A 72089-nucleotide genomic window follows, 5' to 3' on the forward strand; every position below is an offset into this window, starting at 1 on the left:
AGTTCACTAGCCTGTCACCCTGGAGGCCTGGGTTAGAATCTAACTTTGGGCACACATGAAATGAGTTTGATGGTCTCAGCTAGTCCTCACAGTTGCCAGTCATTGCTTCAAGAAGGCTGCAGGACTGAAAGGCACAAAGTGTTTTAAAAAATCAGTTTGATTCTAATGATGTCCTACCCCCTACGTAGACATCAATTTATCCGTTTACTCTAACACTTTATGCTCAAGGCAACAATGAAGTCATAAAGATCTGTGATACCATTAGAAAAGTGAATTACTGGGTCTTGTAATTTCATGAATCAGCCTTTTTCATCTTATTAGTTACACAGCAGGCTTCAAAGTTATTTTCGTATGATTGTCAACATTGACTCAAACCCCCCTATCTTACAGGACTTGAAGATGCGAGCTGGGAAATACTGCACTAATATATGTAGGTGTCTGTCAGGCATTCAAAGTCCCACTAGGCCCGACACTTTCCTGAAATCCAACTGGCATTCTGCTTTCCAAAGCTAATGTACTGCCTAATGTAGAAGCTGTCTATTCTCAGACTAAACCGGAAACACATTCCATTCATAAATCAAGGAAGTAAATTCAGCCAGGAAATGGCAAGCTGTCATGGAAGACAAAAGCAGGTAACATTACCTTTTGAACCTTTCATTGTGGAATCCCTAAAGGACAGACATGTGGGAGTTATATCCATTCTAGGCAATTAACATGTCCCAGTTATTTATTTTGTTCACGTCCACAAGAAGCCAGAGTCCTTATTGAAAATAAACTGTTTTAAATGGACAAACTGATTGTATTTAAACAGCCAGTGTTGTCCGATGCTAGAGCAATTAATCTAGAGGCAGGAAATCCTGTCTTCCAAGTCTATGGACAGGCACGGTTTCAAAGTGTGTGGCATCTGAAGGCAAGCCGCTAAACCTTGTGCAACAGCAACTGCTTTACTGGAAAGAACAAGCCCTCTGTAAACAAGACATTGAACTTCAACTGCTTATCCAAAAAAGGTCCTGGGCAGTGCTGTAATTCCCACATATACTATTGTATATCATATATACTACCGTTTGACCAGCTCTTTAATTAAAATATATTACCTGAAACAGAATCATTTGTATGAGCTGTTAAATTATGCATTTAAACTGTGCACCCAGTTCAATCATCATTTTAACTGAATTTTGGGGAGATTCATGTTATACAGTACATTGAGAGAATATGAAGCATTACTTATTTAAAATGATGATCAACACAAAGAAATGTTGTTCCACATTTTCACTGTATTTGAATTTATATTTTACCAGTTTTTTTTTTTTTTTTCATAGTTATAATTTACCTACATTGCTTAAGAACCCATAATACAAGTTCAAAGTTTAAGTTTCTGTTTCCTGCCATCTATTTTAATAAAAGGACAGGCTGGCATTCCTTCAAAGTCACTCGCTTTCAGGTGCAAACAGAAAACATGAAGCTTACTTTCACTCTTCTGAGTCGTGCATGGCACTGAATAGCACCATTTGTTTGCCATTATCAGGAAATGAGGAAATGAGCAGGGCTTACAGGAAGCAGTTTATCCAGCTGTTAATAATCAGCAATATTGCAATAGGACTTCAATCACACTCAAACCCCCCAATAAATCTGACAATCTGTTGTTGTTTTTCTATGCAAGTTATTTACCTACATGCACCTGCGTATAACATTAAACCGCGACACATATTGTAATTGCCTTTAGAGACTTTAAGATACATCTAATGCAGTACAATTATATTTTGAAAGTAAAAATAATATTGTTTAATATAAGACTCATAAACGATTATTAACATGTGTGATTTCAGTTTGTTAAAGCCTGGTATACTGCATGTAGACTGTCACTTGGTTATTCTGGCTCAGACTAGTCTAGTGTAATTAGCAGTTTTTACAAGACTTTCACACTTTTACCTATATACAAAGAATGTTATAAAATTAGCTCAAATACACACACACACACACGCACACACACACACACACATATAAGTCATCCGCTTGATGTTCCTGAATTGACTTTCTGTTGGATTAATCCTCAGGTTTTCATAACTGCATGTGCCATTATCAATGATAAACTGCACATGCTTTCCCAGACAACAGTGAACAGCGTATTCCTGGAGCAAGAACAGTGAACTTTTGTCAATTGCAACTATATTCAAATGTACACTTTCCCTTTGAACTCAAGAGTGTTGCTTCATTTTCGTTCAGAATCGTGCCCGAATTGTCCAATGTGCCAGAAAATCTTGTGCAACAATGAGCGCTCTTAAAATGCCTAAACACAAGAGGCAGCCTTGCTGTGTCTGCCTAGGATAGTTCATGTTCGTTTAAGTATCTCGTAGACCTTCTCATTCTGAGACAGTGCCAGAGGTTGAATCAGTGATCCAAGATATTCAGCTAGATAGTGTATATCTGCTCATAACTGTGTGTTTTATTATTATTATTATTATTATTATTATTATGATTCAAAACAGCTGCTCATTGACTAAAAAAAACAAACACCCTACACAGAACGTCAAGCATATGTTGTAGCATCTCCCTCTGTTTTTGTACTAGAACATGGTTTCCTGTTTTTTATTTTTATTTCAGAACTTATTAAATGTTTGGCATAATCACAAGACAACAATAATATTGTGACTCTAATAATTTCTCTTTTGTGTTCAGAATCAGAATTTGAGAAAAAGTACTCGCAGTTGGTTTGCTGTGTCCTATATCTGAGGACAGCGCAATTGAAATCTAAGGAGAATGTTGCTGTGCATCGGTATTTTTGATGTGCTGGCCCAGTCTTCCATCTTCCATCCAAGTAAAATAAGCCAATTATTGAAGTCTTAAGACTACAGCTTTGATGCAGATCTGCTTTGGGATTTGGGTACGCTCCTAAAGCCACTACATAAAAAGATGGCACTTGCCCAGTAAAAAAAAAAAATCACAGCGACCAAAAAAATAATAATTTGCAGACACAGTTTTGCTCTGTACTGGCAATATTAAGATATTAAAGAAGAGGAAAAAAACAGTAATAATAATATCACCACTATAATTTACTTCACACGTTAAATGAGTTTACATCACCTTTGTTTGCAGCCCTAACACAATGGAACTTAACTACGATGCCTTGTATACGTTCTATAGCACATTTGAAGCATAAGAATCTCAAGGGCATTAGTCTTGTCAAATGAAGTTTTTTTTTTTTTTTATATCAGTCCCTTTATCACGAATGTATCTTAGCAACTCCACAGCCTAGACACAAAGCTACTGAAGGCTCTATCACCACAAAACCTTAATCATTTGGCATGGACATAAGGAATGTTTTGAAGTTCCATGAAGATTGCTTTAAGACCTATTAATAATGCTGTATATGACATATATTGCATCTATAAATAATACATTTGCTGTGTTGTATTTAAGCTTCGTGGATAACATAATAAACAGGGTAAAACATCAAATAAACATCAACTAGCTCTTCCTTGCTTTTTATCCACAAAAAAAGCCTGCAGGATTTTTATGCAGGCCATTAAAAGCATTAATTTAATTTAAAAGTTAACACATTGAGAAATTATGTACAGTTAGACAAAACTTCTGGGCCACATATGTTTTCTACAGAATTGGCCACAAACAAACAAGCATAATGAATGAATAATGAACAAATTAACACATAATGATTAAATACATCTTCTTAGCTCCCTTATTACATAGCATCTTTCTTTAGGTGTCTCATTTGCATTCATAATAATCTAATGGCAAAATCTGGTCAGCTGATCATAAAAGTAATATAATTGCTCTAAAAGTTCAGCATTTCATTGCCAGCTTGTTTAATCATTTCTCCAACCTCACATTCAAAAACGAAATAATCGAATCCCTAGTAAATAACTGTGAAGTCAAAACTATGGAATTGCAGACATGTAAATGTTTATGCAGTTTTCGTGCTCAGTTCCTAATATCCTAACATTGATAATTTCCATGTGAAAAATAAATTGACTAAAAAAATTAAGAATTATATTTCAGTTTACCAGAAATGTGAAAGCATTATCAGGTAACAGAGGAATGTTCTGGGATCAGATTGAGCTGGTTTAGTTTAAATAACTTGTGTAAGTGCTAAAGTTAAAACAAACATCAACATCAAGCTTTCCAAATTAGTTTTAAGTAAAAACAATGAAGGTGTAGTCTCTATACTGGATATCAATAGCGTGTTCAGCCAATCAGAGGTTCGGGCAACTTAATGTCAGCCAATCAGAATACACTATCTTTTCAGTCACATGCATTATATGTCAATCATCTACTGCTGCCACGTCACACGATAGCCATTTAAGTTTGACAGTATTTTGGCAGGGTAAATTTAACAATACTATAGATTCTGGACCCCCTTTACAAACTCCTGCCATGTTTAACACCTGATTGGGTAAATTAAATAAAGGTTTGAAAATACTGTCCAGTGCAGTATGAGTTAAATGTTTTGTGAGCAGGACTCTGTGTTACTTAGTTGTAAAAAGTCCCCTGTTGAAATCTTGGGAAATGTCAAATGAACGTTGTTATCCCTTGGGTAACATACCATGTCTTTTCATAACATCTCATTTCAATTAGTCCCATAACTTGTCTCTAGGGTTAAGTAAAAGATTCTAGGGAGCCAATTCATTACTGAAATTATGTCTAATATAAACTGTACACATGCCAAAGAATGGAAAGCTCAGGGTCATTGTCTTGCTGGAACATCCTCCACTAATTAGTATATTTTGCTGTTGTGCTTTAGGGCCATATGTCAGAAGCATATCAAGTAACAGTTCATTTTAGCAAAGTTTAGCAATGTTTCAGATGCACACAGTGCATGTCATATTGAAAAGTAAACACCTTGCACACTAAACAGGTTTAATGCTTGCAATTACAACTAATGGTTCAACAAAGTGCTCGTCTCTTTGTGAGACTTGCACTTAAGCAGCATTTATTTATTACATTTTTCAGACAATACCCAAAGGTCTAGTTCCTATTTATTTAACAGAAAAGCTTTTTTACATTTGCATGAAAAAAACGCAATAGGTGACAAGAATTTAAATATAGCTACCCCCCCCCCCCCCCCCCAAAAGAAAAAAATAAAAAAGTGGTTGATGCAGTCCCAGCTGAGTTGCCTGGTACTGTATTATCCCCTACAAATCCCTGTTGGGATCTACAGTAAGTTGATCAAATGAACCCCCAATGTTCCACACAAACTTCCAAATGGCGGAAAGCATCCCATAAGGGTAAAATCAACTTAAGATATTGGTTTTATGCAAACTACATGTAGCTTGACATCATGTGCGTTTATCATACAGCTTGACATACTGTTTAGTCTGCTGAAGAAATGAGCAATGTGTTCTTTTAACCTTGGCTTAGTTCCAAATAGGCAAACATCCATGTAATAATCTTACCCATAGTTTATTAGCAACAGTTTTTATGTATAAAATGGTCCTGGGATGTATAGTAAAGATTTTAACAAAGCATCACAATTCTAGTATTGGACAAGAGTGCACATCTTTGGGAAAACATTCTTTGAATACATTTATTGTGTTTTTTAGAGGCACTTTTACTGTTTCCCACCTAGTGATTTATTTTCCTATTGATTGCAAAGTCACTGAGCTTTGAAAGAAATTTCCAGCAATATTAAGCTAGCTAAGGAGAAGCAGTTTGTGTTTAGAAAAAAGCTGATAACCCTAAATATGCTGCTGTGGTGGTAGCACAGTTCAGAGCAGCCTGGCCCTTGGACTGGACTAAGTGTGTTAATTCTCATTGGTTGTTTGTGTCTGTATCTGTTTGGTGTGTTTTCTTTGCTTAGTTACATAAATATATTATTTTGTGCATTATTTTATGTCTGATTACCCCCATCCAGGTCCTCCTGAGTTGTATCTAGGAGAGCGGTGGGCTGGCTGGGGTGTAGTGTGTCGTTGTTCTTGACCTGCATTCTGAATAGAAGTGCCTGTTCATTTTACACGCTCCTCGTTCTTTCCTCCTACATCATAATCTGTTACAATATGATTAGCTGTTACCCTATTACTCAGTGTTTCACAGTAAATGGCCAATATGAAGTCACTGTGAAGCATGTGAATTGAAATAATATTATTGTTTCATAAGATATCCATCTCACATACTGAGTGAGATCACACCCTTATTACAGAACTGTCCCCGGAGGTAATATTTTCAGCAAGATTCATGCCGCAAAGTTATGATATTCTGATTTAATGGAAGCCAATGACAATAAAGAGACACATATACTTTAATACATTAAAAAATAAACTAGTGCATACATTATCAATTTTCCAGCATGAATGTAGTCATGAATATAACGTAATGGAACAATGAACCTTTCATGGGATTTAGAATATTCCTCAGACCTGTCTGTGTTCTGCTGGGCCAGTGTTTAATTTTTTGGGTGTGTTGAAATAAGTAGATGAAGTAGTTCAATTTGAGGAATTTTTAACTTGTGAAGTAATTTGTTCTAGTATTTTGACGATATGCCTGGGTTTTTAGTTTCCCTGTCACAAAGATGTTAGTTAAAACTATTTACAGCTACAAAACAGTCATTTACTAAAATAATTATTTTCCCTCAAAACCATTTCAATTTTGTACAACATTAGTAGGAAATATTTCATTCAGGAACTTGACTGATTTGTTCCCCTGTTGAAATGTTGGTTCATTTGTGTGGGTTTTCAGTTAATGGAAGGGTAAAATCTACTGAATTGTCAAAATCAAGTTGAAAAGCAATTTTTCAAAATGGGATTTCAATGATGTATCACCTTTTAATGCCAAACAGACAGACAAATCTATCATAGGCTCTCACTCTTTAATGATCCATTGGGGTTATTGAATGTAATTACATTTAGAGGCAGTGTGATCATGGTTTGAATAAAGTATAAAAGTCTTCGAGTCATAAATGGGATGACGGACAATCTACTTGACCTTCATGTCATTCAGCATTGACAAGACTACCACCCTAAAACAATACAGGAGATATAAATCAAACACTTACAAAAAGTGTAGAAAAAAACAAAACAAAAAAAACCTAACAGTCATTTTACTATAGTTTCTCAAGCAAACAAGGCATTTATGGTACTGTAAAGCATGGATTATAAGCACTGTTATTTATTTTAATTGATTTACACTATATTTTAGATGCAGAAAAGACACTATAGTGTTACCATAAAAAAACATCACAGTGCTTTTTAGTGTAGATTATCACAGTAAAATCCTTTATTTTAAAGAGGAAAGAACTTCTGATACAATTAAGTCAGCTGTCTTATTAAAAACTCACTTAAAAAAAAGCATTGAGCAAGACATTGACAGTAACAAAGCAAAATGGTCTGATTTGAGAGGTGCACATGTTTATTGCACCGGTCGAAATAAGAGAGATAAACCATTCATTGTAGGAATTAATTTTTTTGTGTGTTTTTTTAAACTGTATATCATTTATCATGCATTTCTCTGAATTTGAAGTATTATGGACTTTCTTGTATTTAATGTATCTTATAAAGTGCTTTGTGATGGTGTTCCACTATAAAAGGTGTTGTATAAAATAAAGATTGATTGAGTGATTGATTGATCAAATAAGAATCTAGACAATTTGAGCACTAGTATTTGTTCAGCTGTTTTATAAACACAGAGAACACGGTTAATGGCAGGTGTTTATTTATCACTTCTGCTGTATGGAAGGTAATGCAGTTTAGCTTCAGACATAATGGATAGAAAGCATTGTGTAACCATACCTGGAGCAGCTGCATTTCAAGGAGCTCACAGTGAAGAGGACGGCAGCCATAGCAACAGCCCTGAAGGTAATAGGGTAAAACTCCAAGGGCATTGCTTTCTAATGAAGTTACAGTAAGGCACCAAAAAGCTGGACGAACAAGCAGTGTAGGCTGAAATTTTAGTTTTATGTTGAAATGAGAACATATATAGTTTTGTTTTTGAGGAAAGGTTCATTGTTCTAAGGAAAACAGGACAATGTACTGCCTTGGTCTTTACGCTTATCTTACAAAGGTATTATGAAGCTGAAGAATTTTAATGTCAAAATATTTTTCCAATATTTTTCAAACGCCTCTGAATGGTTGTACTCTTTATTGTACGGTATGTACTAAAATAACATGCACAAAACATTAAAAATATATTAAAATGTGGTTCAATAAGCAATCATCAAAACAGCATGAATGCTTCCATTGAGGTTTTCAAAACTCACCTTAGCAACCTGATATAAAAGTAAATTAAATCTTTGTGGAAGAAAATACAGAAGGTGAAGAAACAACATAATTGAGAAAAAAGAAAAAGGGAAAAAACACATGTTAATTATTTACTGTAATTTCACTTATTGCGTAGCTGTGTCCACGTTTTTAAGAAGAAACTAATGAATGTTTTGCTTGTCGACAAGCTGACAAGCAACAGCACTTGTGGCAGGATAAGAGTTAAATACTGTATTCCAATAATTAAGAATGTGGTCTCTCATAGTGGGGATTTTAAAATAAATATATAATGCTACTTCCTTGCATTTTTGTTTTCCAGGCATCTATTGTTTTTACTAAACTCTGGCCTTTTCTTCAGTATCAGCATGTATAGGAAGTTTACAATGGATTAGTAATATAATAAGACATTCATTATTAAACTAGCAAAATGAGACTGTCCAGTGGACCTCACTTAAACCTAAACAAACATGACACTGAGATGAAACATCTGCAGATCTTTTTTGATATATTTCTATTATACTCTGGCTGTATTTATATATTAAATTGGAAGTCTCATTGGTCATTAGAAGTTTTTTACCAACCTGACACGCAGTTAGCAGCGCTGAATTCAGCTGTGCAAATGTTCCTGAACATTAGTGAGCTTCTTTTTTTTCTTGGCTCAAGGCAAACACAGTAGAAAGGTAATATGCAGCAAACACATTTGGGATCAAGTTTCAAAGATGAACACAACCCTGGACTTGCAGCTTATTAAAAACTATGCCTTGAAAATATACTGAACTAATTACTGTTTGTGAGTCAGACTGACACTCACTCAGTAGGGACTAAGTGAAACCATTTGAAATAATAGCAGAGAGAACCCAATAGCAATCTTCATTTTCAGTCAGTACTCATTTCTATTGCAAACATTTACACAAAAAATAAGTGAGTCTTCATTTTCAGGCTGAACTATAGTTTCTGGTTTACTTTTGCTAATATGGAGTTTCAGAATCTCTCTCTCTCTCTCTCTCTCTCTCTCTCTCTCTCTCTCTCTCTCTCTCTCTCTCTATATATATATATATATATATATATATATATATATATATATATATATATATATATATATAATCTATGTATATATATGGATGAAGGCTATATTTGCATCCTGAGCCATTTGTACCACAGTAGTGATGTCAAAAAGGGATAATTCCTCTATAGGAAGATATACTTGAACTTTGACCTTGAGACGATCACTTTTAAATCAAACACAGAATGTCTACTTTTCATTCACTCAGCAACACCCACAATAAAGAAATGTTCATTAATGATAAAAAAAAATGAGAATATGTTAAAAAATAAAAATACTGGTACTGGTAAAACTGGAGAGGAACGGGAAATTAAAATAAGGTAAAAGCAATCATCCAAATAAATCTGAAACACTAATGGATAACGACATAGAACGTCTATACAGCACTGAAACACTATGTTTAAAAAATCCCAACTGTACTGCTGAACCCGTCTTCTTTAATATTAACAAGGGTATCCATGTATTATAAAAAATGCTCGGAATTCCACTAGCCTTAATAAATTCAGCAACCTTCACATGCCATCCCTAAAAGAATATTTACTACAGCAGAGCCCATTATAAAATCTATAATAAGAAGCCTTACCCAGGGGTTATGCAGTAAAGCATATGTCTGCAGGGAATACGGACAGAGTTTCTATCTCCCCACACTTCCATCTACAATTAGCTCCAACAGAAACAACATTGTAGTTTTATTTCACCACACAATATAAGGTGTGGATGATTTCCCAAAGGAATTCCCTGCGGTTTGAAATCACACATAAATGTGTTCTGCAAATACACAGGTAGCCACTCATCTTTCATTATCATCCTGCAATGGTCCCACTTCCTTTAAGGTGTTATTTCCTTTGGGATACAACAGTGTCTGGGAGGCTGGAATATGCACAGATATCCCAAGAACCAAAGAGTAATCCTTTACTCTAAAATCGCAAGGTCCGAATGAGTTCGCGCAAATGCTCAAAATACAGAAAGACAAGAATGCTATTTTATCTCCCTGGAGTTAAGTCCTTCAGTTGAAAGGTCAGCATGCTTGTCAGGACAAATACAGTGTGCACTCATTGCCGCTACATATGTGCATGAACGGATCCTAACTTTCATCAACTTCAGATAAAGTTGATTTCAGTCAAGAAACAAAGATAGAAATCACATTTTCTATTGTTTATTTCTGTTACAATGCATAAGTAGAATTGCTGCAGTAAATTGGCAGTTTGGTACTGCCCTCAGTGCTTTCAGCACCTCAGCATATCATTAAAATGAAGCAGCAGGATGCTGACAGAAAAGCAACACCCCTGAGAGATGAACCCCGCTGGGGAGAGCTGGGGAATGTAGTGGGAGAAATGACACAGCATTCTGTAAGAGGTAGCCATTTGCTGTTTATCCGACTGGCTGTAAAACAAAATAAGAGTCATGGACACATATCCATTTTCACTATGTACTGAAATACTCCATTTTTTCTGGAACCTACTGTATCTAGATTGTTGCCATCAACAGTATTTTTTAAAATCTAATTGTAAGCTACAATTTACCAGCTGATGTTTCCTTTCCTTTACATCATCACCAACAAAACCTGCAGAGTCTGAATTGAAATTGCCTTGGGGGGGGTTGCAAAAACAAACGAGGGTACCAGTGCAGTAATACGTTAAATGAATCCAAAGCAGGATTGTAGAATTTAGGTTGTCACATCAGTGCAGTCAGGTAAAGTTAACCAACCATGTAAATCACTCACACTGCATCACCGAGAGCAAACCCAATTGAATGCAGCTCACATCAGGTATCACAAGTCATGAAGATGCAAGCGCGTAATATATATATATATATATATATATATACTATATTAAATATATAACTATATATATATGTTTATACGTATATAGTGTTTGTGGGTCTTTGTGCATTTCTTAATGAGGATTAGTTCTGACATTTTATTGTGAAAATCAAATATTAAACAGTGTTTCTCATAAAGAATTAAACTTATTTTTTATACCACCGAAGAATAAAGGAACAGCCTTAATATTTTGTGGCCTCTATAACATATCGATATAATAGGAAGTGTTTTGAAGAATTCTAATTAAAAATTACTGTATGTGTTTGTGAAACACAGTTGACATTTTCAAGTACTAATAATACTAGACCACTGTTCAAAGCACATCATCAAACATAAATGCTCCTCACATTTATACGTACAATTTAAAGGAGTTGTATTAAAATTTCATTTATTTCATCTATTAGCTTAAATAAACAGTTACATGTCTTCCTTTTCTTCTGATAAATATATTTTGGTTCATTATTTGTTTTTTATTCTTCAATCTGGATCATGCAGATATTTAAATATCAATGCCAATTAAAAGCTGCTCCTACTTCCTGGTATACAATTTCCTGTGGTATACAGGAAGTAGGAGCAGCTGTGGTTAAGTTTTAGCAATTCAAGCAATTCATCTTGACAGCGAAGTTGACGTACACCTGCATTTTCAAATTAACCTTTTGTAAAATAAAAGCAGAAGGATGGTGTCAGTTTTATTTGGGGTGAAATTAAATGGCTTTCCGGTCACCAAATAGCTGCCACTGCTGAATTAAATCAATAGCGTTTCCTAACAAGTGAACCTGGCATTCCTAATCAAATTAACCAGCAAAATCTAGCAAAAATATTACATCTCTTGTAGATTTCCTCTTCTATTTTTACCACCATTTCTTTACCATCTTTTTTTTTTATTGTGAACAAATGTAAATCCATTTTTCAAACGTGATTTTAAAACACTAGGGTTTAAATGCTTCGTCTGGTTTGATTCATTAAAGATTTTCAAAAAAAAACCCAAAAACAATTGAAACTTGTGATGAAGGAAAATAAGCTAAAGTGAAACGTATGTATTTAAAATCCACCCAAATTGAAGGAATGTGAAAAAAGGACCACAAATGAATAATGAATCAGGTCCTATGTGGGTGTATCCTAAAAGTAGGGCACACTAATGTATGTGTGTGAGTTATACAGTATTGAACATGTTCTGTCTATGTATGCCTTACAAGGACTTGATTCCTACTGGACTAATTTTTTTGTATGATTTTAAAAACTCGTTATTAGATATATTTATTTTATTACTAAATTACATTGTTGGTTTTGTTTTATTGATATTGTTAATTATAATAAAACGTCTTACCCAAAGCAATGGGATTTTACCGCATAGTAAAAATGTGAACCCATAACTTATAACAGAGAGGATTTTTTTTTTAAGGGACAAAGGCATCTTGTCCCTGTAATATGATATGGTTGGTACCTGTAAACTGTGGACTCCTGGGCAAAACAAGTGATATATCGGGAAGACAGTAATAATGCATACAAGCATAACTGCTGTAAGTGGCCTTGTTAGCATACATATTTCCTATGAAATCCAAATAAATCAGTATGACAGATTTAAACACCATTATCTGCATGAGATTTCAGGTACCATTTTAAGGGGAACATAATAGACCATGTGCAAAACCATCACAACCAGACTCTAGCTCTGTAGGTTGCTATTTAAGTCTATACCCCAGTCAATGTCCCATAGTAAGCTGATGCATAACATTGGAAAAGGGAAACAGTATAGATGACTGAAGATAGTCATGTACTGTAGCGTAATCCTAAATACCAAGTCCCATAGCAATTACAAAAGTAATGAAGTGTATCAAGCAATTGAATCTGCTAATGTGTGTGAAAAAAAATCTATATGTTTTACATGCCAGTTATCTTTATACAACAAATCTTCCTGATCATAAATGTTTTTTGTTTTTTTTTTAATCTCATGTCTTGCCTGGAAAAACTACTCTTCTTATGTCCTGCACCCCCCCTAAGATTTGTGAACACTGAGAGTCTATTAGGGACAGTGATACTTGTTTTTATTTTTATTAGATGCAGCTGACACCGTGATATCAATCGCTTTTGCTTCATGTGTGAAAAGGTGTCAGGTAATCTATATTTCTGATCTGAAGTACTGTAAATAGGATTTAGGAGGAGATATTAAACTCCATTATCTCAGAGTGACAGCCTCAATTCTGATATGCAGTGAGGCCTGACAAAATGGAAAAGATGTTTTGTTTGTGGGAATTGAAGATGGAAGCATGATACTGGTCAAAGGAGATGACACACTCCCCCAGGCCCCATCCACAAACATGTAAAGGTTTTATCACATGCTACATAGGCAGCATACAGTCTGGGAGCCAGATAGCAATCCAACAGTCTGCCTATCTTAACACTGCTACCTATTTTAGTGATTCTGTTTAATTAATAGAATATATGCCAACCTATTTAAATGAACTACTTATTGACTTCTCAAGAAAACTCTGGTCCATGGGGATCATCAATATTAACAGCTATGGAAATAACCCTGACAGAATCTGGTAAGTCGGCAATCAAGGGACACCCCTAACTGGGTCTTGATTTGTCTTCTAATTAGATGTGTCATTGCAACCACTTCTAATTAGGGAACTTCCAGGTAAGGTTTGGTCCTTTGAAAGTTATTCAGAACTAATTCTAGACATTAACTGTAATTATCTTTCACAGATTGAAGTCTTGTTACTTGAAAGTCCTTAGCGCTGCTCCAGTCAGGAATATTTATTATTGTAGTCTCTTATTACCCATTAATTCAAAAGGACACTGATTAAGTATTTCTCTTTTTCCTATACCAATAAGCAACCTACTAGTGGAGTTTTTGTAGTGCTTTTGTTATCCAGCTATGACATCTAACCTTTTGGATAGTTTACCATGATAAATGTGTGTGCTATTATGTGTTATAATAATAATAATAATAATAATAATAATAATAATAATAATAATAATAATAATAATAATATGTTTACTCAGGAAGAGTAAAAGCACAGACAAGGAAAGTTCATCACGTAGTATGTAAAGCAAAGTAAAATAAATCATATAAGAAAAAGACAGATTTGCTATGGTAAACATTTATGTTTTAAAATCTGTGTTCTGAGGCTTTTATTATTGTTCTTCATACTTTACCAATCGACTGTGTGGATGTTAATTGGTATTCTTTGGTAAATGGGTCAGAAAACATGAACCCTTTGCTGATGAAACCTGCAGAGTCCCCAAGACCCCATGACAGTGTCACCACAAGATAGTACATTAATCTCCCCGCACGCACACGCACACACATGCATGCACACACACACACGCACACGCGCACACACACTTCAGAGACAGACGATGGAATTATTTTAATAATATATATATATATAAAAAAAAAAAAAACATTTATCTGGTTTCAAGAAGCAATTGGAGAAATAAATGAGGCGCTGATAGCAAATCCAGGGCTGAGGGGAATGTGATTGATCTAGATGCATTACTGGAGACAGATTTAAGTGTTGATCTTACAATTTAATTGCAGGAAAGGGGAAACCCTCGAGGCAACCATTGCTAGGGTCACCTTTCTGCCCTCCTATCCAAGTGCTGAGTAAGTATGGAAAGCAGGCTAGAAGAGTGTAAAAAGGGTGACCTGTTTCATGACTTGAATGAATGACTCCTAGAGGCCAAAGATCACATTTCTTCAGAAAATCCACTCCCGTCTAGTCTCTCAAACCAAGTAGCTGCTTCCCTACGCTGCATAACCTTACACAGAGTCTAAAGTTTATTTTTTATTCTGTATTGGCGGATGGTTCAACCACCCCCCTTACAAGTTGTATGATTTATAGAGAGACTCGCAACAGGGAAGGTAATAAGTAGTGCTTACAGATAATTAACAGTTATGCTACAAAAAAAGATATTTTCTATTTATCAATGTCAACTGCTGCCACAACCTGTTCAACTTGACCTTGTGAAGGGAATATAACTGAACTAGTGATAAGTAATGCTGATCCATGCTAGTTTGTGTCGGTGCATTATTGTGTGATATCTGAAATCTTTACACAAGTGGCCTTTAAAAAAACCTGTTATGAATACATTAATACATTATGTTTCTCATTTTCTATTCCTTTATCATACAAACTCAATGGGGTTATTAAACAGACTAGTTTTGGAACACAGTTATCTTTTATCCTGCTGTTATCCCTCCAGTATAAATATACTTGCTACAACTGTAAGAGCCAGGCGTAGGATATATCCCTGTTTTATCTTGAAACAACTCTAAAAAGGATAATTAAGTACAAAATATGTGTTTAATTTAAAGCATTAAGTAAAATGATAGGTAAGAGCTCTTTATAACTCAATTTAGTTAACTTCCACAAGTGCAGTACAGCTTCATGATGACTCAGCCGTATATCCTCATGGGGATTTATCCTCAAATCTTTCAGAAAAAAGAAAATAAATATGTAAAATCTGTATTTTCCTGGGACAATACGTTTGATTACTGCTGTAGACTAATTTAACCTCAGGTTTTAGTGTTATTCTCTAGGAACAGTGCATCTGAGATTGGTGTAAATCATGCTCAAGTAGAGTAATACCTTTTAAATTAATAAATGGTCAGTATTATGTAAACAGCTACTATGGATTCTAATAAGGTGTTTCAAGTAAAAAAGAAAATGAAAGTCAAATCTATGCAACCTAGAAACATGCCTTTGCACAAATCATATTCACATGATTGTAGTGTAAGTCCAGTTCATGTATTGTATAATTATTTTTGTACATTATTTAATTAAGACACCTTAGTAATGAAAGTACTCTATTAGCGACTCAAAGACATGGTTCTCCTGATTGTACCATATGCACTATAATGGGCAATTACACAAGGCACTTTGTGACGGGTTATTAATGTTGCACCTAAGGTCTTATATTTGACACACTTTTCTGCATTAATCAATGTGTTGTGGTCAACATTATGGATTATGACAATTCAACAAACGTGAACAGCTTACAAAAAACATTATGACAATGATTTCACAATGTTCCACCATGGCTGTCATCAAGAGAACTTTTGACTTTCTAAAAAAAAAATAATAATAAAAAAAAAAAAAAAAAAACATTAAAAACATCTGGAGGTCTTGACCACTCTGGTAAATAAAGTGGAACCCGAAGAGAGTCTGCCAAATCTTTGCAGCGTATTTAGTTTTGAATAACATCTCATTGCTTTTTGGAGCTAAGTTTTAGGGAAGGAACAGAGAAGCTGATTCTGGAATCAGAATGAATCTTTTTCCATTCGTCCTGAGAGGAGTAGAGTGGAAAATAGTTCTCAGTTGAATTTCCTGCTGCTCCTGTGCGGTTAAATCAGCAAGCTTGGTAAACCTCCTTCAGATGTCTTCGCTGGTGAATGTACAAAACGTCAGACACGTTTCTTTTTTAAAATGTATTTATTTAGAACATATTTTCAGGTCATTTGGATTTTGATAATATCCACTCTCCCAAGACAGGTTTAATGAGGATGCTAGCGTGTTTGTTGTGCAAGAGCAGAGTGATAAAAAAAAAAGATATGTTTCAACAGAAGAGACTGCAGTACATTACAAATACCCACCCATCACAAATAGAAATGTAGAAATCACGTGACATATGCACACATTCTTGAATTAAATAACTAAACAGAAATAAAAAAATCAGTGTGGATTTGTATCCTGTCTGGCTTCCAGCTCTTGTCCAGAATGAAAGAGCCAGCTGAATGCTAGTTTATGGTTCAATCACACTGCCAGGTAAGGTGTAGATTCTCCCACAAGCTGGGAATGACTCCTGCCTTTGGGAAGAATACCACATCTGTCATCCAGACTTATTAAAAGCTAGACCTCATCCATCTCACTATGAAGAGACATTGATAGGCTTCAGAGGGGTAAAGACGCCTTGTGCGGGCTTGAACTCCCTGCTGTAGGAGAAAGGCGGCAAAGAACCTCACCGAAAAAATGAAAATGGTTCATCTTATGCAAAGCAAAGCCCAGCTGTAGTTACTAGTATATTTGTTATGTTTGATTTTCTGCCCATCGATGTGTAAACTGAGTTTGTGTAGGAATGAAGAATGAAGAGGCAATGCAATAAATCATTTTTGCAGCACATATTTTGGTATTTATTGTAACTCTGTATTTCTCTCTCGGATTACTGAGAATGAAAAATAGTCACAGCAATTTATCTTCCTTTAAAAAAAAGATAACATACTACTGTATATATTATTTCCCTGCCATTTGTACTCATATCTCACTGACTCCAGTGTTTCTTCTCCTGAGTGAAACAAGAAATAAGCCTTGTCAGATAATTTAACTGTTGTAACAGATTATAATGTTAAGGAGAACCAATAAACGTACCCCATTGTATCCATAAGCAGATGGTACAATGTGTTTACAAGTTCTTATTCATTTGAACATGAATATCTGCAATTTGCAAAGCATGCCACATCATTTTTTTTTTGTTTTTAATGTAGCAAAGCTACACTGAAACATATCCTCAAACAGTTTTTTTGACTACACCCAGTTACCCCCATTTTGTTTATTAAAACTTGCCACAAACCAAGAACCCAAACGCATTTGAACCCGACCCCTTTGCAGTTAGATGGTAGCTTTATTCACAAAGTGAAAAGCATCCTGATAAATTCAGCTGTTTTACACCTCTGATTGTCTGTGCCTGGTCCTCTGCTCTTTTCACTCTACTTATTGGTTTCTCTTTGGAGGGAATGTGGAATGACGTTGATTAGCGCCTGGGACCGTGAGCCATGTGAATCCCTGTGATTACACTGATGTACCATGTGACCCAGAGCCAGCAATTCTTCACCTTCTACCCCAACTGACCCATATAATGTCGTCATCACCATCATGTGACTGTTGCTTAAATAATTCCATAGTCTGACTCCTGGTTATTGATTTGAAATGCCACTAAACAGTACTGCCATTTACAGTTGTGCAGAGTAGTAAAAAAAAAAAAAATCTTTAAATCTGGGTCTTAAAATCACCAGTAGATTATCGTAATTTTTTAACCATGGGCCCAGGCATCTAAACTATGTCTAGGGGGGTAAAAAAATAAATAAACATGGCAAACATGCCTTCAGCATCCTGTAGCTCAAAAACATTCCAAGCTTGTAAATGTGAAGAAACCATCGCTAATGCAGATTTTTTTTTTTTTTAACATGATCAACAAAGGTCTACAGCTCCCCCTAGTGGTAGTTTATTATGCCACCAAAACACAGAAAACCTGGTTTACCAAAAAAATATAATCAGGTCACCTTTAAATTCTAATCAGCACACTTTAATACAATCTGAAATAAATTCATTCAGCTGTTTTGGAGTGGTTGGGATAGCAAGAAGAAAACTCCAGAAAGACTTCCCAGACAGCAAATTCACTGATGTTTGTTTTACTATCTCATGTTTAAAGGCAATATAACAGAAAGTCTGAGGCACAGCACAAGCAATACACAAATCATTCATCAGATAGGCTGCCCTGTGGACATCTCCCCTGGATACATCGCTGTTATTTCCTGATGCTTTTCTATTACTGCTGCATGAGCTTCCTGTCCTTTCAGTTCTGTACTCATTGAGGTGCTGCAGGGTTTGTGATGTTATACACTGCAGTCCTAAATACAGACAGCTAGGCATCTCTTTATCCCCAAAATGTGTTACTTGTGCTGAGGAATGTCCTTTCACAATTGAATAAGTGGTGTTTTATATATTTACTGTGTGTGTGTGTGGTAGACAAGGGCAGGAAAGCATATACACAGACCGCAGGTTGCAGTTTAAATGTTTTTTTGCACAATTTTACTATACACAAAACAAAAACAAAACATAAATAACAAAAGCCTAGCTCCAACTTGGGGCATTAGCTAAAATTTTACCCAACTAAACTAGCACAGTACCGCTAAACCCTTTACCCATTTAAAAACATACGTACCAGATTGTACAACACACAGTTGTTTATTCGCACACACATTACTCACAGTGGGTCACAAACAGACTTCTGCTTCACCCACACTCCACACAAAAACAAGTTTACATACATACACACATGACGCTAATTACAACCATTCAAATAATAATTAAACTAACAATCCCCTCTAATGCACCCAGGTGTTTCCCATTCAGTCCTAGAGCCTACTGGGATGTGTAGTTTTTTTAGGCCTTTGGCATGACACATCTCCTGTGGGCTACAAAATTACAACACACAGTGAATCCCTATTACCTCAAAATCTGTGATATATGTATAGAAGGTGTGTGGTCTGGTGATTAAGGAAAAGGACTTCTAACCAGGAGGTCCCTGATTCAAATCTTGGCTCAGTCACTGACTCATTGTGACTCAACCTCCTTGTGCTCTGTCTTGTGGGTGAGACATTACTGTAACTCTGCAGCTGATGCATAGTTCACACACCCTAGTCTCTGTAAGTTACCTTGGATAACGGCATCTGCTAAATAAACAAACAATTATAGGCGCATCCACTACACCCGGAGTGGAATATAATAAATGGTTTGAAAAAATGGATACAAATGTTTTCCTTTTCCTAGTTAATTCAATTCTTCTACAACATGACTGAGATTTATACAAGCATTTAACTAAATGATATATGTGGTTCAGCACACTAAAAAACAGACTCCTTTGCTACTGGGAAACCAATAACATCCTTGAAACTGCGGTACTTGGTACTTTTGGTTGTGATCTGCTTACAAATACACATGATTCCATCATAGTAACACCTTTCAACACAGGAGCACTGTTAATCGATTTGCATTAATTAAAAGCTAGGTATGTTAATGTAGTTTAAATACAACAGCCACAATGAACACAGTAAAGGTGGAAAAATTAACAACATATTTGTTTTTCTTTTAATAATAATGTATTAGAGAAATATGTTTTATAACAATCAGCAAGCACATAAAGTTGTATTTCTCAACAGAATACCTGATGAACTTTGAAGCTACGAGCAAATGATGTCCAATTTACAAACAAGGAAACCACCTGTCATTTAACCAGTGTTGACTGAAAGGAAAAACAGAATCAAGAGGTGGCGTGATCTAACAGGTTCGGCACCATGCTCGAGGTAACATACAACTATACATTAAATAATACAGTATTTCAAACAGGTCCTCCATGAAATAATCAACATTGAACTATCAGGATATACACTACACTTCTGACTGTATGTTAACATTTGTCATTACTGTATATACACTGCAGTCAGAAAGGGTAAGCTTGCACTGCTCCAGTCCACTAATCTGAAAGATTGTGCATTTGCCCTACAATATATGTAAATAACACTGGAGCACAACTGAAGATCATTTGAGCAATTTGCTTAGAAATTCAACAAAAGGTGTGTTTACCCTGCAACTTGACATACTGAAAACGATTTAAAAACTTATTCTACAGCTATGTACACTGACTTTTGGTTTTCCTTATCTCTCAGACCAGTTGTCACAATGCATGCTGCTGTGTAGATTAGACCTGTGCAAATCTGAATTCATAGTCATAGGGAGGGAGTTTGGTTCACAGGTTCTGCCTATGCTGTAATAGGACATGTCTGAAGCACCAGGACTAGTGCTTAAACACCCCTCCTTATCATGCAGGGAAGGCTTAATCTGCATTTCAACAAGCTGACAGAACAAGTAGCAGTCTGATGGATTGCCAATTATGTCAATATGACCTTCCACTGGGATAAACAGGACCCTAGGAAAACCACGGCTTATATCTTTGCATGCCTGTAAGAATTTCTCTTCTTCAAAGTCTTTTTCATAATGAATTGTTTCAGTGCGTAAATTTGACTGCAAATTGCTCACCCACTGCTCTACCTCTAACTTTGCTGTTTCAAGCTGCCACAGATCTTGGTACCTCTTTTTCAGTGTTACTTCTGTAAGCTCAGTCCCCACCTGTGTTGTAGCCTGCACATTATGTTTCTTTAAAATACAATCAAAGTCATCTTTATGAACATGTTGTATGTACCGAAATACATTAGTGTCCAACCAGATGAGACATGCTTCTGCGTTGGAAGCATCTGCCTCAGAACTGAAGGGTGCTGCACCCTGCTCTGAGGTCACTACTCTGCTGCTCTGTCGCTCCCTTCTCCGATCTCTAGCCGTCACACTTTTCTCTCTCTGTGAAGTTTCAAGCAGCTGCAGTAGATCTTCTCTCAGCTTCTTGATTGCTGTGAATGGCCCCTCCACTCGAACCCTCTGGTTAGCCTGCAAAGACGAGACAATCACTGCTCTGTTCCTGGTCCGAAGTTCCTTTACCAGCTTCTCCTGCTCACTGAAAAGTGATAAGTCCACTTCTGCGCGTGCACAGCAGAACGCCTGTAAATATTAAAAAAATATACTGTATCTATAAAAAGAATATTAGGAGATAATCACCTTCTGGGAGGAAGGAAACAATATTTTGGTGAAAAAAACCTTACCTCTTGACTGAACCTATAAACAGTTAAAGGGTATTCCTTTTCTAATTCCTTGTCTGCAAGAAGCTGGTCCACTGTAAGCACCCGGTCTGCAACTGTAAAGCAGGAGAGAAAACATCATTCCGAGATTTTTTTTCTTACCTCTTATTAGCACAAACAAACAAACAAATAAATAAATAAATAAATAAATGCATAACTGGCTCCCATGTTCATTTGTTAAATATTTTCTTGTGCTTTGCTCCAATTTTGCTTTATTTTACTTAAATGTAGTTCATGTATAACAAAATCGATTGCTGTTGCTTCCAGGCCAATTGTTCCCTGTACTGTAGGTCAAAAGTACTCTAATACTGTAACTGCAACCGGACCTTGTGGCCTAGAGCACAGGAGTTGGTACCAGGAGTTTATGAATTCTTAAAAAAAAACAACATACAAAATACATTCAACAAGTAGGTCAAAAGGTAGGCCCAATAATGCTGTTGCCACTTCTATCATGTGGTAAGAAAAATATCTAATTTAAAATAACACGGACAAGTGGAATTAGAATATATATATATAATTTTTTTTTCATTTACCTTCTTTCTCCTCAAATGTAATATAAGCAACACCTCTGATAGGTGTTGGGTACTTGATTAGTTCCACATCCCCCCCAGCGCTTTTAGCTTTCTGAAAGTGAATCACAAGCTTGTCTGCCATTCTCCTGCAATCAAGCTCGTTTTCTGGAAAACCTGAAACGACGATTGTTCTCGCCTCATGTGTTTGGTCCATCTTCACCTTACTGCCTACAAGATAAACAGTCTGTGTAGAAATATGACACATTCCATTCAATGAATCTGTAACGTTTACTGTGTGGAATCATTTAGAAATCAGCTAGGGCCCCTGAGTAAGTGGGTTATCATATGCAGTGTCTTAAGATTATTTCTGTTTTTTTTGTTTTTTTTCTTCTATAAGAAGGGTATTATGACTAAACCTTAATGTTACTAAATCTGGCAACGTGCTAGTAGTTAATATGCTAAGTAGTTGTAGCATATATGCCTCTGTTGGTCTTATTTCATGTATTGTACGTTGACTATTTGTACTGTACTTTTTAAAGCAGTTTTTCAACTCCTAGGTTTTAACTCCAAGTTTCAAATACATAAATAAATAAATAAATAAATACAAAGCAAAAAGTCGCCATGATTACGGGATCAATGTAGTGTTCCTAATAACCTTTTGTCCTAATAATGTGAATGCAAAATGAGCATCTGAAATAAAGGCATCTCGCTACAAAACATTTTACAACAAGCTTAATTTAAATAACGTATTACATTAAGGAAAATAAGGAATACAAGGTTCTTGTGATGACATGGGTATTACTTTATTATTTTAGTTTTTTTTTTGGTTAAAATGAAAGTTTCTCTGGCAGTCTTTTTTTGCTGCAGATTACTAGTTTACGGAAATGCAAATGCTTACCGTTTTGAGGAAAATATCCGTTCGACACAAATGCAATGTATCTGAAATACGCAAAACAGTGATGTGCAAGTTTTGCTTTGCTTCCCATTAAAAGCGTCGTTTCCGGGTTGCTTTTCGCACACTGTAGTCTGTTACTTTACATATTTGCTAACAGGAGACTTTACCCCTGTGAAGTGTAAATCCCAAAATGCAACGCGTCTTTGCAGTTTGTTGTTGAATTTGGACTATCGCCAAAACTGTATTAGCTTTCTTTGTGCTGTTGTACATGTATTGTTGTGATGATGACTTGTTATTTATTAATACAGTATAAATAAAACTGTGTCGTGTTTACAACCACAAACCCCAGCCATTCCTAAAACTTTAAACTGATATTAAAATGTTTATACCTTTTCTTGTATAGTACAGTATACAGTAACATGGCTATTGTATTTAGTAAGCCAACATGTTTTTTCTTTGTTACTGATTTCTATTTGAAGACAACAGTTCTTACCTTTGTTTTATCTTTAATACAATAAAAACAAATATGTTATATTGAAATACATGTTTATAAAGACTTATATTAATCATGTCCTGCCATAATAAATGTTTAAGACTGATATCTCATATCTTGTTACATTCCCCTATGGCACATCTGCTCACTATTAACATGCAACTGAACTTCAATAAATGGGTAAATGTATGTCAATTGAATTCTTATTTTGTCATGCAAGATAAAAGGGTTTCCCAGTATATAATATATATATATATATATATATATATATTTTGAAGTATATAATATATATATATATATATATATATATATATATATATATAATATGCGATAACATGTAAATGTAACTTATTATTATAATTTACGCGTGTACATTTACAATTGCAATAAACAATAAACACAATATATATGTTTAATTTCTTTATTATGACATTCATAAAATAAATACAAACATTACAATATATGATTACTTTATTTGTACTGCCCAATAAAGGTCATCATGATTGTTGATACACTAATACAGGACCCTATTCTCAAACAGGGGTTTGATAGGAACTCTTTTGAGGGACCAGTCAGGGATTAGTTTAATGTCTACAAAGCAAATCCCCAGTTACCCATCTCAATTGCTCTCTCACACTCCGGCTACAGGCACGCCAAGGTGTTGTGAATGCTGAATCACTGGGATCCTTTAAGGCCTGACTTGACAATGTTTTGAGATCAGTCAGCTACTAGAACATGGAGGAGCAATGGTGGGAAGAATTTCACATTTATATTACTGTACAAAATTAAAAATTAATAAAACATATTTGGATATATTTCAGTTGACTCACATTTTTGCATTAGATCCATAAACCACTACCACCAACACTACATTTCTTGAATCTGTCAGACACATGAAGAGTTATAATAAAATACTGATCTCTAAATAAGAAAATCAACTCTCAGCTAATGCAAGAGAAACACATAGACATGTCCCACAGTCCTTGAATTTTATTCTCTGGCTACAGTTTCTTCATTAAAGTAAGCCACAGTAGTTTGTCCTTGGGCGGTGTATTTGATATTCTCCACCTCTCCCCCGTAGTTGCTGGGTTTCTGGAAGTGGATCTCCAGATTGTCCTGCAAGTCCTCCTCATCGAGAATATCCCTGACACCAGACAGCAGGACTGTGCGTCTGGAGGTGCCGCAGAATGTCTGGTGAAAGAAACGAAGATGAAGAGGGGCTCAATAAGTTGTACATACAGAAACAAAAAAGCAAAACATCATAGCACTTTCAGAGTTATAAACATCATTCTGGTTTCTCCAGAACCTTACAACAAAAAAAGTCTTAACTGGGAAGACTGAAATATTATGTACCTGCAACTCTATAAAATGTGCATCAAAGGATCTTTGGCAGTAACAAGACTACTATCTTTGTTTATCCTCACCTGCAACTTTTTTATCTGGTGTTCAGTGCACAGACTGACAGAAACTTCAGAAATATCGAAGGGGTATGTTTTTTTCATGGCCACACGCTCAGCAACTACAAACAGTCAAGACAGCATGTTAATTATTACATTTTTGTTGAAATATAAAATTCCAATTGCATGAGGAATGAGGTACAAGTGAACTAGTTCTCAGTTCTAAAGAAAGCCATTTGGATTTTGTACCTACACAACTATTAAATAATCATTTTGGCATGCATATTTACTGTATATGCCACAACAAAACTGCAGCAAAAGCAGCAAAAGAGAATGATTAGAGTATTTATGTTCAGTGTTAAGGCTTAACTGCATTTCTGCAATAGTTTGTAGTACAACTTCTATCCCTGAATACCCCTGATCTGACTAATAGTTTTAATGCAAACCTCCAGTATGCACAAATGTAATGACTGCTGTTCCAGAGTCCTTGTCGTAGTCGACATTTTCCACCTCCCCCCCTCCCAGGCTTGGCTTCGAGAAGCTCAGCTCCAGTTTGTCTCTGATCCTTTCTTCCGGTAGAACAGGAGGAATATTGGACACTTCAATCTTCTTCAGAGACATATTGAGCTGCACCTGCAGAAGTAATGTTTTTTTTTTACATCTAAAATCCAGATTGACATTGTTAATTAAACTGCTATCAAATATAATGATCAGCATTAGTACTTTGTAGTCTCTAATAAAACCATCTTATAATTCACAATTACAATGATGAGACTGTGAGTGTGATGAATTAGGTTATCATACGATTTCTGTGATTCTCACCTCTAACTCAGGATTCTGTTTTCATCTGCACATTTCCATTAATACCAGGCCAGGGTACTGTAAATGTCATGTTATATTAGCATGAGAGACTTGGGAACAGCATGTAAAATGTCAGCCTGACCACTGATGTCTCTGTAGGTTTACATCAAAACTCAAAACTATGAACACAGTCCAAAAGCAAAGTTGTCCTGAGGGTGTTGGTTATTAAGTGACTGGTGTTGGATCATTACCCTGCTGTAGATATTCTATAACCTAGATTTCAGGATCTTGAAAATATCAAACTACATTTTCTTCATACGGAAAATATTATATCCAAATGATTCAGTAAGTTAAAATGAACTCTACCTCAAATTTCACTGTTGGGTCTAACGCCACACGTGAAGGCTTCACATCCATCTTCGCACTGTCTACGGTCACTGGACATCTGGCAAGTTTTAAGATCCTTTCAGCAACTGAACAACAAAAAAAGGGTTCATGTGTCTTGTCTAGCATCCCCAAGTGAACTTGGCACAGAGAATCGCAGAATACAGGTGTGTGCCACATATGAATTGCACATATTTATCATCCGGAAACCAAAAAATTAAATAATGTCAGCCATCTATGGGCACAGGTTTTCCCTCAGAAGTTTCCACAACACTGAAAATGAAACTGGCATCTCAAATAGTTTATGCGATGTTGCGGCACATTCAAGTGATTTAAACGTGCTGAATATAAATACCACCACCATTTAACAAGGATGATTTAAATGGTGGTGGATCTAAACATCGCCGCCTGTCATTTTATTTCCTCCACTGATTAGATCAATTGAATTAACTCCCTTTTGCATTTGAAGAAGTGGTGGTAGAATGACAATTAACAAGCTCCTATCACGTGGATGCCTAATTGTGCACAAGTTTATCTTTACTGTTTAGCTAATGTATTGATTAGGGGTATGCTGATACTCACATTTAGCTTTAAGAAGTATTTATGGGCAGGTATTAAATAAATCCATTCATTAATGTGTTGATTTCAAAACAAGAGATGCTGTCCTTCACTCGTGTCTACAATTGAGTACCAATCAATGGCAAATAACTTCTGCACTGTGTTTTAAAAACTGATTGGATGTGAATTTTACTCTCGTCCAGGCCGCTGACATTTTTACTGATGCTTTAATGTAAACTGAGGCGTTAAACTGGATTTTGAATGGCTATGCGAATATGAAAATGCCATGTTCGTCCCAGCACTAATCTTAATAGATTAATACAAATGCCAATAATATCTCATTTTGACCAATTTCAAAACGTTTTCAACTAAAAAATGAAAGACAGCTGCTCAGATGCAGGGTTCTACAGAATTCTAGCCAATACCTGAGGAAACTTTGAACATATAGCAAATCATTCCAGGCAGTCAGTAGCCAAGCTCAAGTACCCCTCGCACCTTGCTCTTCCTCAAAGGTGATCAGAGCCTGGCCTCCACTGAGGGTGAAAGTAGGTTGCTCAATGATGGAGAACTGGCCCTGGATGTGAAGACAGTCCTCCTCCAGCTTGTGATCAGGAATCTCCTTTTCCACTCCAGTAAACTTAACCGCCTTCTCTAGAATCGCTGCTATGACCTGACCAGTGGAAAATGGAAAAAGAAGGAAATATAGTCCACAGAAATCAGTTAAAAGAGGCTTCTTGAATATTAACAACAGTTAAGTGATTCTTCTTTGATAACAAAAACATATTACAATGTGCTATATATAGCTAATTAATTTAAATGAATCTAGGTAACCTAGATACAGCGCACAGTGAAAACAATTGAAAATACCCTAGTATTCCATAAAACAGTCATAGCCAGGCTGCACCTGAAAATAAGAAAGCTAATAAAGGCTGTGTACTTGGTGTTTTATGCCAGGGCTGTCCAATCAATGCCTTGTGTGACATGTATGACTCATTGAGCTCCAGAATGTGGCACTTTTAATTTTAACACGTTTCATATAAAGCTACTATGGTTTGAAAAGTCAAGGGAGAAAGATGCACTTAAAATCAATCTGGCTCCTTTAGCCCAAAATGTTGCACAGCTCTGAGTATATATACCTTTACTAATATATGCTGTACAGCGGTGTTAGTCTGTAAATCTGTACTACCAGTAACACTATTGTCCAGACTGAAGGAAGGTCAGTAATGCTTGGGAGTGAAGACTCCTTCAGTCATGCTGTACCTGTTCATGACTGTCTTGTGAAGCACTGAAAGCACTCCATTCTGCTTTACTCATATGTTTAGTCAACATATGCTGTTTTATTTAGTCTTTGGATTGTCTTTAGTCTTTAGATTATGTTGACCAAGTAAGGGATCGTTACCTTAAACTTTTGCTGCAAGGATTCACTTTCTGATCTCATGAATTTAAGCCTTTCTTTCTGTTTATTGATCTGATGCCTCAGTTGGTGGTTTGTTTCCGCAACTGCCAGAGCCTCTTGCTGCAAGTCATTAAAAAAAACAAAAAACTGGTGTAATTATTAACAAGGATCAAACAAATAATATTATATAATAAATTAATTTATTATGTTCCATTGATTTAACAACAAACTAAAACAATACATAAAACATTGCATCTACTTAAATAGAAAGCAAATAGTCTTAATGGGGTTAAACGGACAGCAAATGTCCTGCCCCCAAGCATCACAAACCAGCAGGGGTGATAAAATGCTTTCTATGTATCTATTTTGAAAAGTTATAAACAGAAGATGATCTCATTATCATACTCCTCCAACTTGTAAGAGCAGTCAAACCCATCTCCACTGTGTTTTCCACTGAACAGTCCTCATCATAATGTCACACTTGATTTCTACCCTCTATTCTTTCTGAACTCATGTGCACCTATATAAACCACTGGTATTTGGATCCATTATGCTGACAAAAACAAAACAAACCGTTGCTATAGAGCCAGTCTGGCACCTGTCCCATACGTGGCGGTATAACAATGGAGGACTGTATTTAGCAATTTTAATAAAGGGTCATAAAATCACTCCAGTGGGTAAAATAATCTCAAATGAATGGGTTACAGTGTTCCCTAAATAGAAATTTAACCCCTACTGGAACAGTACCTCCAAATCCTGCTTTTGATTTTCCAGCGCTTTCCAAAAGTCCTTCTCCTCTTGAACAAGCACCATCATCTCATCTTGAGCTTCGTTCTTTTGTTTTTCTTGGTCTAGTTTGTCTAGCAGCAGTCTGGATTTTACTGCATCTGCTTTTTCAAATTGCGTCTAGTAACGGAAAAAAGGGGAAGTTAGGATACTTAAAAATGAAGTTGTTGTAACTTTTCTTTGTAATAACAGGCAGGACACAAGCAATACTATTCTAAAAATGCAGAAACCAGACACTTAGCTTGCAATAGAATATAGTATGCAATAGATCATATAATATAGAATATATATATATATATATATATATATATATATATATATATATAGTATATATATATATATATATATAGATAGCAGGGAGGGGGTTAAAATTCCTCCCTGCTAAAACCAGGCGAAAATGCACTGTGGGTGAATGGGCTAAGGGTTTTTGAATGGGTGTTAATTGTGTTCATTGTTTTTATTGTTTAGTTAATCCCCTGCACCTCATGGTAATTGCAAATTAGAGCCAGGTGCAGGGTATTTAAGAGAGGCAGCCAGTTTGCTCAGGGCTGCTGAGTGGAGAGCCTGACTGTGTCTGTGTCTGTGTCTGTGTCTGTGTCTGTGTCTGTGTGTGTGTGAGAGAGAGAGAGAGAGAGAGAGAGAGTGTGTGTGTGTGTGTGTGTGTGTGTGTGTGTGTGTGTGTGTGTGTGTGAGTGTGAGTGTGTGAGTGAGTAGTCATACAAGGTAAGTCATTGTGAAGCCTGTGTGTTATTGGTTTGGTGTTGCAGGTAAACGGCTTAGCCGTCCTGCGTATTAGTCAGGGACATATTAATGTTTAGTCAGAGCTCCATGACAGAGCTAGCTGTTTGTTTCTGTTTTGTTATATTAATTTGTGTTTATTAAAAAGTGCGCAATAGCGCTGAAAAATCAATTTCCATGTGCTGGGTCCATTCTTAAAGGGGCAATGAACTCTGAAAGTGGCGCAATCTTTTACTATGTATATATATGAATAATATATTTTAAAGCTATGAACATTATCAATTCACCTTCAATTGTTCCAGTTCCTTTTTTAAGTTTCTAAGCTCTTCTTGGTCTTCTAGTGACAATTCTTCAAGGGGCGTCTTTGACTGAAACATAGCATTTTAAATGATTGATTTTCATTACTGAAATCATGAGTTTACTGGAATGAATGAACAGTCATCATAAAAATTTCATCTGCATGTGTTTCTCTTCCTGTCAAAGTTCAAATAAACTAGCTTAATTAAGTATATAAGTGTCAAGTTTATTGTAAAGTTTATATTTACCAACTAGAAAAACAGGTTAGGCATCTATCATTTTTTAAAATTTATACCTAAAACAGATTTCAGCTTTTTTCTGGGTAAGATTCTCATGTCCATTTAATAATAGCTCAGCTTGTACCAAACTTCATTATCAATTGCCTAGATTCCACTGTATATATTTCTGAAAATAATAATAACAGTACTCACAACATCTCCATTGAGGACCAATGGCTGTGTGGCTTGGCTAGTACCCATTGCCATCTGTGTGTGATGATAAGGTGCATACATAATACAGAAACATATTAGTTACTGGTAGTTAGTGTTACTTTGCTGCAAAGTATAAATCGATACTTTATAAGTACAGAACAACCCAGCAAAAATGTACTCATTGGGCCCATGCTGGCATAGATAGGGCACCATGAGCAAAGGCAGCCCATGTAAAACCTGAACTGGCCCAACAGCTTACAATCACCATAGCTGGGCTAATGCATAGGCCAGTGAGGGCCCGACCCTGTGTAATCAAATTTGATTTGAAACCAAAAAATAAATAAAACGGGTAACGGGTATGATCAAGCAAGTTTCACTTTTGCCTAGTTATTTAAAATAAAAACAATTCTACTGTGTTCAATTGAAAAGTGCGTTACTTTATCTAATTTCATTACTTACTTGTGCTGCGCTGTGCCTTCCCTTCGCAGTAAATATTAAAGTACAGCTTTTCTCGGCAATACTACATTACTTCCGTGTGGAAAAAAATTTCTCCCTCTGTATCAGAAACCATGCGCGCTATTAAAATGAAAACCGAAAGAGTGTTAGCTATGTAACAAAATCTGCTTCAGCGCTAGGGGTCATTTTTATCAACCAAGAGTATGCTCTGCCCTCGGAGTATAAATCGGCCAAAGCAACCCCTAAGTGATATAGTTAACATGTCTGAGTATTTATAAGTAAAACCCCCAATAGATCTGGTTACATTTAAAAACTCTAAAAAGACATTACCGGGTATAACAGTTCATGTTCCTATTCTATTTGTTAAGGCAATAAAGTAACGCGTCATGGTTATGGGTGTGTCAAAAAGTGTTTTTTTAAGTTTCGGTTTCTGTACAGCAACTCGGTTTATTCTGTATTTCTTGTTTACGGATTCGGAGTGCATTCTAAATAATATTAGTAGGCAATCTTTTTTTAAAATAATTTAATAAAATAATGTTTAGTCAGAGCTCCATGAGATGTATTAAAACGTAATAGGGAATACATGAATGCTTCCTTGTTGGTTGTAGAAAATCTTCCTGACACTTTTGACTCTGTAAAACCTAAGTTGGCTTCATATTTCTATGGCTTTATATAATATATATATATATATATATATATATATATATATATATATATATATATGCATATTGTCTTGTTTAACGTTTTGAGTGTTGTCTGCATTGTCATATTCCAGGAAAATATGATGCAGCACATCCAACTGAAAATAGGACATGGGAAAATAATGGTGTCAGGGAAACAGGATGACGTCTTGACTTATTCAGAATGGTAAGGAAAGAGACAGCAAGAAGCAGGAAGAAAAGAGGATGAAGAAAACGGTCCACTCGGCTCCAGAATAAATTATGAGCTGGAGGTGGCCTACCACAAAAAGGAGAAGACCTAATGCTGATGCAGTTTCTTGTTGAATCTCTAGATTGAGAGGATCCAGCTCCTGAAACAATCAATGGCAGAGCTACCCTGTGAGAAAGCAGACACTGGACAGGAAGTATCCAAAAGCAACCAACGCGCATTCTTTACTATGGGACCACCAAAGACATGTCAGAGAATAAACAAAACAGGCTTTAACAGATGCTTCTGTGGAAGAAATGGTACGCCTCATACTGCGGTTCTATATTCTTTAAAAAAAAATTGGTTTGATATTTAGAAAATGGGAGAAAATTCCCTCTATTTTAAGAACTAATAACAATTTGAAGCAGCCAGTGTAAAAATGGAGGCATCTTCACCCACAGCTTAGATACAGAGCAGGAAGATTCTGAATGTGTTTCCTGTTTAATTATGTTGCTTTACATCATCACCCTGATCTTGCTGCTGCCAAAGCCCGAGTCTTCCCATCATCATCATCCTATGAGTCTGTCTGATAGTGTTTTCATTGTGCTTTACATTCGGTAATTTGGAAAGACTAGTGTTTCTCCAGGACCTGACTCCCGGTTTTGTGTGTGTGTGTGTCTCTTTTCTTGGGAAAGGGAACACAACGGTTATTAATGAGTGTTGACACAAATACTGTAAATTAACTTTTTTTTTCCAGCTACCAAATTTGGGCAAGGAACTTACTTTGCCAAGGAGGCGTACTACTCTTGTCAGAATTCATATTCCAACCCAGATGAAAAGGGGCACAAATAGATTTACACAGCCAGGGCAATCACTGAGAAGCTTTGCCAGGGTATTGAAAACTTAAAGGAGCCAACCCCAACGATCCAAACTCTAATCTCTGTGACTGCGCTGTCGATAGTGAAAAGACGCCTTTTATATTTGTTACTTTTTGTGATGATGGAGCCTACCCTGAATATCTTATAACTTTTAAAATTATAAACTGAGCCTTGAGTTCAGGAATGTCAAACACAAGTGTAGTTTGTTATTTTATTGATAAACCAGAAGCACTGCTAGTTGTCCCTTACATAATTTGCAACTTTTAAAGGTATGTTAAAAACTGAAAACAATTTGTTATGATCATTTATCTTAAGCAGTTTTAAAGTTTGTATCGTATACTTTTAGTGTTCAAGACAAAGTTCAATGCTTCCCTGTGGAAGGCAAGTACAAAACCAGTACCAGGAAGTATGACAATTTATTATACATTGAACTTACGGTTTTGAAATCTGTCTTGCACTCTTTGTACACATTATGAAAAAGACAAGCCAAGTTTACTTACTAAACACCGCTCATTATGTTTAACATTTTAAATATGTACTATGTTTTCTGATTAAGAATTCACATTTTCCTGTTTACGGAAAGGCAGTTCAGAAAATGACATAAAGGTTTTCTTGTGTTGCTCTTACTCCATCATATCAGGGACCCTTCCTCAATTTAACCCAGACACCATCTCAAAATCAACTAGGTGCAACAATATAATGAAAAAGGAACCATTTTTCCACGATTTGACAAGAAGAAATCAATGTTTCAGTCTTATGAAATGTAGATGGTAAATGCAGTGATTGTTGCGCCCTCTAATGGACCCTATGATCATAACCAAATTATTTTATGGTACACTACTGTCGCCATCTGGTCTTGTTTTTACAAATACGACTCCAGTTGAATTTTTTGTGCTAATTGGAAAAAAAATAGTATTTGTATCCAGTACTGATATTTGTTAAACTCTGGGATTTTACAGGCAGGGTCCTACATTTTGATCATAGTATTTCTTTTGAAAAAATGGGTTGTACATTCTTTGTTGGTTATATTTAATTCAATATGGCTTCAAATAATTTAAATCACGTAACAGTTATTCTGTGGAAAGCTTGAAGCTTTGTGTTAGCTTGAGGTTCAGCCCCCTTGAAGCAAGTCAGTGTCAGTGCACTACACTTGCAGATTGAATTATAAAGGAAACTAATTTGTACTGTATTTAATAATTTAAAAAAATATATAAACTCAAGTGTTCGTCATTTGGAAAGCAGGTTAATTTAGTTTAAAAGATTACATTAAAAAAAGGTGACATTTACCAATACTTTTTGTCCTCCACTGGGGATGCAGATCACTGGCAACTAGGATACAGTGGAGGCACCATTTGATGGAAAGGAGGTCAGATGTGATACAAGGAATCACTAATCCAATTGTGATTACATTTGGTTAAGGCATGAGATACTTGGCAGCTTGTCTTTATGTGCATATGTATGTCTAAAAATATTTTTCTGCTAGGTATGTCCAGACATGCATAGTTAATGCTTTGTACAATTACATGCCCAACTGCTTCAGTCATGGAGGTAGCCGCTTCACCAACCATGGCAGGTTATCTTAAGTAATGTGCAGATAAAGCAAAAGGCATTTTACCTGCAGGTCTTATAACAGGATGTGGTGATGACTGCAGATTAAGGTTTAAAAGCTCAGGATACATTATAGTCAAAAACACAACCAGCCGAGCTTGCTGAAACCCTTTTTTTATTGTTATTAATTGAGCGCTGGAAAGAACACTAGTTTTTTTAAACTAGAAGAAAATGTTACATAGCTTTAGCAACCTGTGGAAATAGAAGGGGTGGAAACTTAAACCTTTATATTTATAAACCATTTCCTACATTCTCAACTAACCAGGCTTCCTTCAAGTTCACAAACTTCAGTTGGGATATGTTTAGGCCATGTGATTTAAGCTAAAAGCAAATTTGCTTGTATTTACCAAAGCTTACCTTGAATGCAGTGCTACTGAATATCCATGTCTCAAATTACTAGTAATGAAAGGGCCACCCATCATAAAAGTAATATGAGGAAACTACATGCCCTGCAAAAATTCCAAGTTCCTTGAATTGTGATAAAATAGAAAAATCACATGAACTCCTGGCAAATCACCCCAGTTCCTCATAAGCTTTTGATTTCAGAAGCTCTAACTACTATATAATATTCCTGGAGTTTATACCTTCTTGGAGTTTAGTTTGTTCAAACTGGCAGACAAGCATTAGCATACAGCACTGTATTCAATCCAAGATTTACTAAATACATTTTATTAGCTTTTAAAAGCTTTAACAACCAACACATGCATAACCAAATCCTATTTCTTATAGCCAAGGTACAAATATTCCAAAGTACAGTAGTGCAAAGTCTTCACACTTAAGCAAAAATGAAACTGGGCTAACAGGATACAATAAAACAAAATTAAACAAAATCTGCTCACAGCTGTCTGGAGTCACCTATTGATATTCACCAATGCAAAGGATCAGTTAAAAGGTTTAGAGGCATGTAGACAAAATAAGCCGTCTTGTATTAAATTCGCCAATATAATTACAATTTAATGAAACCAAATAAGAAATATTGCACGTTAGTAGGTATCCATATTCTACATTTGTTGAGTAGAATTTCCATTCCAAGTGTTATTGTCATCCTCATTATCTTCCTGAGTCCTTAGCCTGTAGATTTTACCATCTTTTTTAAAGTCATCTGTATGTTTTTCAAGAACTCGTTTTCGAATTGTTTCTCTGGGGAAAAAAAAACAAACAAAAAAAACAAAAACAAATAAACATTTTTAGAAAATGAATAACAAGGCTTCAAAAGTATAAGGTGTACTGTCAACCATGGGCCAAAGAAGGCATTAAATTCAGGATATCATGCTGGGATTTGAAACGCAGCATGGGTATTAGTTATTCAGATTAAACAAAGTCAGGAGAGTACAAAAAACATAATATGAACATTTTCAAGTGGTCTACTGTACAAACTGGATTAATGACAATTTGTTGTTCTCTCTGGTTAATAATTGGCTCAAACAGTTTTTACTGTACATTCACAATCCCTGGGGCATCTCCGATCTTTCCATGACAAATGGGGCGGATTCTTTTTGCTCACCTCTTTGGCTCCGCTGCAGTGGACGTCGAAGGCTGCGAGTGCTCTGGCTCGGAAGGCTGTCTCGTGGAAGACCCAGGGGGTGGTGGACTAGCAAACAGAAAGTTGTTGATGAACCTCCAGACTGCAATGAGCGGGTAGAAGATTGTACCCAGGACACCCCAGATCCCACCTCCAGAGAACTGGACCACCGCTGCAGCCGATCTCCCCGTCTGCTGTCAGGAGAAATGAAGGACTTTAACAAGGTTTTACTCTATGCTTGCTTTGAAAATGTTATTTAGCGTTTCACAACTGGAAATACATACCGGTAGCAATACTATTGCGGCACTTGGTGCCAACTCAAGCTCAAGCAGAGTTTTGCCAAAATCTTCAATTGTGAATTCTCTCCTGGGAAACATGGTGGCCAGTGAAAAATTGCCATACTTTTTACCCACTTCCTGCAGAGAAATAATGCAGAGGGCATTCATGACACACCCATCTGAATATTTTAAATGATCAAAACACTGCTGTAACTTAAATTATGTGCATACATTTTACAGGTGACAGTGTTCATAACCAAGGTAATTTTTCAATCTGTTGCTGTTCAGACCTCTATCCAATTCCGTAATTATATTTAGAAAGATTCAATAGTACTGAGAAAGACTTTTTGTGGACAGGGAAACCAGATGCAATGATAGCATAGCAAACTAAAACAGCATCCTTAGTACTTTAGTCAAATCTTTTTACCTGTGCAGCAAACTGCCTGGCCTCCTCTAGCCTGGTTTCTGAAGGAAACTGATTAGTAAAATATGATCCATCTGGGAGTCTGAACTGTATCCTGGCTATTGCACTACAAAAATACATATACAGAAACACATTTAAAAACATGTCATTTTTACCGAAATGTTTTATTTTTTAAAGTGTTAATGCCAAGAAGTAACCATGTACCGTACCTTCTTTCCTTCTGAGAAGTCTGCTTCTTAGCAACTAGTTCAGCCTGTCGGGCCTGAAGAGCCGCAGCCGTGGCTGCATCCACTTCTTCCTTGGTCTTTGCATAGCGAGCGGCTCGATCAGCCCGATCCTGGCACAAACAGCAAGAAAGACCAAAATACCAGCACATCAGAATGATGTTAAAACAAGGGGAACATTTTCTGTAGCCTGGCCGGTTAACCATTCTATCCGGGCACATCATTCAGATGATGCACGAATTCCCATTAGTTTCTGCAACAGTGAATGCAAACTTGAAACCAAATTCAATTTTGTTCCACCCAGTCGTTCTGAATTCAATATTTGAAGTACCATGGAACATGTTGGATAGATTTCCTTTTATAATATTTTGGAGGTGCCTGAAGATGTCTATTCAGGGATCCCAAGATAGGTCTGTTTGTTTTTTAAATAATAAAATATTTACCAGTGCAATCTGTTGTTTCACTCTGTCCCTTGCTGCCTTCTCCTCTGCCTTCTCCCGGTTCCTTTCCTCCAACATTCGCTTGGTCTTCTCGCCTTCATTTTTCTTCTTAAAATCCATTATCTCTTTGCCAACTTTCCTGCGTTCCACTTCCTTCTTTATTTCATTCTATAAAAAGAAGAAAAAATAGCTTGTTAATTAAAACAATATGTTTTACAATATATAAATTTAACTTGGGTCAGAAATTCACGCTAGTTAGTCGCAAACATTAACAAAAAAAGCTTTTTTTCCCCCTCCTGTTTTTGAAAGCAATTGGTCAATTTCCATATATAAAACAACAAACCTACAGTAGGGGGAAAACTGGGATCTGAAGACATGGCTTCACGTAATAAAAACATTTAGAAAGGTGTTCAACAAATAAGGACTTATGGAAAAAAATCAAATTATATACAGTAGCAGAGCTTATTTTAAAATAACCTCCTCTTCTTCTCTGTTCTTTTGCTCTCGGCTTTTTTCAAGTTTCTTCGTCAACCTAGGAAAACACAAAACCTGAGTTTCACCAAATTAATTGCAAAACCACCAAAACCACTCTTTGAATGTAATAAATAGTTGGGCAGAAACTGACAGGGGTTGAAAGCACTTTATTTTTCATGAGTTGCCATAAATGTAGCAGCAACACTTTCAGTAGCCATCAATGTGAACAATCATCTTCAATCCTGGCATAACAGGGTGTGTATTTAAAAGGTTAAAACATTCTGAATAGTATCTACAAAGTATTATTAAATCTATTAAATCTACAAGAGGTATTCAAACTAACCTTTCCACCTTGATATTAAGGTCTTCTTCTGGCTGGGAACTTACTGAGGAGTCTTCAGAGGAGACGCTTATTTCTTCTGCTGGACTTGGCTGACCTGAATGCACTTCATCCTCCACAGATTTAGACAGACATTCTGATAAATATAAAAATGATCAAAAGGTTTCATCAAAACAAAATGGTAATGAAACTATACATCAGTCCCTTCCAAAAACGCTGAATTGTCAGTCTTTAAGCCAACTAAATCTATCTTTCCCTCCATCACAGTAGCACTTTAAACACCAACAATTCAATTTAACAATTTATTTAAATAAATGACTGGTGCCTTTCAATCTACAGCTCTGTCTCAAAGGACTGCAGAAGCACTGAATTACAGAGCCATGATCATCTGTGCAGTTTTAAACTTGATAGCCACATTGCACTTCAGTTGGTTTGTTTTTTTTGCTTGAAGGAGGAAATCAAACTTTATTTAAGAATCAAACACTATACCTTTTGATGCTGCTGCAGCAACATTTTCTGGCTCTGCACCAGATAGATGTGAACCATTTGGCTGATTGGTTTCTGAAGGTAAGCTCTGTGACTGGCTGGTTAAATCTGGGGTGACCAAGGATGCAGAGTGCTGCCCTGTGGCAACCTGGTTTTCATCAGCTCCTCCCACCTTTACATTCTTCTGCTGTACGTGCATCTTAATAAAAACACAGCAAACCATTTCACTGTCAAATCATTACATCGTAATGCTACCTACCTATTCAAATGTGCAATGGTGCTAAATTTAGAAATACAGAAAGAAACCGCATTTAATGTCAAACGTTTCTGACATCAAAAAGACTTCTAGTCAAAATGGTTGTCACTAAACGTGTTCAGTATTTCTAAACTACAGAACAAAAAAAAAAAAAGTACAATACAAATTACTCTATTTTTACCTGTTTGACTTTTTCAATTCGGTTCACCAGCTGTTCAGCTGGGACACTCCCAGCGATTACCTCAAGGGGAATCCCATTGTCTCCTATAAAAAAACTGGCAGGGATGCACACAACAGGGTCTTTTCACTAGGAGTTAAGGAATCTGTTGTACATCTGTGGCACCACTGTAACCATAACATGCACAAGTATAACCTCATTGAACAGATACAATTAAAAGCACACACACACACAAGTTTAGTTAGATGCTTCACTGATTATGTCATTTGCTTATTTAAATACAAGTCTGGGTTTATTTTAACAACTGTGAGCAGGTAAAGTGCTCTGTACTAAGATAACATCACAGTAGAGATGGACAACAGGAAATAAAAAGGATACAGATCTGGGAAAACTGCACACAAGTGTCACTGCAAAAGAAATAAAAAAAGTCAGTAACAATACCAGCTTTTAATAAGTATATTTAATCAATGTAGAATGGCATGTAACCTTTATGAAGAGAAGCAGAACAAAAATAAATGCAACAATTTTAAAGAGCTGTACGCCAGCTTAGATAGATGCAGATGCAATCGTTGTTATTCATTGAGGGAGCAATTATTTCCAGGCATCTCCAACAAGATACAAAAAATAAATTTAAAAAATGTACAGTTGTACAATTTAACATTCATGACAAGTCACAAGATCTATTGTACCCATCAGGAGTACATCAGGAGTCCCTGGGCTCAGAAGAAACCAAGTGTGTGTGTTACACACACACACACACACACACACACACAACACATTAATACAACAAGATTAATAGATTAGTTCATGTAAACCAAAATCCCACATACCGTATTTTAATTATAAATATAGCAGCTACCAAATACCAATACATTTGTCAGTGTAGCGTGCACGGGAGAAGGCAGCAGCAGGGCTGGTAGGTGACGTAATCACACACGAAGACATAAGCCCGATATACACTCCTTGCAAAGCAGCCAGCTCTTGTACAGTGGTATCAGAGCTGTGCTTCAATGCGGGAGGTCCCGGGATCGTGCCCGCCCTCCGTCTGTGTGTGGATTGCCTCGTCCTGTGTGGATGCGCCTGCCTGCGGGAACTGAGTTCGCTACATTGGTGTCAGAAGTGGATGCAGGTATCCCGTCACACACTCGTCAGACTGTAGCCTGATGAGCAAGTCTGGGGTGGACTTGAGGCTGGCAAAGGAGAGTGTAGCGTGCACAGGGGAAGGCAGCAACAGGGCTGGTAGGTGACTTAATCACATACAAAGACATAAGCCCGATATACGCTCCTTGCAAAGGAGCCGGCTCTTTTGTACAATGGTATCAGTACTGTGCTTCAGTGCGAGAGGTCCCAGGTTCGCGCCCACCCTCTGCCTGTGTGTGGATTGCGTGGTCACTGTGTGATGCGCCTGCCTGCAGGAACCGAGATCGCTACATCAGCATAATAAATAGAACTAAAATGAATGACCTTACTACCCACCCATCCCTTAAAATATTAATCGTTATCTTAGATATTAAAACTATTAATATTCATTACAATGCATAATATATTACAAAGCTATTACCATTGTATTAAATAAAAAATACATAGCTATAGTTCATGATCACACTGATTTAACTATTTACCCCATGCAAAAAAACAAAAATAAAAACACTTTCAAATCAAACCAATGTGATTTTCAGCCACAATATACCCTGCACATATTTTTATTGCCTACTTGACCTACCTTTTGGCGTCAACTTTAATTGCAACAAAAGATTGTGTTGTAGCTTCTGCCACTTTCTCATCCTCCCAACTTGAAAGCATCTGTGTGGATTGGTCATCTTCTCCTAAAAGTCATGTTGTCAAAAGCAGAGGATTATCAAATCATACCAGAAAAGTGGAAAACTTGTGTTAATCATCTGCATCAGAAAACTGTGGGTTTGAGATCAGGTGCCAAAGCAGGTTATAAAAACTCAAGTACTAGAGACAACTAAATTATATATTAAATTCTGATAGAAAATGCAGCAAATACTTTACTTGCATTATATAACTGACACCTCAGACATAACATGTAATGAAATAATACATTCTACACAGTGGCAGCATTGGTTTAAGATTAATCATATATTATACACCAGATTATCGAGGGCATTTATTGTGGCAACGCCCATACAAAGAATAGACACATTTTGCAATGATAATGTCTACTTTTAGTTCCACAAACCACTGGATTATCTATCATTTGATCATAATAGATCTACGACATGTAAAGTATTCGAGAAATCTAGAAAGTTATTGATGCATAGATATGTTAATGTATCCATATAAACAACGTATTCAATGGCGAAAGTTACCAGAATAATGTGTTTATTTAATACAATGACAACATAATCGGTACAGTTTGTACAGCTAGTGTCATTTCAATCGCTACCCGCACTACAAAATAGTCAGCTGTTGTCAGGTACATACGAAATAAAACGTTTAGAGCAGATGCTAGCAGGAATTAAATGCCAAGTCTGTTTTCATATAGTTTTGGACTGCTGCTATTACTTTTATTTTCATTATGTACTCGAGTATTTTACATACAGACAAGTCCGCCAGTGTCTGTGAGTGACTGAGGTACGCGTCACACCAGAACCAGTGAGTAAACAAAAGCTCATTTCTATTATTTACTGGTCGATTGAGTCAAAACGCCTATCCATAGAACAGTATTTGTAATACAAAACAGATTAGCAATGACCTTGCTATATACAACAATAACAAATACGTGTTAAAATGAAACATCTAAACACGGATCTTGTCAGTTTTTGCATACCGCAAACAGTGACAGATAGGAATATAGTTAGTTGTGTAGCACTATTTACAGTTCAATTTCTTTCTTTCTCATTATAAAATGTCTCAGTATTCTTCCAGTAACATCTACGGTGTCTAAGTATACCTAAAGATACTCTCAAAGAAGTTAAAATAATGAAAATATATTTTTGTCAGTCCACCTCGTAATATAATGACATATTTCCTACTAGGCCCCTTAACTATATATATATAAAACCTTTGCAAATACCTGCAATAAAGACGACAAAGACGGAGTTTTTCTGTTTGGCTGATGCGATGGCAGCAGGGATAGAGCCCTCAAACCAAAGCATTGTATGTAACAATTCGTCAGCCCCGCTTTCCACTGCAGCAATCTTTGAAACCTATTTCTAGAACCTTCAAACTTATCACTGAGCAAGCGTAGCCCAATAAAAGACTTACGTGAAATTGTAGTCCAAAATGGATTCTGGGACACGTGGGTGAATCAGGACTCAGCTGAGGTTTAAAGTTCAGTTAAGTATTACAGTACTTTTCACGTGATAAGGGTACAGTGCGTACGTTAATGAGCCGCTCAGAGCGGCCCAGTCAAGAGGACTGTAGGTCCGAGTGAGCAGACATATTCTGGTCCTGAGGCTCAGTTACCGCCCCCCAGTATTTTGGTATTTTGCCCGTAGGAAACATAATTCTATATCTTAAAATTACTTTTTATTTCGTCAAAGAAAAAAAAAAAAACAATACCTCTATTTTTTAGAATTAGAAGCTTTCATTGCAATATTATTTGAACAAAATGATTTTTATTTTTATTTTTTTTACATTTCTCTTATGTCGTTTTTATCATTCTAAATGGTTTTGGGTCTTGTTGCTCAATGTTGTAATTATGATTTACTTTATGTTTTTTTTTTTTTTTTTTTTGTAAATCTGCCTTTAACTGGCTTAGAACTTGCTTAGTGCTTGTGTGGAAACAGCTTTATTCCATTCATTGACCATTCAACTCTGCACACCCCTATTCACATTCAAGTACTGGCAGAGTTGAAAGTTAACATTCTCACATGATTTGAATAGATTGAGGAAGGATGTTCAGAGCTGGCACTTACGATTCTTTAAACAAACTAGCCTTTAAGCCATTGTCATGTTAAATCAAATTAATCTAAAATAATGGATGTTAAATACGTTTAATTTATTTGATGATTAAATAATTTCAAATAAAACTTTGATAGATGAAGTGGTAGCTGTACCAGTCCAGAGATGATAGACAAAGAGGAGATGGAATACCTTTTATTTGACTAACTAAACAATAATTAATCACAAGCTTTCACAACCTCAAAGGTCTCTTCTACAGGTGAAAGTAGTTAAGACAATTGATGATTGCATATCCCTTTCCTACTTTCACCTGAAGGAGAGGCCTTTGAAGTCCTGTGATTAATTGTTTACAAATATATATTTGTCAGTAAATAAAACTAACACTAGACTCTCTCTCTCTCTCTCTCTCTCTCTCTCTCTCTCTCTCTCTCTCTCTCTCTCTCTCTCTCTCTCTCTCTCTCTATATATATATATATATATATATATATATATATATATATAATATATTATATTTACGGGGTCTCCAACCCTGGTCCTGGAGATCTACTGTGGCTGCTGGTTTTCGTTTCAACCAATCTCTGTTACTTAATTGAACCAATTATTGGCTTAGTCAAGATTAACAGGGCTTCCAGATCTTTAGCCACTGAGCCACTGATGATGTAAAGACACCTATAAAACCTGCTGGATAGGGGCTCTCCAGGACCAGGGTTGGAGACCCATATATATGGCTGGCTCTTTGAGCTAATATATAGCACTTTTCATAGTGGACCACCATCATAAAACGCTTTACACTTGCAATCACTTAAAATATGGCATTGATTTAACATCCCATCCGCAGGATGGAGCACAAGGAGGTTAAGTGGCTTGCTCAGGGTCACACAGCAAGTCAGTCAGTGGCAGAGGTGGGATTTGAACCGGTGACCTTCTCTAACAACTGGACCACACTGCCTCCTACAATATATAAGCTTGCTTGAAGAATCCTAAATGTCAGGCATCAGACAGCCTTTCTCATTCTTTTAAAATTATGAATTTGAACTTTTACTCTCTCACTCTCTAAGTTTTATTTAAGGATAGCAGATTAAAGCAAATGGCAGCCTGTGGTTACATTTTTGCAACAATGGCTACCTGTAATTTTATGGAAAATTGTATCGCAGCATTATAGATTTTTAAACATTGCAAAATTTTTACTCACATATTATGGGTTATAAGTTAACTGGACAATACAGTTCCTGAACATTTACTGTACTCGGGAACATTCGCCAGAGGAAATTAAAAAAAAAAAAAAAAAAAGCCCAAGGCTTGCAATGTATCCAGAACATGCTCCCTCCTGCAACAATCCAGGTTTTCAGTTCCCACAATACACCACTACTTTCAATCTGAGCACTAGCATTGTTGCTTGACTGAGCACAAACTGGAAACGCTGGGATGTTTAGAATACAAATCTCTTTGTCCTGGTGACCGTTCCCAACTATTGAGAGTATGTTTTAAGAATAAATTATTTCTGGAAAGTAATGAGTTTCTTGAACACTGCAGCGTGTTCTGTAACACTTTCAAGATGTGAAAAAACAAAAACAAGGATACTTCAAAAGACTGTGTTTTACACAATAGTTCAAAAGTAAATTAGGTCTCAGTGACTTGAACAAACATTTGGATTGAATATGTGTTTGTATCACCTGTGTGTAGTAGTCAACCCTGCCTACTATGTGTATCAATAATTCAATGATATAATTTCACTCCACAGACTGATTTGTCACTTTTAAGCTGAATCCCCAAAACCAACACATTCATACTGATGTATGTGGCGCTACAGTCAAGTGCTTCAATATCAACATACAGTACTGGTTTAACAGTGCTGGTCTGTGGAGAATTAGTTTATAAGAAATAAAAAAGGGGAGAGGGCATCTTTTGATGACATAAGGACCAAGAAAGAGATCATTTTAGTAAGTATTTTGGTGATGACCAAATGTCAGAATTTGACTGATTTTAAAATGACTACGGTGTATCTTCATATACAGTACCAATAGAGCAATGTAGTAATGCTTAATCTTTCCCCAGCCACCCATTAAATCTACATTAATAACAAAAAAACAAACCAAAATGTAGTACATTGTGTAACCTAAACTTCATGTTTAATACATGTTTGTGTTTTAGCAAAAAATAAATAATAAAATATAATAATAATATTTTAAGCACCACATTCAATTTTACCTCTAGGAGAATTCAAAGATTTTGTTTTGTTGATTTGATCGCTACAGGGCTATATGTGTTGAAATACACGTCTCTAGGGAAAAACACAACTTTTTTTTCAAGCAGCACATGTGGGTTGTTAGGGATTATACAGAACATTTAAACACCTGGAAATCAGACTGACTTATTTAAACAATTTGTTAGGCCATGATAGAACTAATTTCTTCTATATTGCAACACCCTTTCATTAAATGCTGTTAATGTTCTTGATCAGAGAAAACTTTGTAAGTTAACTGTTACAGGCTTACCAAAAACCCAATTAACCTGATGCTGAAGCTTTTTAAATTAAGTTCTTAAGAGGAAAATGCATCATCCTACACATTTAAGAGTGTGAATATTACACTAAAATAGGTTTAATATGGCCTCAAATCAAATATACCTTTCCCCCCAATTTACCACTGCAAGAATAAAACTAACCACTGCTGAAATGCACGATCTAGCAGTTCCTTTCGGCTATGAATTATTTTGCTGAATTTATAATGCAGCGATTAGGTCTCACGGGTATCTTCACAGATACAATAGTAAGCAATGCATAATGACAGGTTATACAAAGTTTAACTGTGAACAGAATATATATGGAATTAGCCCAGTTGTTTAAAAAAAAAAAAAAACTTTGTCAAGTTGGTTAAAATAATGGATTATTTGGTATTTGTAAACATTTATTGGTTTCAAACTGAAATAAAAATGACTTGCACCAGCAAACATTGTACAGCCTTGCAGAATCCACATATTTGGAAAAAGTTAAATAAAAATAAAAGTTTCATTGTTTTTGTTGAATCCCAGTGATCAAACCGTTATAGGATGCCATTAAAAAGTCTGGATGTTTCATATATAGTCTGACTTGTAATGGAAAATTGTCATATAGTAGACGACCAGCTAAATCAGTGAGGATTATGTTAAAAATATATAGATATATACAATAGTATATAAAAAAGGGAGATGCATTTTCAAAATTCTTAATACAAGTTAAAACCACTGTTTTGAACGAAGTATTTAGTTTACCCATATTGCGCCAATTGCCAGTACTGCTTTTGCTGCTTTGTTGTGAATACTTTAATTATTTAGCTAATATTTAAATTATTTACAAGATTTTTTTTTTTTTGGCTGGATGTTTACTATATAAAAACACAATTAAAGTTTGTATTCCAGTGTATTAATTCAATAGCTATTAATTCTGGCAGAAGGCACAATGAGAAAATGATACTCCATCCCAAGACACTTGCATTGTGGATGGACTACTAACAACATGGCCCTGCAAAATAGATTTTATATTGTAATACAAGGCTTGCAAACTAGCTCCCTTTTGTTGTTTTATTTTTTTTGTCGAAGGGGTGAAAATAAACCCAAGGTAATAAAATGGTTATTTGAAAATAACGCAGCTGTACAACAGGGCTTTGGATCCGATGCAAGATTTCACAAATATAAAAAAAAATAATAAATTTAAAAAAAAATGTTGCTTCCCTCTGACATGCTTCATTCAGCTCTGAAAAAGAAATATGGGATAACATCTTGAACTTTATTATTTTGTAGTTCTCTGCTGGATCACTTATTTTTCATCAAAATCGCTAGAACATTACAACGACAACACATTCCTGAAGGCTCTACAACTCAAGTGAAAACCCAATTATAAATCAAACCAACTGAGTGAGAAATAGGAAGGAGGATAAATGGAACTGGAAGTAACCAAGTCCGAAGCAGCAGTGTCTGCTACTGAGAACTAGCCCTTTCCAGAGTATCGTAGTGTCTCTTGCTGGTCCTCAGTTTAAACTTGCTCAACGAGTTACTCTGTTTGATCAATGCGTTCTGAGCAGCAAGTTTTGAAGGGAACATTGCTAGAACCGTGTACGTGGAGGCCAATTCACTGGGAGGTTTTGAATGATCAGTGTTCGCACTGCTGTCTCCACTTCCACAGTGCTGTTGCTGTGGTTGATGATCTGGTATCCACTTAATCATAGCACCAACTTTACAAAGTTCACCAAATAGCTTGTCTGCTTCTGTACGACTAATTCCTTCTGGCAAATCAGTTACTTCCAGCACTCTCCCAATCACTAGACAAAGGAAGACAGAAAAAACAAATTGGTTAAAATTAACAGAAACTCTTTTTATATAACAATACCATATAAATGCATGGACCCATAATTTCATGAATGCCTTTCTCAAGAATACAAAATGTGTAAAATATGAGAATCCAACTTTGTGTAAAGTTATATATATAGTTATAGATTAGTTACAGATATTTGCCTTGATGGTAAAAATCGCCCAATGCAAAATAGCGGGGTATTTGAATTTGGGATCGTGATTTATACCATGTACAGTTCCTTTAACAAAGGTCTTGATTATACAGAGTCACAAGGCACACATCATGACATTGACCAAGTTTTTTTTGGTCACTTTTTAATTATTACTTTTAGATATACTGTAATAGTTTACATCCATTAAATAAAGAGCAGTTAAGTGTTGCCCATATTTTTCCATATTTTATCACCACTACTGGATGTAAATGTACATCCTGCCAAAACACAAACACCACATAAAGGTCCTTCAAAACTGCTGCATTGATGGATCGAAGCATAGTAGCAGGCACCTGCTGCACAAAAATAGTTTACTGCTGTCTTTACAAACTGGATTAACAACGTATAGGCAGTACAACATTTAATAATTAATCCTGTACGTATGTTCACTGAATTGCACTTGCTTTGTAAATACGACTTATCTCCTGCCCTGAGAATTACCTGGTTCTCCAACACTGAGATCAGTGGACAGTGCTTTCCGAGTCGGTTTCTTTCCTCTTCCCCCATGCCGAATTCCCAGCTGTCCCTAAAAAAATAAAAAAAAGGAGGATTTGTATACGATTCCCTGTTTTTCTTCTTCTTTTTTCAAAGAACTACAAACCATTTCAATTCAGGTGAAAAAACCTATCTTCTTGCAGGCATGTTTAGTTTTTATTTATATCTACATGATCCAGTTATGTAACCAGTCTGCACAAGGTAAAAAATAATGGCAAGATGAATAACACTATCTTCTGTTAGCTGGTATTTAGTACTTCTAAACAATGTTCTACAGGCAGGGAATGTTGCAACTGCGCTGGAATAAAAGGACACAGACACAGTGGATCACTCATAACACATTTTATTAACATTTACCCAGCCTGTACTACAAATTAAATCTCAAATCCCAAACATGTTTTCCCATCACTCACACAATGCTCAACCAAAAAAAAAAAAAAAAAAAAAAAGTCTTTGGAATAAATTCCACATATTTTTGTTGTGAAACTCCATTCTTAACGGGCACATAAAAGGATCCATGATTGTATTGCACAGAGAAGAACACATACACTAAAATCAGCTTTTTAAAGTTCTGTAAGACTTCTATGAGATATTAACACTGCAGCACCAAAACTGTGCGTTTATGTCAGCATTTGTAAATATTATGTTACAAAGTTTTATGCTGCCTTAATTTAACCAGGCCAGACAACACAAAAAATACATACCTGATGGTTTGAAACTATATGTGGTCCATGGAGTAGAGGGGGCCGGATGGGAGGGTTATACTGCATTAGGGGGTAGCGGATGTCACCTGCGTGAGAAGATCCAGCATTTACTTTAAAACAAAACCATTCATTGGTTTAATGGGAATTTATTTATTTTAATTGTACAAATTTGCTGTCATACACTGATGACAACATACAACACTTTTGAAGAATGTTTTGCAAAATGTATAGCTATTCTTAAGTTGCTCAAAATATCAAAAATATTTGACTATACTGTAAAGCTGCCATTCTCATCAGTAATATATGTTATGATGAACATCACACTGGACTATTATAGTACCTTGAATTGAACTCTCTATTAAATATAATGGCTTGCTATGATCCCAAAAAAGAAATTTTGAAATTGCATGTAAACTTCTGCCAAGAAGGAATGTTTATATGTAGATGGGATGCCTATTTGCCTAAAAACAGAAAAATATTTTCTTGGCTCAAAAAGGTACAAATTATCATTTGTGCATGTCATTGAAATGAGGTTGCAACTCATTCTCAGACTATAACACAGCAGTTTAACAAGGACAAAGCTGTAAAGAACTTTCTCCAATGGGATATACATCCTGTGCTATTAGAAAACATAAATAGGGTTATTTATTTGTAATTAATTGCAACTTAGCCTATTTTTATTTCTCTCATCCTTTTCCCCTTTGTTAGTAGATTCCTGTTACAATTAGGCCTCCTTATAACGAATGTATTTTGCAGAACCCACAAAACGCTGTTATAGTGAGAATAAACTGGCTTTTCCAAATAGACCTTACCTTGCCCAGGGACAAAGGGTCTTGGAAACTGTGACATGATTGAAATGGGAGAGAGTCCAGGACGGATGTTTTTCATATTTGTAAGCTGGGCTGGAGCAGGTGACTGGGCTGGGGAAGTGGCTGGACTACCAAGCTGTGGACTGCTCTGGAAAACACAGTGAAATAAAAGTGCAGAAACCAAATGAAAAGCAAAAACAAAACTATCAGAAATCCTTCAATAGATAATGTTAAAATAAAGGATTCCTTTTCAGGTAAGACTGTAGGATTATAATGCCATCTGGAGTTAAATTTAGTAGTAGTATTTACAGTAGTGATGATGGAAAGAAAACAAAATCACATCTTGCACCTTTAGCAATTAGGATTTAGAACCCATCAATACCTGTCTAGCGCTATCTAAGTTACTGAGATCTGTAGATTTCTGGCCCCTCTGGTGGTCAAGGCTGTAACATTTATGGTGTTTCCATTGAGGTGGTGAATGTGCTCTTGGCTGATGGTTGCTAGGTAAGGTCAGCTGCATCATTACCATTCCACTGCCATGTGGTGGTGCGACAGCTTAAAGAAGAAAAAAAACAAAACACTGGGTGGGAACAAATGAACATGGTCGGCAGGCATACACAGCAAGCGACACTAACTCAATATTCCAGTTTTCAATCATTTTTGGAATAGTTGAAGTTCGCATCTCAAATGGTTTTAGCAGTTGAAGTAACGGCATAGGTGACAATTACATAGCCTACAAGCTCCCCTCACGGGAATACTTAGTCAACAACCAAAGCACAGTTTTATTTATTTTTTTTTAAATGTTCCATATAATAAATAATTAAATGTGCAGGTATGAGTAAGAAAACTCCTCAATGTTTTGTTTAATTAAATCTTAAACACCAGTGGGAAAAGTAACTTCAAATCCCAAGGAAAAACAGGTACAAATTCAATCTTACAAATTTTAACTGCAAAAAAATTAACAAAGCCGCAAAGGTTAAATATGTTTATGCTTCAGACCCTTATGGAAAAGTGTTGCAAAAAGTTTTCATTCAAAGAAATGTCATTTATAAGAATAATAGTACACCAAGCACTGTGCTTTTAACATTTGCAACCCATTTTCAGTTTGACATTACAAAACTATTTACACCTGCAGTTTCTAGTGCAAAAAATGAAATGATCAATCGTCTTACTTTAATGTGAGCTCTTTTCTTTAAAACTACAAAAAAACTAGAAGTATGCTCACATTTAGAACAGGGCGACATGGGAATTTGCAATGCAGCATTTTTTCTCTCACACTTTACCTACAGTATTTGCAATATATGTGGCTATACAGCAGCTTAAGAAATAGAGAGCTTGTTTGGTTAACCATTTATACTTTGGCTTCACACAGTAAGCAACTTGGAAGCTGTCATTTTACTTGACAATTATCCTTCAAGAAATGCAATTTAATGACATTGTTATAAAAAAATATTCAAATTACCACACCAGTTTTACTTTAAATGCAAATTAACAGTGATAGCATGAAATAATAAATAATAATAATAATAATAATAATAATAATAAATAATAATAATATAATATTTATTAAAATCGCAAACATAAGTATTACTACAGATTTAAAAGAAATTTCTACTATCAGGACTGGAAGGACGAACTTTTCAAGGTATTGAGGACATTTCCAAAACCTCAAAACGTGAAGTTTTAGGGTCACCTTTGCTGGGATGGATAGTCAAGTTACTCCCACGAGCTTAGTTTTTAGTATTTTATTTGGAGTGTAACTGAAGAAAGCAATAACGAGGGGGTGCAAGAATCCAAGCAGCTTTTCATACCTGCACAGTGCTGGGCTTGGAGCGGCTGGGAGTTACAAGGAGATAAAGTCAGAGGAAACTGTATCTGCTCTGTTCCTGGAGGTTGCAGGTATCCGACAGAAGAACTGCAAAGATACAAAGAGCAGAAGAATCAAGGTAAGCAACATACTGTACATGTGACTGCCAAAATAATTACCTTTAAATCAAAACATGTGCCAAGGACTGCCCACATTAAGATTCAGCACAGCTGGATTATATATTTTTCATATCCATCTAGAAATGCAAGTGTACGTATGCATAGATCTGATGCAGCAATGCCCCACAGGAGAACCAAATATCAGTGGGCATCCACACAACCAAGCCAATTGTCTCCTACACCTAAAACGCAAACGTGCACTGTCCTGCACACCACACAGACCTGCCTTTACCAGGAAAGCCACTATGGGACCCTCATTAAAAATAATATAAAAATAATTATACACCACTTTAATGCTGGCAATGGGTGACACATTTCTATTTTGACTGTACAGCAAAACAGAATGCAGTCTCTAAACAAACAGTTTCTAGCATGTCAAGGTCCAAGGAGACCCATTTGTCTATAAAGAAAAATTAGAAGGATTGCATTAAAATACAATGTATATGATGCTAAATTAAGATTTGCACACAAATCAACCACAGAAGTCCTGGGTGTAATAGCTGACAACTAACTTATTACTGGCAATGTTAAACAAACAAATTATCTTGAATAAACATGAATGGAGTCTAAGCAGTTTCATGGTAATTCTCACATCCTACATCAAATCTAAATGTAATATCTAGAGTCCCATGTTTATCCTAAATACAAAATAGCACAAAATAAAACAAAATGCAAACATAAAACAAAATAAATCAAAATCATTATAAACCAAAATGCAGAATGGCATTTTCAAATTGGGAGGTTTGTACAAAAAAGACTTTAAACAAACACTTGCAATCGTAGTTGTCAAGGCTCAGCCGTTACCATAGGCACGGTCTGAAGGGAAACGGAAGCTGTGACTAGCACTTGCGCAGATGTATAGTTTGAAGCGAGTCGTTTGGTAATTCAAATTCTGAAGGAAGAGACGTTTGTTTCTAAATGCCTAAACCGCACATAACAATTAAACAACGCTGCAAAGAATTTGAGCATGAGGGGATGTACGCAGCTGACGGTGACAAAATAATGATGTGCAGATTTTGCAACGGTCAGCTGGAATGGGAGTCGAAAGATACAGTCGTTAAGCATTACCTGTTTATTCCTTTTGGGGAAAATATGGTTGGTTTGCTTGTATTTTGTATTAGTATGCTAATTCTTTGTTTTATTTCAAGTGGTGCAAACTTTACACTGGAGCAAATGCTCCAAAGAGTGTGGGGGGCTGTACGTTACCATTACTGCCACTAATGAGAAATTATGGTAACTATATTATTTTTCTATGCGAGGTCTGTTAATGTCAAAATAAAAAAAATAAAAAAAGCTTTGTTTAATAAAAAATATGTATGTAGTTAAAACATGTATACTATGCTACTGTTGATCAATCTGTTGTTTTTATTAATGTGCATCTAATAAAATGAAATTTGTGAAAAATAAAACTAAAAATTATAAAAAATAAAAATAATTTCACAGGGCTGTAGTAATATCCTTTTGTATGATTTGATAGCAATGTGAAAAATAGTACTGAATTAGTATAAAATAAGTACTAGAGACTTTAATACACTTGAATGTTGGGTAAGCAAACAGGAGAGAGGAATCATGAACACACTACTCTGTTTAAATGAAATATCAGGCATTGAACTAACCTCATGTTATTCTGTTGAGGAGGGGGCATTACACTGTAATAGACTTGCACTCCTGATGAAGGCAAATGCCCTTGACTTGACTGGTTGGGGATTATGATTGGCTGCTGATATGTCTGCTGGGGCATGCCCTGCGAACCTTGAGGCATTGAAACCTACAAAAAAACAAGAAGATATAGAGCATGATACAACTACAGCTTGTTTTCCCCAATTGCAGAATTAGCATAAACAATAATCAAACAGCAATTTAAAGCATACAAGAAACAGTGGTGCTGACAATACTTTAAAATCCCAATCTATTTGATTCTAATGATGTAATGCTAATAATAATTTAAAGTTACATATAGAAGAAAATGCTGGAGACATCCGGAGCAAGGGCACACACCTGATAGGAGGACATTGGAGGGTACTGGACCATCATGCCTTGCATCTGGCTTCCCATATTGTTCTGTTGGCTGCTTACTACATTTTGATTCTGTGGTTGCTGCACTCCCATGATGCTTTGATAGCTCTGCTGTTGACTAGGCATCACAGTTTGATAACCTGCAGTTAGTTAAATAAATAAATTATTGTACTAGGAAAACAAAAAGTGTACCAGCAATCCAATACCAAAAACATAAATGGGATAACTATGGCAACAGTTAAGACTTGGATCAGTGGTTTAATCTGTCATTAATATAATGCATATTATACCAGTAACAGAACTACAGAAATGTATTTGCCATTACTATCTCAGTCTCACATGGTTACAAAAATGTTGATTTTTTTCCATCAAAGGCAGGCAGCAGAACAGAATGTTGGCAAGTACTCTGCAAGTGCTTGAAAACACACTAATATAAGCAATAAAACCAGTCTATTGTATAGATAAGAATCACTTTCTAGGGGGCTGCCAAGTGGCGCATCTCGTAAACGCACTCCGTGTGGAGTGCTGGATGTGCCCTATAGTCTGGAAGTCGCCGGTTCGAGTCCAGGCTATTCTAATGCCGATAGTAGATGGCAGCTCCCAGGGGGCAGGGCTAAGGTCGGCCAAGGTGCCCTCGGCTCACCGCGCACAAGTGACCCTTGTAGTCTGGCCGGGCGCCTGCGGGCTTGCCACGGCGAGCCTGCAGTGTGAAAAGAAGCGGTTGGCTGACGGCACATGCTTCAGAGGACAGCGTGTGTTCGTCTTCGCCGCTCCAGTCAGTGCTCGGGTGGTAGCGATGAGCTGAGCCTAAAAATAATTGGATATGCCAAATCGGGAGAAAATAATAAAATAATTGTCGATTACTAAATTAAAAAAAAAAAAAAAAAAATCACTTTCTAGTCTTTGATCCTTCTATTAAAATCAATTGAGAAATTTTAAAATGTGACAATTTACATTCAAACATACAACAGAGTAACTCCAAATAGCCTTATCAAGAAGTGAATTAAGGGTTTTCTCTTTTTCATAGAACAAAAAAGAATGTACGCAGGTATACCTTTTAAAATTGCTATTTAAAAGACATCCTTTTTTTGAGTAACAGCATCAGTGTCAAGGTTACATGACAGAAGTTATCACATGATGTTATCTAAAAATTCTCAGGAGAAACTGTCAAGGGATTGCACCACTGCTGTGAATATTGTTCAATTTCTTCCTGCTTTCGTGGAGGCAAATGCAATCAATTTCACAAGACGTGAAAAGAACTGGGACAAAAGAAATTGATGGCTGGGATTGCTCCCTGCAGGGCTACATGAAGTGGTCTAATTTTAGCTCTATTCTCACACCTCAACTTGAAGCCAGGCCTGAAGTGAATCTTATTAAACACACTCTTATTCTGGCTGGAGTGGATACCTTCCACAGTATTGCAGCTGGCTGAATATAACAGAAAGGATTAACTGAACAGGATTAACTGAACAGGGAAATATTTTCAAATTTAAAATCGCTATGCTACATGTTTAAATGGTAAATTTTAGCTATGGCTTTAAAAAGTAGTATATATACTTCCAACTAACTGCATGGCAGGAAAGCATAGCAGGAGGACAATCAGGGCAATTCCTGTACTCAAAGTACTGCCACAGCCAACCTCTCCAGTTAAAATGATCCAAGATTTCACATGAACATAAAAGGGAATACTATACTGGCACACAACCCTAAAAACATTTAAAAAAGCATGACATTCAGATGTGGTTACACTGGAAATTAGGGGGAACAAATTGCAGTTCTGTGGTTTCAGGTATCAGTCTGTAGATATCTCAGGAACATAGTGTATTCAGAGCTTCTCGCATCACGTAATTTATTAAATGGAATGGAATGGAGTGGCTGGAAAAGAGACCGGTTCACTGTGAGAATTGTACCCCTCTCAGACAGTGCTCCGGCCCCTGCTCCAAACACCCACTGGGTTTCAAAATGAAAACTTCTCAAATACACCTGGAACAACGGATTTTGCTTTTTTCTTCTGTATCAGTAGCATTGCTTCTGCGATTTTCAGAAATGAAGATGGAGTCGTAGAATGAGCTGAAGATTCCTGTAGAGTCCGACTTAAAATGTATCAAAATCCTACTGCTTAGACCAGCATCCTGTTCCTTTCATTTCCAGTACACAAGGGTCATGTAATATAATATCAAGTCATATGTATATATATATATATTAATATCTATATATATATATAATATATTATATATATAAATAAAAGTTTCAAATAAATAAAAATAAATCAAATGTTCCATGCATTTTTAAACAATATAAATCTATATATTGGATCTATATATTATATATATATATATCTATATATATTATTATATATATATATATATATAGAGAGAGATATATATAGATATATATATATATATATATATACATATATTATATATATAAACTATAATATAAGGATATATATGAAACTACCATCATAAAAGTGCAATGGGCCCTCTGACCTGACTGCTGTGCTGGCGGTGGCAGAGGCTGATTTTGCTGGGTGCTGTAATGGACAGGGGTAACAGGCCGATACTGCTGACTGGAGTGTGCGTACTGGCCTGGCGCACAGTAACAGATGGGCATCTGGGGGGGGGGAAGAAAAAAAAAAATACATATCCTATTTTAATAAATACAAGCAAACAAACTAAAAAATCTGTACAGAAAAAAAAACACTGTAACAGTAATAAAATGTTGAAGCTTAAGAATAATCTGATTTAATTAAGGCAAATATGATACTGCCAACTGCAATGTTTTTTTTTTTTTTTTTTTTTAACACTTTTAAAGTAATTTTCTTTATAGTATTTTTTCTAGTGGTGAAGTTAAACAGGTATGCATTTGTTAATATTTGATACACGACTTACATAGATGGAATACTACAGTACTCTAATAAAATATTTTGAAGTATTTAAGAAAAAAAAACAAAAAACTGTACCTGCTGCATGGGCTGCTGTATATATCCTTGTTGCTGTAGAACTTGCTGATTGACAGCAGGACCCGAGTTGGAGAACGTAGGGGCAGGAACCTGCTGCCCTGGGTGTGCCATAATATACCCTGTGTGCTGGGGGGGCTGAAGGACTACCGATGATGGGAACATGGCAGTGTGTGCATCGGGAGCTTCATTGGAAGGCTGTCTGACAAGGTTCATCTGGCTGAACTGGGCCCCAAGGTTTTCTTGCTGCATTTTAAAAAGTCAAACATAATCAATGTCATACTAAGGAGACTTTTGTGCTGTGATATTATAAATAGTCTCATACGCGCTCAGACTTTTAACTATCTGTGATGATACAAACTTTGCAATTGTAAAGAACAGCAATTACATTTACACAGGAATGTCAAGTTATATGTCAGTAACTGTTCCACCTGAATTTATTCAAGGTATCAGTTTAACAATGTTTGCATTTTTATTAATTCTTATTTAAACCAATTGATCTTTGAGACTGCAATTTTAAGTGTTTAAAATTACTATTAAAATAACTAAAAACAACATGTTCCCTAATTAACCAACCAGTCTCACAGAAACACTGACCTGTTTGCAGCTACATATTTTCTGCTTATGTTATTATACCTGGGCATGATGTAAAATAATCTAATCCGTTATGTTCTTCATTAAGTAATCTACTCCAATACCTTACATGTGTACGTTCTTGTGACCTCTATGAGGCTGGTTCTGAATTTTGCTTAAAATATTCGATTGTAAAAGTTTACTTTCATGTCCAGTGGCTCACATCCATAATAATTGTAAACAAAGAAACAAATGCGCTTTCAATTCCTGACAAAAATCATATACTAGATAGTTACATAAACACAATTAGAAGTACTTGTTTCTTGTGCTTCAGTAAAGGAATTGAATGTTACTCTTGCTCAACTAACTTTTAAACCAGATATACACTATTCGATTCCTTTTTAAAAACAGCAACAAAAAAACCAAATATTAATACTTGCTGTGAATACACAAATTTCATAATAGTCCTTAAAAACGTAAATTATTATGAATATCAGAGTCACCTGGAGCACCAGCTAACAAGAAGCCACAAGCATGTACAAAAGACATAACTCAACAACATCAGAATCCCCACATCCACAATAACTGAAGCTCAGCAGAAAGAAGAGGTGTGGTACCACAGTGTATTGCTGGTTAGGAGAGACTGTCAGGAGCTGAGGTGGATAAGAGATCGTAGAGTACTGGACAGGCTGCGTAGAAGGCTGGAGTGGCCGAACTGGCTAAAGAAGCAATAGTTCAGAGATTAAGTTAATAGTTTAGTAGAAATGTTAAAAATGCATGATTTGAAAAGACAGCTTATAAAAAAGTCAACATTTAATTAAACAAGAAAAGGACAAGAAATACATAAAATACATAGAGATTTACAGTTGTCTAGAAACAGGCACAGGTATGTTAGACTGAGATGTCACATATTAAACACCTGTACTCATCTGGACAAACAACATCTCACAGTATTTCTGGATTAAATAGCACCATTAACGTGTATCCTGACCTTTTAAAATAAATAAATATATAAAAATAAAAATATTTAGATTATTTTAATTTTTAAAAAATGTCTTCACGAAAGGGAATAAAACAATGGTGCTTCGAAAGGGGAAATGTTGTCAGTTACAATTAAATGCCTGATGCTCTCTGAAGTGTACAGTACTTTAAAGTAGGAACATTGTTTTGGAAAAAATTAAACCTTACAAAGTGTGTGTAGTGACAATAATGGATTAATGTCAAATGTTGTAAAATTTGATTTCTTTTGATGGTCTGCAAAACTAGACATTTCAGCCAGTTTTTTTTTTCCTTGAATTTAATAGACAAGTGCATTTAATTTTTCCTTTAGTCATGTCATTGGATACATACGCGATGTGTACAGTTATGCATCTGCGCACCCTTCTAAAATTAGGTTTCAGGCTATTACGTGAAGTAGTTATATCAGACACACTAAATCCCATTACTAATCTGCCATATAATAAACAATCCTTTATCTTATTTACAAGTCCTTAGGATCGTAAGGCAGTAAAATTAAAAGTAACATGAAAAGCAGTAGTAAAACTAACTTGAGAAAGAACGTGATTGGCTGGTTGCTGCTGCTGCTGGGGGGCAGGTGGGGGAGGGGGGTGCTGTGCAGGGTTCAGTACAGATTGCGGTGCAATGGTGGGGTTGTAAACAACTGCTGAGCCATCAGGGTTCACAAATGGTTGACCTGGAAGGACAAAAAGAAAATACTTTTTTTTTTTTCCCCCCCTCAAAAAGCACATTACCATTTTAAGATTAGTACTGTAAATCTAAAATTATATAATATAATCATATAAAACTGCATTGAGAATACCGGTAATCTTCGTGTCCATTACAAGTTTGAAGTAAGTGATCCTAAAGTTTGGCATTTAAACCAATTTACTACGTACACAGTACATGCACAACCTGACTCCAAAACCAATGTTCATTTCACTTGGAACCAGGAGAGAATTAAGTCAATTCTTATTCTTTTTAAAGGAATGAGTCATGGAAAAAAAAAAAAGTGTAAGCAACAAGTGCAAGTTCTGTTAATTTTATACTTTATTAGTACCGTCAAGTTTGCTTTAACATTTTAGTACCCAATGCTCTTATATGGGAAAATAGTACAGGAATATAAAGATCTGAAATGCTAAAAGCTTTTATTTTTCTCTTAATTACCTCCTTGATTTCAACTTCAAGCTCCATATCGATTTACACAAATTATGAAACAGCTTTCAAAAACGCTAACTGTTTTCGTCACTATTCGTAAAATGTCATGTAACAAGATTTACATTAAGGTGGCACAGACAATTTCCACACACAACACGAAGCATGTTAAACACACACAAAGCACGTTAAAAATGTACTCCATATAGATATCTACAAAAACTATTGGATAATGTTCCACCAGTGGATACCAACCTGTGTGTGGGTTGATCAGGATACTGCCAGGAGGTATTCCTGTCGCTTCCAAGGGAAGCAAATAGTAGCTAGTACTAGCTGTTGAAGCCCCTTGCCCACTCATGCCACCATCAAAGGAAAGAGAATTACTAGTGCTGACAGTTGGATAGACGGCAGGAGCACCGAGGGAGTTCTGGCTTAAAGCTGTAACAGGAAGTGGCTGCTGGGTGCGAGAAAGCGAACCCGTAGATGACCCTACACTACTAGAGGACTCAGAACCTAGGAAAGGAGTAACAAAATTCTTTACCTACAGACAGAAACATCATGCTCATTTTCTATGCATCAAATGGCATGCTTGTTGTAAATGTATGTGCGCATGTGTGTGTAATAAATATATATATATATATATATATATATATATATATATATATATATATATATAAAGATTTGGATTCAAATTGTCATCTGGCCTTTTATGTGCCTTTAAATAGTAAATAGTGGGGATACGAAAAATATAGCGTTACACGTCCTGACAACTTTTTACATTAAAACTTTAAAGTCCGTTTCAAGCTCTTTTCAAAATGTCTGATCTAATGCACTGACAGTGTAAGGATTACTGACCACACTGTCAAACAGGTAACACAGTAATAACAATCTATGATGTGGTATTGAACAGGAAAGCCAGAGCACCTGTTATGTTTTTTTTTTTTTTTTTTGTGGTTTTTTATTAATATTTTTTTTTTTTTTTTTTCATTAATTAATTTATTTTAAATCGCTCTTCCTGCAGTCATTTATAGGGTAGATCTCAAACCCTAGTGACCTACCGGCCATTTTGAAAAAAGCTTTCAATAGACTTTAAAGTTATAAGTGCAAAAAGCAGTCAGGATGTTAGAATGAAAAGAAATAAAAGGTACATTATTTAAAACAGTTGTAGCAACATGTGGGATGTGCAACGTAAGTTTTTTTCGGAACCCCATTATATCAAAGGTAACTCCATTCCCTTCTTGGACCTAGAATTCCCCTACTTTTTTGATACGGAAATATTAATCTTTAACACAATGGGTTATTCCTCAAATTGGCAGTGAAGTTTGAAACTATTTTTTAATGCTACTGTATTCAGATACTTGGTAGACAAACTATGAAAGCACTTAAATAACAAAATTACAAGGTACAAAAGATGAATAAAATAAAAGGGCAAGATGAGAAAGTCAGACCTTGTTGTAACGTTAATGGAGAAAAGGGCTTTCCGTTGACAAAAGAATGTCTTTCATTAAATCATGAAATTACTACAGTTTATTATTTCAACAAACATGGGCTTTTACTGTCCAGGAAGATTGAATGCAGTCACCTTTTGAAAATGCATGCTTTAAAAAAATAAATAAATAAATAAAGGGCGCTGAAAGCACACAACAATTTTCCTTTAAAGAAAAAAATGAAACACACACAGCATGCAAGGTGTGACAGGTCATCAGGTTATTAGCCAAGTATGTACTTAGACAAGCTAAGAATGAAGTAACAGGATTTGAGAGTCTGCACAAGACAAAGAAAGTATGCCATAAAAAAAGCCAAGCCTTTCGAAGCAAGATGTGAAACTAAATGTTTCAATAATGACCAACAATGGAAAAGCAGCACCACCCCAAATATTTCACAACACATTCACCCAAAATGATGTAGGCACAAGAACAGTTACTGTATTATAGCAATATTTTAAAAGGCCTCACGAATACAGAATAGATTTTACATTCTGATAATTGCCCACATTACTTTAGGAAAACGTCACAAGTGACCACACAGTGAAGCACCGATTTTAGCTTTATGCACATTTTAATTTGTATAGCTTTTGATAAAAGCATCTGCTAAATGACTAAATAGGTAAAAAACCATAGTTGACAATTCTAAAGAAATTATATACAGTGCTTAACTCAATGCATTGTAACAGGTTTTCATATATATATATATATATATATATATATATATATATATATATATATATATATATATATATATATAAACCTTTGGACAAATGTTATGTAACTCAATTAAGCACTCTAGCTTTTACATTTCATGTTACTACTTAAACTGGTCCTTCACTGTAAAGTGCACACAACAGCACATTTTCCAAGAAGAATAAAACCATTGTAACAGTATATAGAACAACCAACAAGCAACTTAGTAGCAGTTGGATTGTTCTGTTGTAATACCCTTAACATGTTTGTATTCCTCTCTGGAAACATGCATTTGAACATGATTTAAAATATGGCCCCATTATTTCTGTTTAAGACTTGCCTGTCATTGAGAGCCTGCCTGTGCTCTTACTGCTCCCTGAGCTGTCTCCCCTTGTCAGCACGGAAATGCCACTAAAGCTGCTGGCTTTGGTCATAGCCGGCTTAAGGTTGCGGTTGGAGCTATCAGAGTCAGTGCTGCTCCAGGGACGGGGCTCCAAGTACTTCAGTTCGTTCTCTGTGCTGCTTGCTGACCGTCCGGACGCATCCTTATTTACTCTGCAGATTTATTTTGAAATATATATACATATATATCTATCTATATATCTATTGTGTTCATGTGCTGAATTATGTTGAAGCAGTAGTAGCATGCAAAGAGAATGGGCATTTTTGTTAACAGATTTAAATAGAATATTAAAAGTACCTAAATATCTGTCGTCTTTGTTGAGTACTATTAGAAGCATCCTCTTCCTGGATTCTGTTGGTATTTTAAACAAAATAATGATTTTTTTTTTTTTTGCCAAATCCATTTAAATTCTGTACAGAGTATTACTATTATTATTTTTCTTCTTTAAAATGTACTGACCTTTTATCTGGGGGATAGTTTTCTTGGGCACATAAAGCCTAGAACAAAAAAGGAACTTACTTTACTTCTATGAACATAGGATATTCTCCGACATGCCTATATTAAAATGCAAATATATTCTCATTATCTGCTTTAAACTATATTACTTTTATATTCATCTAAAATGGGATTTTAATTACATTATTGTAATTATATTAATCTAACACATTCATCATCAGAACTGCTTATAAAGCGGCTATATATTCAAAACAATTACCGCATCTGGTGCAAATATCCTCTCTCTTACTCGTTGGTACTCTTCTTCTCGCTCTTCAATTGACTTGCTCCTCCTGTCATCTTTCAGTCTGATACGCATCTGGAAATAGAAAACCTTCATCAACATTAACTTAGTCAAACTACAGAAGTCTAGCTAATTAGAGGGTAATGTTGAAATCACCCAATCAAAACTTACATGGTTATCATCTTTGTCCATACTGGAGTTATCTCTTTTAAGAATGTACCGTTTCTGAAAATCATCGCTTTTATCATCTTTAAAATGCTCACAAAACTTCTGATCAGGACTAGAGATACAAGGGAATAGAAAGAAAGAATATATTAATAAAAATAAATAAATACAAAACAAACAGTGGAGACATTTTCTATTAGTCATTTAAAAATACTTTGATTGAGGAAGTAATCCCATTCTAAAAAAACTTGGTCTGTTGCTCCAATCTTACAGCCATTAACTGTATTTGAAATAATACCTCAGAATAAATAATTTCTTTAACAAGTTTCATCATAATTGAATAAGCAGTTTTCTGATATTTGTACATGTATATGTCTGTAATATACTTATAAAAATTATATATATTCTTGTAATGAGGATATTATTTCTTTGGAAACATAATGAAAACAACCAAAAGTGTCAAAATAAAGGTTTTGGATGTAAAAAAATATTTAAAATACAATTAAAATTGCACTTACATTCGTGTATTGATGGTTTTGTTAATAATGACAGCTTTCCCAGTTTGGTCAACATTGTGATCTAAGCCAAAGTACGCAGCTACTCTGTGTAATAACATTCTGTGGTAGGATGTCATGGGAGGAAATTTTCTTCGCTGTGATCTGGAATACAGAAGTAAACGTCATAAAACACATATACCTGAAAAGAGATGAAAACAATTTGAGGTATACTTGAAATTAAAACACTTACTCATTATTACTGATAAAATCAAGAATATCCTGCTCCAACTTCAGCAACATCATCCTATCCCTGGATGCAAAAAGTACAATTACATATAAAAAAAAAAAACCCCAACAACAACGAGAAACTTTCTTTTCATGCTTATTCATTTTACTTTATTTTAAATACATAAAACAGAGAAGGGCATTGACATTGCCACCATAAACTCAACCAGCTCTAAGGCTTGGGCCTCAGTATTTACTGTAGATAATAAAATATAGCTGCCTGCCAAGTTTTTTACCTCGAAGATCTTACTATTTTTAATTGGCAAATGTGTTTTCTCTGTGTTAACAGCCTAAAAAGTGGTGTGCTGCACTACCTACCATCAGACCCTGCCTGTAGGCAACTTCAAAATGAGAACAAATCACAGTTCCAAACCTCAGTATACTGCATTATTACTATAAAATTTTGCTGCAGTGCTTTGAGGCAAATCTATACACTGTAAGCAAAAATTACAGAGCAGCAGAAATCATTTAACTCTATTACAGAAGAATTAATTTCATATTTTTGCACCATTTTATTTCAGTGCCCCCAAAGAGAGAGATGTATTCTTTTTAACCTAAAAAAAATAATGAAATACATTTTCCACCAGAACAGTAAAAGGATTATCACCATACCTGGGATTGTTTTTTAATGTATTTACTAAAAATTCATGGAGATCTATGCCAGTGGAGTCTGTGTATTCTTGACTGGAATCTTTAAAATTAAAAAAAAAGAAGAAGAAAATAAAGTTGAAGTCCAAAAGATAAGTTACTACACCCACATTTCGAAAAACAAAGGAGCTGAAAATTATTACCTCTGGATAACATTTTTCTGGGTATTCTGTCAGATTTCTCCATGCCCTTTTCTTTCTCATCCTCATCTTTAATGGGGGGTTCTTGGTTATCAAATGACTGGATGAACTGTATCTGAATTGTATCCTGTAGAGAGAGAAAACAAAAAAGAATGTATAAAATCACTATTAAAGTATGTTGTTAGTGTGCCTAAACTCCCTCATTAACCATAGCCGTTATTAGGAGTCTAACTATAGTCTGACACAGTATGTCATATTTCTTTTGGCGATATCATAACAGTAATAGACCAGAGAATATTTAAAATGAAAACTGTTTCACAATCACAACACCTCCCACCCCTCAACTAATACAAATATATTTCAACAATATGACAGTGGAAGATTTTGAAAACAGGTAAGCTGAACTTGTTTGTGTTTAGAACTGCTTTTTACTGCATATTCATGCATATGAGAAAATTCAGGCTACAAACCTGCTATAAATGAGAATTTTCCTGTAAAACAATAAAATACATCAGTCCTATGGCCGTGTCTGGTGGTGTTATATGGCAGGGAAATGGAAGATTAGAAAACCAATCTCTCTGCCAAGTCAAGGTAATACTTGTTTACAGTGTGAGCTATAAGAAATCTCTAGATCAGTTGCAGAGGGAGCAAACAAAAAGTTGCACACCTCTAGTAGTCATTTCTAAAAATCACCAAGCTGCAGAAATCTATCTTAAGTCTTTTCAGATTGGTATGTGTGCAATAGTAAATCGAAAACAACAGAGAGTTACATAAAAACATAATAGGATAAAGATGTAAGAAATTACATTTTCTGGAAATGTGGTATACAGTATCCCTTTATTTTTACTGTATATGAAATACAGTAAATTATACTGTAAATACAAAAAAAAACATAAGGTACTTTAAAGCACTGTTACACAAGGGTTTAACCAATTTATCAAGACCTAGATTTACAGCCTAACACATCTGTATCAGCATTTATTCTGGTAAACTTGTATGATACAGTATCAACTACATGAGAGTGTAAAACGTGAATACCTGTATTTAGAAAGCAGACATTATACTGTACAACACACTAAAAACAAAGCATTGATCCAGAAATACCAGATTTAAATGCTCGTGGGTTATATCACAGTAGTCTTGACACAGATGCAATCCTAACTCACAGCAAATTCTGATTCATCTGCTCTACTTAATAAACCAAGAGCTTTGCATTCTAAAAGCAGTAAAAAAAAAAAAAAAAAAAAAAAAAAAAAAAACCCCCCCAAAAAACCTGTTTAATAAAATTGAAAGCACCACTAGCACCAACAGGAATAAAAACTGGCATTTATGCAGTGTTAACAGTAATTATACATTTCAGAACGTTAATCCACCACTCAAGAAGCTCCATTGCAGGGCACACCCACACAGTAAATGACTGTGGATCATTCAGAGATAACAATGTACAAATCAGACATCCGAAATTTTCAAAATATGACTTGAGTATCACTGTATATTTAAACACACTGCTACTGTGGACACACATACTCCCTATATATATATATATATATATATATATATATATACACACACACACACACAGTACCAGTCAAAAGTTTGAGTACACATGCCGGAAACTAGTTTTTTTTTTTCATAATTGACAATGTTTTACGTCGTATACGTTTCTGTAAATACTTGAAAATGAAAACACATGTTACAATATACAATAAAAAAAACATAAGGAGTATCAAAGCAGTATTCAAGAAAATTGAAAATTGTCTCTAAATCTTGGATTCCTCAAAATAGCCACCCTTTGCCTTAATAACAGCCTCACAAACACGAGGCATTCGGTTAACAAGTTTCAGCAGGAAGTCACCCGACACGTCTTCCCAGCTCTTCTGCCACAATTCTTTGACTCTTCTGTCCAGTTCGTCCCATACAAGTTCTACGGGATTGAGGTATGGACACTGGGCAGGCCAGGTCATTAGATTGAGTTGTCCTTCACTTTCCTTCTTCGCCAGATAGTTCTTGCACAACTTTGAGGTGTGTTTCCGGTCATTATCTTGCTGAAGAATGAAGTATTGCCCAACTAGCCATAATCCTGATGGAATGGCATGCCTCTGAAATATGCTATGATAGATATGCTGGTTAAGCTTGCCAAGGACTTGGTAAAGATCACCAACTCTGTCACTAGCAATGCAACCCCAGACCATGACACTGCCTCCTCCATGCTTGACAGTGGGAACCACACATGCAGAACTCACTCTCTCTGCGTCTTACAAATACTCAGCGGTTGGACCCAAATGTTTCAAATTTTGACTCATCAGTCCATACTCTTATTTTGCACTCTTAACAATGGTTTCTTTGCAGCAATTCTTCCAGTTAAGCCAGCTTCACGCAATCTCCTCTGAAAAGCTGATGTTGAAACATCTGTACTTTTAGTAGCATTTAGCTAAGCTTGTATTTCAGGGGCACTTAATCGCCGGTTTTGCAGACCTGTGAATCAAATGAACTTGTTCTCTGATTCTGAGGTCACCTCTGGCCTGCCTGACCTTGTTCGGTCCTCATGAGTGCCAGTTTCTTCAAATAGTTTGGTCTTGGCCACAACAGTTACAGACACTTGCAAAGTTCTTGCGATTTGTCTTAAAGATTGACCTTCATTTCTTAAAGTAATTACAGACTGTCTTTTTTTCTTTGATTAACTTAGCGTATTTTGCCATTTTCTGCTCCCTTACATTCAGGAATGACAAACTTGTGCCTATGCTACCTATATTTATAGTAATCATGGACACTCAACTGTTAACAATTGGTGACAAAAGGTTAATTAGGTAACATGCTAGTTAACTCAGAGAACATCTATCAAAGACACTTTTATACTTAGGCCAGTGTTCTAACACCATGTTATACACATTTCAGACTTTTAACTGACTTGGGCTTCAGACTGAAATCCCCTTGCTTTGGGTGACCATTTCATTGAAATTGACAAGATTTACATTTTCATTTAAAAATTACATTTTTGAATGCAATTCACTTATGATTATCAACTTATATAAGTACACGTATCATATAATGAAATAGTAAGTGTTTACAAACAAGTTTCTACAGTTAAAAGCATAGATAATCATGAAAAACCTGGTTTCAAGCAGGTGTACTCAAACTTTTGACTGGTACTATATATATATTTTTATATATATATATATATATATATATATATATATATATATATATATATATATATATATATATATATATATAGATAGATATAGATATAGATATATATAAAATTAGTAGTCTAACCCAAAAGAAAATCAGTCCACTTTTTACCTGGTGGTCTTGTGGCAGTTCAGTTATTGGGGGAGGAGAAGACTCTTCACACATAGCCAGGCTCCGAACTAGCTTTAACTTTGTATTAGACTGAAGGAAAGTTTACAGTTTAAAACAATACACCTGTACAGTTGTCAGTAGTTAAATTCTGCATTCTGTGCCAGCATAAAGTAAAGTAAATTCTGTAACTTTTTTTCAGTTATCCAAGATTCACTTGTTTCTCGCAATAACACAATAAAGAAATGAAAAGCTAGTACCACTTTATAATAGACTATTGGAATTCTTAATGATAATGGATAGCAATTGTGTTATCCAATGAAAAACACTCAACTCATTTCTTGGATGTCTGAAAATGAAACCTGAAGAAAACAAGACATAACAAAAAACATTCAAAAACGTGTATTTACCCTGCTCATTCTTTTAGAAAATCATGATTCTTGGGAAAATGTAGCAAGCACGAAAAAATGAATTAAGATTCAATGTACAAAATAAACATGCAGGGACCTGTCGTAGAACATGATCGAACACAAACACTGCTTAAATCAAAATCAAACAATTGTTTTTTCTGCAGACACATTCGCAAAAAGAAGTAGTCAAGCACAAATGAGTTTCTAAACATGCCACCAGATGTACTATACCTTTGACCTTTTTCCTGTCTGTCCAAGGGATTGTATTTGTCGCTGTACAATAAGTAACAAGACAAGATGTTCTTAATAAGAAAACCTGCAGCTAACAAAGCTCGGACAGCAACAATACTCAAGTTTGTAAACAAATATTTCAAAGTGAAAATGAGCAGGCAGAGTATTTGACTGAAGGTTGTCTTTTCTGATATCCCCTGGGGCCGTTTTTTCTAAATTTGTAATCTGGGTAACAAATTTTGTGATCAAGAGTACTTATCTGGAACATTTTGATCTGGTTTTTCAGAAATACCACTGCTGGATTACATTTATCCAGATTACAAATAATTAAGATTATGATTTTTTATTTATTTTTTAAGTAAATTTTGAATCACAAAATATAGGATTACAAAATCCAGATCACTGTTATCCAGATTACAAGTTTTGAAAAACTGGCCCCAGGTCTACTGAAATAATGAAGTCAGGTCGCAGTCATGATAACCATAAATTGAATCCACTAATCATAGTAAACTAATTTTTACTTTACATAGCCAGTATGGTTGGCAACAAGCATATCCCCTGCCATAGCTGTAAAAACTAAATCAGAGCTCTCAGTGTCATGAGAAAGCAGTACATAATGTCGAGAAAAACATAAAATAAAAAATGGTCATGCATTGTTTCGGCACAAAAAAAAAACAAAACGACATGCGATTCCTAAGACAGACTCCAACGACGTGCTTGTACATATGTGTTAAAGAGCAGAATGAGCTCTAAGGCAATCTGAACGTCCATTCAGAATGCAAAGCTCTTCCATTTGACTTCCAACAATGAGGATGGATAGAAGCATTTATATTTTTCTTCTGTGAAATACATTTAAGAGCCATTAAATCCATTTTGCTACATACTTCCAATCACAAAACTGACCCAGAATTCATTACATAAAATGGCTCAGGTGAACAGAGCCCTCTGATTGGCTGAACAAGATTCCAAGAAGTAATGTTTTCAACAACAATGCACTGTTGAATTTCTTTAACCTCATTACTAAAAGGAACAGGAATATACACAATTTAATTTTTTTACTCATATTTACACAGCAACAACAGAAAGAACAAAATCAATACCTCAACAAAGAGCAGACATTTTACTTTTTTTATATGAAATGGGACATTTTACAAGCGCTATAAGACACTACAAGGTGTGCATTGTTGGCAACGAACTTTGTGGCTTGGTAATTGTGTCTCTTCGTGTCTAACAGCACAACTTGCAGTTTGGTAATTCCACAAAAAGGCATTAGATGCACAAATTAAACCCCTTACCAAGTGTTCTAGGCCGAAAACACTGAAGCATCACTTCTTGTCACTGAACTACTTATTAAAGATTTATGGGAATAGCACCCTTGAACTGTGAATCCAGTGTCTGTTCAGTCACGTGTTAGTGTGCTATATATTAAAAAACAGAACCTTGCTTTAAATACCACACTCTGGGCTTTCTGTCATTGCTGGAAGGGGGAGATGGAGTTACATTTTGCTCCCAGTTGTGATAAGAATGTATAGCTTGCACCAAAGCAATGCATTTCATTGCCACATAATTATAACATGCCATTTCCAAGCAGCCCGCTACTGTGCTAGTTGGCTAGTAATTTCCCTTAGGTTCACAAAGGAAGATAGTGGCCAAAACATAATTTAAATCCTTGATACAACACAAAATATCAGTATTGCTTAAAAATAAGTAGTTTCAAATCTAATTTTCAAGGTGTTATCAATCAATCAATCATTCTGAGTGGTTTGTATTACACTTACAGAAATCTTGAATTACATTTGGCATAGTGTGTTCAAAACACTTTGACCTGAACTCAAGAGCAGCTATACAGTTTTAGTTGCCAGATTTAATTTACCACATTCAGGATCATTGGTTTAAAAAAAAAAAAAAAACCCTTTTATTTTATTAAATATTCATGCTAAAAAAATAAACAGGTAAGATATGTTCCACTGTGGAGATGGATATTTAATTAGATTGACAACAAATTGTTTTTGCACACTTTTGAATCAGATAACCGTTTGGCACAATTGTTACTGCCATGAACTGAGAACACATTTTGTCACTGTTAAACGAAATCAAGATGTTTTTTCAGAAACTGCTGTCAAGGCTACCTGTGATTCATCTTTGTTGTCAATGCAGCTTTCATCTTTCTCCGGCTCAATTTGTTCCTGGCTTTCTGATTTTGTCAGGCTGTCTGCTGGTATCGGGTCATTCTTCTCTGCCTCAGAACCTCTCATTGTTGCCGTATTTTCCTTTACAGTAACAGTATTAGACATCCTCATTAGAGAAGGTTACTTGGAGCTTCTACAGAAAGTGTGGAGCCTAGAAGAAATATATTCAGGTTTAATCACCATTGTAGCATCATGGGTTTGTCCAATTTAAAACTTTTTGCAAGTGAAAGTCTCCATTATTTTAGTTCACTGGCGAACTGCAACATTGCTTTTTAACTGTATTATTCTTAGACACAGATGGTGTTTATCAAAACCAATTTTATACCAAGGGTCATCACAAACTATGAACCCTGGAGACAAGGACCTAGCCTGGGAAGTTTCTCCCAAGGGGCAAGTCATGGTAGTTGGTCACTAACCCCTCAGGAGCTCAAAGGGCAATGCAGCATTCCCTATGTTTCCCAGGCAAGATCTGCAGCTTGTCATGAGCAAGACTCAAACCATGCTTACACAAGTTGCTAAATACATGTGGTGTGTGTATGAGCATATATGTAATTAATGAAGAACTGTCACGGTGAGGGGGATATTCGTTATTCAGTACAAAGCAATAAAAGTAACATGCGGTCAAGTTTTGTAGCCCTATTCGGTAACACAGATTATTACCCAATATGTTTTCCAGTTACAGGCCTGTGGTGTCCCACTAGTGAAAAAGATACACCCAGGGTCCCTTTCAATGCTGTCAACCAGGATGTCAGTTGTATTGAGCCTGCCTGAAGCTCGGAAGAAGAGTCCCATGTCCCTGTCACCAGTGCAGAGTCCAGATCTGAATAGAGCTGCCCTCGAACAAGCAGATCATTCCCCTCGAAGACCTGACATTGGGAAGAAAAAAATCTTAATGTTGACAAAAAGGAAAGGAAAGAAAGACCATTTTATGTTTGGTTTTGGTCAGGTGGTAGGCTGGAGCTGAAAGACCAATTTGGCAAACAGCTGTAGGCACAGTGCAGGTACTGTAATGCTTTAGGCAGAGCTGGCCAACCTTTCTGGATAAGAGGAGACATGCGGATGACCTGTGGGCTCTCAAAGAGACGGAAAATCAAACACAAGTGGATCATAAAGCATTCTAATTTTCTAGCATGCTAATTTAACTTATTACAAAAATATATTTTTAAAATTAAAATAAAATCTACTGGCCACCACTCTAAAACAACAAACAAGCAAAACAAAAATAATAATTTTTCCTAGATGCCAAACAGAAGCACAAGTTAAAGCATTCAACATGCAGTACTACAATGGACCCTTTATAAACCATACTGTAGCTTTGTACTACTGTGAATAATTTAAGCTACTGAACATGTATGCCACTGATGTACAATTTTAATGAAATGTCAAAGCCGTCGCTCTGCGGAAAAGAACAGAACAAATTATAATTACTGTACCTAACCTGTCAGCAAGCTTTTGCTGCCATTGTTACACTGTGTGGCCATCAATGTTCTTGACTGTTGAAGCATTACTGCCTCTGATTTATATGTACTTTGTTGAACAGATAAAATTTACTAAATCAAACTTCGGCAACAGTAGTCTTATCTGAAAAAAAAAAAGTGTTTTCTAATTTTTTCGATATCATAAAGCCACAATATATCATTGTGCTCGCCAGCCTCAACAAAATTACTGCACATTGAATGATCCATTAAGCAAACAGCCATGAACAGCAACAATAAAAATCAATCCTCCAAGACAACAAATTACCCCACCCGTCTACTGAAGCACTAGCAGCACAGTCATATTGTTACGAACACTGCCTATAACATACTGTACAGTTGCTTTCACATTCAAGACTCCTCAGTCTCACCTTGACCCTCTTTCTAGTATTGTACTAATCCAGTATTGTACTGCACTAATTATTGAAATCAAAACTGTAACTGCTGTTTCTTCATGGTTTATTGCTCGCATTGCAATTTTATATAAAATATTCATTTTAAATGAATTTACAAATTGAAGCAGTCAGTACAACCAACCTGCTGCAGACAATTACTGAGCAAACACACAGTTTAGTTTTCTCTATAGGAATTTGGCATTACACCCAAGAAGCAATGTATGAACACACTGTATTAAGGTCTAGTATATA

The 72089-nt window shown here is 35.7% G+C and overlaps 4 protein-coding genes across 19 annotated transcripts in view; all 4 read right to left on the reverse strand.

The window, feature by feature from the left end:
• Positions 1-19507: 19507 nt before the first annotated feature.
• Positions 19508-23123, reverse strand: LOC121321588 (RNA-binding protein 43-like). 2 transcript variants are annotated; one of them, XM_041260595.1, is made up of 4 exons: positions 22971-23123; positions 22094-22300; positions 21525-21616; positions 19508-21312 (listed from the first exon to the last, which is right to left on the reverse strand). In XM_041260595.1, exons 1-4 carry the CDS (start codon positions 23056-23058, stop codon positions 20530-20532), a joined length of 1170 nt encoding a protein of 389 aa, XP_041116529.1. In that variant the 5' UTR covers positions 23059-23123; the 3' UTR covers positions 19508-20529. The 2 variants fall into 2 exon arrangements, with proteins under 2 accessions (XP_041116529.1, XP_041116528.1); XM_041260594.1 differs by having other exon boundaries at positions 19508-21423.
• Positions 23124-23911: 788 nt separating this feature from the next.
• Positions 23912-31075, reverse strand: LOC121321502 (N-myc-interactor-like). Of its 3 annotated transcripts, XM_041260484.1 has the most exons (11): positions 31035-31072; positions 30708-30824; positions 30249-30302; positions 29808-29888; positions 28744-28902; positions 28000-28116; positions 27096-27270; positions 26025-26131; positions 25304-25490; positions 24885-24979; positions 23912-24651 (listed from the first exon to the last, which is right to left on the reverse strand). In XM_041260484.1, exons 3-11 carry the CDS (start codon positions 30300-30302, stop codon positions 24451-24453), a joined length of 1176 nt encoding a protein of 391 aa, XP_041116418.1. In that variant the 5' UTR covers positions 30708-30824; positions 31035-31072; the 3' UTR covers positions 23912-24450. The 3 variants fall into 3 exon arrangements, with proteins under 3 accessions (XP_041116418.1, XP_041116419.1, XP_041116420.1); XM_041260485.1 differs by having other exon boundaries at positions 29808-29882; positions 30708-31075; XM_041260486.1 differs by having other exon boundaries at positions 29808-29941; positions 30708-31075.
• Positions 31076-34155: 3080 nt separating this feature from the next.
• LOC121322336 (UBX domain-containing protein 4-like) lies at positions 34156-41910 on the reverse strand. 2 transcript variants are annotated; one of them, XM_041262160.1, is made up of 13 exons: positions 41720-41910; positions 40403-40505; positions 39058-39086; positions 38683-38801; positions 38249-38444; positions 37763-37895; positions 37423-37477; positions 36949-37113; positions 36491-36618; positions 36285-36387; positions 35864-35995; positions 35562-35770; positions 34156-35197 (listed from the first exon to the last, which is right to left on the reverse strand). In XM_041262160.1, the coding sequence occupies exons 1-13, from the start codon at positions 41799-41801 to the stop codon at positions 35059-35061; spliced, it is 1593 nt and encodes a 530-aa protein (XP_041118094.1). In that variant the 5' UTR covers positions 41802-41910; the 3' UTR covers positions 34156-35058. The 2 variants fall into 2 exon arrangements, with proteins under 2 accessions (XP_041118094.1, XP_041118093.1); XM_041262159.1 differs by having other exon boundaries at positions 35562-35773; positions 41720-41909.
• Positions 41911-45885: 3975 nt separating this feature from the next.
• The window catches only part of LOC121322337 (R3H domain-containing protein 1-like), a 34482-nt gene continuing 8278 nt past the window's right edge, over positions 45886-72089 (reverse strand). For 3 of the 12 annotated variants that reach the window (XM_041262162.1, XM_041262164.1, XM_041262163.1), the window contains exons 2-27: positions 70628-70833; positions 69908-70118; positions 67779-67820; positions 67141-67230; positions 63841-63964; positions 63662-63740; positions 63015-63074; positions 62786-62926; positions 62274-62382; positions 62079-62192; positions 61823-61860; positions 61661-61714; positions 61301-61515; positions 59036-59293; positions 58177-58322; positions 57247-57348; positions 56060-56302; positions 55587-55710; positions 53080-53237; positions 52698-52849; positions 50907-51010; positions 49478-49650; positions 49099-49243; positions 48287-48372; positions 47529-47613; positions 45886-46844 (exon numbers count right to left, since the gene is read on the reverse strand). In XM_041262162.1, coding sequence (XP_041118096.1) covers positions 46504-46844; positions 47529-47613; positions 48287-48372; positions 49099-49243; positions 49478-49650; positions 50907-51010; positions 52698-52849; positions 53080-53237; positions 55587-55710; positions 56060-56302; positions 57247-57348; positions 58177-58322; positions 59036-59293; positions 61301-61515; positions 61661-61714; positions 61823-61860; positions 62079-62192; positions 62274-62382; positions 62786-62926; positions 63015-63074; positions 63662-63740; positions 63841-63964; positions 67141-67230; positions 67779-67820; positions 69908-70078 — 3354 coding nt within the window. In that variant the 5' untranslated portion in view covers positions 70079-70118; positions 70628-70833 and the 3' untranslated portion in view covers positions 45886-46503. The remainder of the gene's footprint in view (positions 46845-47528; positions 47614-48286; positions 48373-49098; positions 49244-49477; positions 49651-50906; positions 51011-52697; positions 52850-53079; positions 53238-55586; positions 55711-56059; positions 56303-57246; positions 57349-58176; positions 58323-59035; positions 59294-61300; positions 61516-61660; positions 61715-61822; positions 61861-62078; positions 62193-62273; positions 62383-62785; positions 62927-63014; positions 63075-63661; positions 63741-63840; positions 63965-67140; positions 67231-67778; positions 67821-69907; positions 70119-70627; positions 70834-72089) is intronic. The other 9 variants (XM_041262165.1, XM_041262166.1, XM_041262172.1 and 6 more) reach the window with 9 other exon arrangements.

This window comes from Polyodon spathula, chromosome 10, assembly GCF_017654505.1.
Source record: "Polyodon spathula isolate WHYD16114869_AA chromosome 10, ASM1765450v1, whole genome shotgun sequence".
NCBI classification, from domain to species: domain Eukaryota; kingdom Metazoa; phylum Chordata; class Actinopteri; order Acipenseriformes; family Polyodontidae; genus Polyodon; species Polyodon spathula.

Coding starts and splice junctions, on each gene's coding strand:
- LOC121321588 (XM_041260594.1), bottom strand. CDS start 23,058: ATGGGAAGCAAAGCAAAACTTGCACATCACTGTTTTGCGTATTTCAGA. Junction 21,617..22,093: donor TACATTTGAGGAGAAAGAAG/GTAAATGAAAAA, acceptor CCTGCTTTACAG/TTGCAGACCGGGTGCTTACA. Junction 21,424..21,524: donor TTTATAGGTTCAGTCAAGAG/GTAAGGTTTTTT, acceptor TAATATTTACAG/GCGTTCTGCTGTGCACGCGC.
- LOC121321502 (XM_041260484.1), bottom strand. CDS start 30,302: ATGGCAATGGGTACTAGCCAAGCCACACAGCCATTGGTCCTCAATGGA. Junction 27,271..27,999: donor CCTTGCAGCAAAAGTTTAAG/GTAACGATCCCT, acceptor TCCACTGGTCAG/GTCATAGCAGCGATTCTAGA. Junction 25,491..26,024: donor ACCCAACAGTGAAATTTGAG/GTAGAGTTCATT, acceptor TTACTTCTGCAG/GTGCAGCTCAATATGTCTCT.
- LOC121322336 (XM_041262159.1), bottom strand. CDS start 41,801: ATGCTTTGGTTTGAGGGCTCTATCCCTGCTGCCATCGCATCAGCCAAA. Junction 38,802..39,057: donor TGTGCAGTTTTCCCAGATCT/GTATCCTTTTTA, acceptor CCTAGTGAAAAG/ACCCTGTTGTGTGCATCCCT. Junction 35,996..36,284: donor CCAGGCAGTTTGCTGCACAG/GTAAAAAGATTT, acceptor ATTTCTCTGCAG/GAAGTGGGTAAAAAGTATGG.